General features: G+C 37.6%; 1 protein-coding gene and 1 long non-coding RNA gene across 2 annotated transcripts; one reads left to right on the top strand and one right to left on the bottom strand.

Annotated features, from left to right (window-relative positions):
• Window positions 1-30,119: 30,119 nt before the first annotated feature.
• Window positions 30,120-32,709, top strand: LOC309497051 (uncharacterized protein). The gene is made up of 5 exons (XM_082167312.1): window positions 30,120-30,181; window positions 30,259-30,441; window positions 30,683-30,744; window positions 32,205-32,252; window positions 32,435-32,709. The coding sequence occupies exons 2-5, from the start codon at window positions 30,279-30,281 to the stop codon at window positions 32,528-32,530; spliced, it is 369 nt and encodes a 122-aa protein (XP_082023438.1). The 5' UTR covers window positions 30,120-30,181; window positions 30,259-30,278; the 3' UTR covers window positions 32,531-32,709.
• A 30,177-nt stretch (window positions 32,710-62,886) lies between these two features.
• LOC309497317 lies at window positions 62,887-64,303 on the bottom strand. The gene is made up of 3 exons (XR_014205486.1): window positions 64,213-64,303; window positions 63,981-64,060; window positions 62,887-63,008 (listed from the first exon to the last, which is right to left on the bottom strand). It is a non-coding gene; the product is annotated as an uncharacterized lncRNA (long non-coding RNA).
• Between the last annotated feature and the right edge of the window lie 7,786 nt (window positions 64,304-72,089).

Raw genomic sequence — 72,089 nt, 5'->3', positions numbered from 1 at the left:
TCATCAAAAACCTTAATTTATTTTCGACTGAAGAAAGAAAGACATGGACATCTTGGATGACATGGGGGTGAGTAAATTATCAGCAAAAGTTTTTTTAAAAGTGAACTAATCCTTTAAGTCTTGAAATTAAAGTCTAGAAATAAAAAACGGCAGCTGGTATCGGCATTGGCCAATTTGCTTGTAAAAAAAAAAATCCAGAATCGGATGAATTTCACATGAAAAATCTATACGGTAGATCTTGCCTTTCATCAAAGCTGAGGTCAGGGATCTTGGGTTGGTGACCACTGACTTGGGTTGGTGACCACTGACTAGTGTGAATGATTAATCCCACCTGACATGTGTGCTAGCTACTGTATACAGGCCACCAGGGCACCATACAGACTTTATCAAAGAATTTGCTGATTTTCTATCAGAGTTAGTATTGACTGCAGATAAAGTACTAATTGTTGGTGATTTTAATATACATGTGAATAACGAAAAATATGCATTGGGACTGGCATTTAAAGACATTCTGAACTCATTTGGAGTTAGACAACACGTGTCAGGACCTACTCATTGTCGTAATCATACTCTAGATCTAATATTATCACATGGAATCAATGTTGATGCCGTTGAAATTCTGCAGCAGAGCGATGACATCTCAGATCATTACCTAGTCTCGTGTAAACTTCATTTAGCCAAGGCTGCAAAGTCGACTCTGTGTTACAAATAAAAACTTCACTTCTACCACTTTTGCTTTACAAATAATATTCCTGATCAGTTTCATCTCCTCAGCATCCCATATAGCTTAGATATTGCAACTCGATATAAGAACTCGATATTGCAACAGAAATGATGAGCTCTCTTTTCCAGCACTTTAGACTAGGGGTGTGCACGAATAGTTGAATATTCAATCTGTAATTATTATTTGAAAACTAAAGTACTTTTCCTATTTAGGCTACTACGTTGCTTTTCTGGCCGTAAATGCAGTGAATCCTTGATAAATCCCAACCACTAACTCACAGTTATAATTAAATGCGTGTTAACAACTTGATTGTATTTAATCACAATGTCGTCCTCGCGAAGTTTGTAATTACTTAGATGAAAATGATCTTGCTAAATTATATTGAAAAAAAGAATAGAGAAAAAATATTGGTCCATCACTGCATCACGACTGCTGGTAAGTGCATCTGAACAAATGAGACGTGAGACGAGATGATGCCTTATAGCAAAATGATTTTGAGCCATAGTTTAAGAACAGAAAATGTGCTATTAGACATTTTCTCACTCAATCATGTGGATATTATTGTTTTTCTCAACATGAACATGTGAAACAATATAAACACGATAGCCATATTCTGACTCAAGTGTATATGTACGTTCTATACGATAATTGGCGCAGTCTGCTTTAATAGCATTTTTTTTTCATTCGCGCTGCTTGAGCTTAAATGCTTTTGTTCTTTATATTTTTTGTTTACACATATTAATAATTAATTCGTTTTTCACTAAAAGAAAACCTTAAAATATAACCTAAGCTTGTTGTGTATATTGCCTAATCGTAAGCTTGTTCAGAAATGTTGACAAAAACGTGAAAAAAAAAATTCTTTCTCGTTAAACATCATTTAAATAAACGAATATTCGAATATTAAGATTTTTACGAGGTTAAATATTCGAATACAATATTTTTGAAAAATGTCCATCCCTACTTTAGACACAGTTGCTCCTTTGCGCTTAAAGAAGTTTAAAGAAAATAGTCCAACACCGTGGTACAACGAGCACACTCAGGCCCTTAAGATATCATTAGCAAGCATGGCATTAGTTTTTTTGACTATTATGCTGATGATACTCAGAACTTAAATACACAGTGCCGATTAACTAAACGATGAGAGGCTGTGATGACTGTGATTAGTGTCCATGGTGAATGATCAGTGGCGGGAAACACATACAAGGCAACACATGTGATGAATGAAAACAAACTAAAGGTCTATGAACTGAATATAACTGAACATAATGGTGACACTTGCATTTTAATGCATTGTATTATTTGAATGGGCTGAAATTCAACATGGTTGTATATTTAAGCTCTGAATATTTCAATTAAAAACATTTCACACACATTTTCATTATTAAAAACTCAATAACACATATTCACCTTTCAGAGTTCACTTTCAACATATTCATTCTGTTTAATAATACAACCATGGGGCATGGGGTAATTTCCATAAGATCATCTCTCAATCAAACCAGCTATTAGGCTAACTGAAATAAAACCATGCCAATCTCTAGGTATGGTGAAGGCTATGTGATGATGTGCGGCTATTTTAATTCCAAAGGCCAAGGGAACTTTATCAGGACGCATAGTATCCTGGATCCATGAAGTAACTGGCCTTTAAAAATAAAAATCTGCCTGCCTCTATGGGAATTTAACATAGGGGTGTCCTGACTTATGCACCCTGTATTTTAAGGAAGAACCTTATTTATTTACGATACATTATTCATTCACAAAGAAAATTGGTGTCCTTAAAGCAGGGTTCACCAATCTCGGTCCTGGAGGGCCGCTGTCCCTGCAGAGTTTAGCTCCAACCAGCTCCAACACACCTGTTTGAAATTTCTAGTATGCCTAGTGAGACCTTGATTAGCTGGTTCAGGTGTGTTTAATTGGGGTTGGAGCTAAACTCTGCAGGACAGCGGCCCTCCAGGACCAAGATTGGTGAACCCTGCCTTAAAGGTTGGAGTTTTCCTCATTTTTTAAATTTAAGGCATTAAGATCAATTTCCAAAAGATGATTTTTTATTCCTCTTTTTAGTCAACTTTAGCATGGGTGTGTTCACTTATGCTTAGCACATATAGGCCTGGTTTCACAGACAGGGTTTAGATTAAGTCAGGATTAGGCCTTAGTTAAACTAGGACCTTAAAGTAGTTTTTATAAACCTGCCTTAGAAAAAGATATGCTTTCAGTTAAAACAGTTTAAACATGCATTTTAACCCTCAAGCCTTGTCAGTGAATCCGGCAGAAGTGTGCCATTTGGGACAGAGCGTAATGAATGCGTTTGAATGAGATATGTGTGACTTCACTGATTGGATCTGGATACAGTTTTCAGAAACTAACATTTTAATCAATTCTATTCCGTTTCTCACACAAAATGATTGTATACTGCCAGAAAGCATTTCGAGGTCAAAGGGGCAATGACCACTGGGCCACCTCCCCTCCAACCTTTCTCAACATCTCTGAGAACACTTTTTTACTGACAACACAATTTTTCGTGAGACATAACAGGTCTATAAATATCACTACAGCCTCAGACTTCTTACCATATCAAGAACAGAGACTCCAGGTAAGATGTGATTTTAAAACAATATCAACAGGCAGTGTCAGTGTGAAGGTGTTGGAGTAAAGGTTCACTGAAAGGAAAAGTTAATGCAAGTTTTTCAGAGGATAGACACTAGAAATTGTGAAACCATAATGAGAGTAGAAGAGAGACTAGAAAGTGCAAAGTTTGAATTAACTATTACATTATATTTTAACTTTTATATTACTGTAAAGTAGGTCATAATATATAGTCTGTCTCATTAATGTTAATCAAACAATTGTGGTATCATGGGGAAAAAAAAGTTGAATATATCTTTTTCCTATATATATGGATTTTGACTTGTGACTTGTTTGACTTGGTTTGTGCCAAATATGGTGTTATCAGGGATTTTACAGTATGGTTGCTTTGTGAATTTGTTTTGGAACCTTCAGAAAATGTTAACTTATTATTTGTTCATATTTTATTACTGACTATTTACTTGTCTTTAATAATGTTTTAAATTGACATTAATTAGGCTTGTAGTTTTGCTGTAGTATCAAAAGTGTAATAGATCATTTTGTGATATTTCACTGGCCTCTGAACATTTGAACCGCTGACCCAATCCAAGACTGAGCCCTGCTGAAGCAGCTCTAAATATGTGCTGTGCTGTTAAATGATAGATCAAATATACACAGTGACAGAAACTCAGACAATGCATTTTAGCAGGCTTAATTAAGCATGAAAATAACTTAAGGAAATATATATTTGCTGAACAAATTAAGCCAACTAATATGATTTACATTCTTTTGGTTTCTCTACCCAATACATTTAAAAATTACAAATGCAGTGAAAATACAAGCAAAACGCTGATTTCACGCAGCCGTTATTTTGAAATCGAAAGCGAGGCTCCGGTGGGAAGAAAACCGGAAGTGTCGCCTTTAATCACAGGAGAGTCGTGAATGCGATGGCGTATTGTTGTGTTTAATGATGTTGTGTCAATTCTAAAACTGTACATACATTTCTTTCATACTTTAGACTATATACAGTGAAATTCATTTATAAATAAAATATTTTTTTTATATCTAATTCAGAAAGTTAAAAAAAGAAGCAGGAATGAACTATATACATATCCTGTATTGGATATTAACATCCAATAGTGTAAATCGCGGCAGCAGCTTCAGGTTGGTTGTCCAAGGCATTGTTTATCTTTACTTCCAGAGTTCTTCCCACCGGAGCCTCACTTTCGATTTCAAAATGGCGGCTGCATGAAATCAGCGTATTGGTATCAGTATCAGTACTTGGTATCGGTGAGTACCAAAAATTAAAGTATCTGTATCGGACTCGTTCTGGAAAAAGTGGTTATTGGTGCATCCCTATTTTATATATATATTAGGGATGGGGGAATTAACGCGTTAATCTTTGCGATTAATTTTAGATGTTTAACGCGTAAAAATAAAATAACGCAGCACTTTTTTTTTGCCTCGTTTCCATGACTTCCTGTTGCGGCTGCTATTGTGAGTGTGCTGAACCAAGTCACCCTGTCATGATGGAGATGGACAAGGATGGAGATTTAGGAGGAATGTTTACATTTAAAAAGTTGCCTGGTGGCCTGTTTGATAAAACAAAGATGGTTTGTACGATTTGCTAAGCTGAATTCAAATATTATAGAAGCAATTCGTCTTTAATCTACCATTTAAAAGCAAAGCACCCAGGTGCTAGCAACGTAACTAGCGAGGCTACAGGAGGGCCTCCCCAATCCACGTTACTAGAGTGCTACAGTAATCGTGGCAGGCCATTGACCAAACCTGTAACTGAAAAATTAACCGATGCTTTAGCTAAATGGATAGCTAGAAACTGTCGCCCAGTTAGCACTGTGGAAGGCGAGGGACTGAGAGAAATCATGCAAATTGCATCGGGAGACACGTCTTACGCGATGGAATAATCCATCGCGCTCTTTGAGATCACTAAATTCAAGGCTTTTGGTCATACCTAGGATATCCAGAACCACCAAAGGAGGGAGAGCATTTTCACATTTGGCTCCAAAACTCTGGAATAGTCTTCCTGATACTGTTCGTTGCTCAGACTCGCTCTCCCAGTTTAAAACTAGATTAAAGTCGCATCTCTTCAGCCAGGCATTCATATAATCCTACAGTTCAAACTACAATCCGGCCTCTATCCAATGCCAGAGGAGAACTGGCCCCCGACTGAGCCTGGGTTCTCCCAAGGTTTTTTTTTTTTCTCCATTAAGGCACCTGATGGAGTTTTAGGACACCATTAGGTCACTTGATGGAGTTTTTCGGTTCCTTGCCACTGTTGCCTTTGGCTTGCTCAGTTGGGGATATTTTGGGGATATTTAATTTAATTTTATCAATCAATAAATTCCTCTTGAAACAAACTTTGTTGTATTATTTTAATTTAATACTGTGAAGCTGCTTTGATGCAATCTGTATTGTGAAAAGCGCTATACAAATAAACTTGACTTGACTTGACTTGACAATCTACCCTCGAGAAGAACGATTATGTCGAGAATACACGGTTTGTATGACAGCGAGAGGGCGCGAAGGATGGACATTTTAGAGAAAGCAAAATATGTCGCTCTCACAGGAGATCACTGGACATCGGTGAGCAATGACAACTACTTGGGCGTCACAGCACACCTCATAGATGAAGAGTGGCGATTGCGTTCGTTTGCCCTTACTGTGAGTCAGACCACAGAGCGCCACTTTGCAGAGGCATGCGCTGAACATTTTTTGGAAGTCGCCAAAGAATGGAAAGTGGAGCAAAAGTTAACAACACTTGGGACGGACAGTGCTCGGAACATGACGGCGGCAGCGCGACTACTACCATTTGAGCACCTGCCCTGCACGACCCACAGTGTGCAAAGAACTATCACGGTTTCTCTTCGCGACTGTGGATTCGACAGTCTTCTGGCCAAATGTCGCAAGATTGTTGGGCACTTTAAGCACAGTCCATCAAATGCTCAGGAATTAGCAGAACAGTAAGTTGCACTTGGACAGAAGCAAGAAACACTTGTACAGGACGTAGCGACCAGATGGAATTCTACCCATAGAGATGGTCAAGCGGATCCAGAGAAACCAATCGTCACTGTCCACCACTTTGGCTCAGCAAAACAGCAAAATTGTCATGTTCACTGCACAAGAGCTCGCTAAACTGCAAAAGCTGGAGGAACTACTTGAACCTTGCAGGTTAGTTAATATTAAGCTAGTATCTCTCTACCTATGTTTGTGTGTGTGCTCTCTGTCTTCTGTGTGCGTTTATCCCCCACTGTATTTAGTTTGTGTTTGTGTTGTGCTCTCTCTCTCTCTCTGTGTGTGTGTGTGTTTCTCCTCTCTTCCTGTGTCTTATGTTTGTGTTCTCTCCATCTTTGTGTGTGTGTGTGTGTGTGTGTGTGTGTGTGTGTGTGTGTGTGTGTATGTGTGTGATAGGGGATGCTCTATTACTCCTCTGTGTGTGTGTCAAGTCAAGTCAAGTCATCTTCATTTATATAGCGCTTTTAACAATGTAGATTGTTTCACAGCAGCTTTACAGAGACAAACGTATCATTTAAGGTAAGATTGTTTTGGCTTTATAGCGGTTCTTTAATAAAGTTATTTTCCAGCCAAAGTTAGTTTTGATTGATTCGCTTCCGTCGCAACGATCATTTGTTATTAAATTAGGGGCCGCTAAGACGACACCATTCTCTCTACACAGACTTTAAACGCGAACCTGTGAGAAACGCTGATGGCGTTCAGATGCGCATTAAGAACGGGTTCTATAGTTATGTGCGTTTGAATATATGTGTGCAGGTTTGTAATTCCCTACAAACCAAACCTAAACAAATTACTGGTGTTTCCTTATAGTTTTGATTCAGAATTTTATTTTATTTTATCAATTCGGGGTAGATACGCAAATTGAGTTTCCCCGACGACGCTTTATCTGTAGAGTGGTAAAGGGATCCTCCATAGGGAGAGACTAGTGGACACTTCAGCACTGCGTTGTCATCAGGTCCAGGCGAAGGTCCTTCATCAGATCTGGATACGGCCTGGATCCGGCAGGCTGCGGGAAAACCTCGGGATAAACATAGACAACTAAAATTAGCGTAGATGCCATTCTTCTCATGATGTAACGAGTACATCAGGAGTTATGGGAAGTGTTCCCGGTTCCGGCTGACCTAATCTATGCAGCCTAACATTGAATTATAGAAGTCTATAATGTATTATGTGAATGCTAGGTCAAAGAGATGTGTCTTTAATCTAGCTTTGATCTGACAGAGTGTGTCTGCTTCCCGGACAATGGTAGGAAGACTGTTCCAAAGTTTTGGTGCTAAATAGGAAAAGGATCTACTGCCAGCAGTCGATTTTGATATTCTAGGTATTATTAACTGGCCGGAATTATGAGATCGGGGATTTGTCTGTGTGATAGGGGATGCTCTATTACTCTCTCTCTCTCTCTCTCTCTCTCTCTCTCTCTCTCTCTCTCTGTCTGACTGTGTGTTTCTCCTCTCTTCCTGTGTCTTATGTTTGTGTGTGTGTGTGTGTGTGTGTGTGTGTGTGTGTGTGTGTGTGTGTGTGTGTGTGTGATAGGGGATGCTCTATTACTCTCTCTGTGTGTGTGTGTGTGTGTGTGTGATAGGGGATGCTCTATTACTCTCTCTGTGTGTGTGTGTGTGTGTGTGTGTGTGTGTGTGTGTGTGTGTGTGTGTGTGTGTGTGTGTGTGTGTGTGTGTGTGTGTGTGATAGGGGATGCTCTATTACTCTCTCTGTGTGTGTGTGTGTGTGTGTGTGTGTGTGTGTGTGTGTGTGTGTGTGTGTGTGTGTGTGTGTGTGTGATAGGGGATGCTCTATTACTCTCTCTGTGTGTGTGTGTGTGTGTGTGTGTGTGTGTGTGTGTGTGTGTGTGTGTGTGTGTGTGTGTGATAGGGGATGCTCTATTACTCTCTCTGTGTGTGTGTGTGTGTGTGTGTGTGTGTGTGTGTGTGTGTGTGTGTGATAGGGGATGCTCTATTACTCTCTCTCTGTGTGTGTGTGTGTGTGTGTGTGTGTGTGTGTGTGTGTGTGTGTGTGTGTGTGTGTGTGTGTGTGTGTGTGTGTGTGTGTGTGATAGGGGATGCTCTATTACTCTCTCTCTGTGTGTGTGTGTGTGTGTGTGTGTGTGTGTGTGTGTGTGTGTGTGTGTGTGTGTGTGTGTGTGTGTGTGTGTGTGTGTTAGGGGATGCTCTATTACTCTCTCTGTGTGTGTGTGTGTGTGTGTGTGTGTGTGTGTGTGTGTGTGTGATAGGGGATGCTCTATTACTCTCTCTGTGTGTGTGTGTGTGTGTGTGTGTGTGTGTGTGTGTGTGTGTGTGTGTGTACTCGTCTATCTATCTAACTGGGGACCTTGGTGTCGTTACACACTCACTAACAGGGGACCGTCGAGCCAAGTGGGGACATTTTTCAAGTCCCCTGTTGGTCATGCTTTAAAACATGTTAAAATCAGCCAAAACACGCTCTGGTTAATTTTGTACATTTTTGACCAAGTGGGGACTTACATGTGTGTGTGTGTTTAAGTCCATACTCAGCAGCGCTCCTGTAGGCTGGAGCAGGAACTGCAGTGGCCCATTAACACACGTCGTTCACACTTCTCTATTGTCTGAATGGCTGCTGTCCTAGAGAGGCTCTGAGACTGTAGAGCTGCTGTTTAACTGCTTCAGTAACACTTTATAATAACTGCACGCTATTAATCATTAGTTAAGCATTAGTAAAGAGTTAATTCATTTATAAAGAATTAATATACACTAATAAGCAGTATATAAATGCAGTTATAAATGCTTTATTCCTGTTTTAAAAGCATATCTATAATGTGTTTAATAATTGTATTTTCATACTTTATTAATGATCAATTTATCATTTCTAAATGAAGTATAGCATCATTTACAAAGCAGTTATTTAGGAGTTGTCAGTGGTTCATGAGATCCCTTAGAAAGTGTGAGTAAATGATTAAACTAATTCAATGTACATTCATACATCATACACTTATTATTCAGACATATAGTAATAGTTACTTAGTGTGTTAATAAATGCTTTATTAACATGTATTTCTACTGTAGTTCAGGTAGTTATAAAGCATTTAGTAGAGGTCAGTTCACAATTTTTTGTGAGCTCATCTAAAGTGAGGACTAGTTATGCTAGTTATGTAGGAGATTTAAAGGCTGTTAATATTTCTATGTTCTCTATCATTGTGTTGTGTTGTGTTTGTTTCCTTTTTCTGTTTAGAAGATAACTGAGTCTTTAAATCTCCTTTATAAATGCTTTACTAGGCATAACTAGTCCTCACTTTTGCTCACAAAATAGTGAACTGACCACTACTAAATGCTTTATAACTCCCTGAATCTACTACATTTACTCACACTTTCTAAGTGATCTTATTAATCACTGACAACTCCTAAATAACTGCTTTGTAAATAATGCTATACTTCATTTAGAAATTATAAATTGATAATTAATAAAGTATGAAAATACAATTATTAAACACATTATAGATATCCTTATAAATCAATAATACAGCATTTAAAGCTGTATTTATAAACGGCTTATTAATGTCTGCTTTATGAATTATGATTTAACTGTTTACTAATGCTTAACTAATGATTAATTAAATGCAGTTATTATAAAGGGTTACCATATATATATTATATAATATTTTTCAGAATATAACTTCAAATATGCATTTTTTTTATAAAAAATAAAATAAAAAAAACATGCCAAGAGGGGATCTACAACTCAATGTTATAATTATAATGTAATTATTATTATATTATAAAGGTATTAATAATGCGACAGATAGTATTGGCTGCCTATTAATTAAAACATCATTTCTACAAAAAAAAAAAAAATCAAAAAAAAAAATCAATAGACATGTCCTTATTTTTCTGTTTCCTTTGTTTCTAGGATGTTGATGTACAGAGATATTCAGTGTTTGAAATATTGCTCAATTTAAATGCAACCAAACATATGTCGTTCGTTACCATCCAACAGTGGACCTTTCTTTAAGATCTAATTCAAAACTTTTGAGTTGACTTGCTGCATCTGGTCATTTTGAAGAAACAAAAATGAAATCATTTTTTTCATAATATAACTTTAAAAAAAATAAAAAAAATAAAAAATAAACATGCCAAGATTGAATCTCAACTCTGAACGATCTCTACCTATACAACAGTGGACTCACAATAGCCTGCAATGGAACTGTGTGTGTGTGTGTGAATAGTTAAGTATGTCTTTATTTTGTAACTATAAGTTATATATATTTACATATAGGCCTTCATAGATACTTTCTATGCTTGGTTATGCAGTCCCTAACAATTTACTTGCCATTGTTATGTGCCATTGCACTCACACATACATGTCTATATTACTAACAGACCAATGTCACTCTACACTGGCCAAGTGAGGACTCAATGAACGATGTCTATCTATACAAGAGAGGACTTGAACAGTGTGTGTGTGTGTGTGTGTGTGTGTGTGTGAACAGTGAAGTGAACTGGCAGTGAAGTCTGTCTTCATTATGTATATATAGTATATTATATATTATGCCTTTTATCAGTCATAATATTTGTTTATTTTATTTAACACTTATTTTCTCTCTTCATAGATACTTTCTATGTTTGGTTATGCAGTCCCTTTAGGGTTTATAGGATTAATCAAACAGAAATAGCTCTTTAAGGTAACGATTTCAGGTCACTATAGTGACCTATATTTAGTATAGCGTAAAGCATACTTTATACAGTGAATAATGATTTTATTCATCAAAATGAACTTCGCGTCCCCAGTTGGATGGTAAAGAACGATACGTGTTTGGCTGCTTTGTACATTTCTTGCCATCACAAACACACTGTAAAGATTTTGGAGGTCAATCTCAAAATGTTATGTCGAAAAACTAAAGTGCAATAAATAATACACGCTTTAGGGTCTGTTTACACGACATCATTTTCAACTGAAAACTGAAAACGTTTTGGCCGTTCATTTCAACGAAAATGCCATTTTGGGGGCCTGACAATGAAAGCTTTTGAAAACGAGTTTTTGTGAGCTCATCTAAAGTGAGGACTAGTTATGCCTTGTAAAGCTTTTATAAAGGAGATTTAAAGGCTGTTAATATTTCTATGTTCTCTATCGTGTTGTGTTTGTTTCCTTTTTCTGTTTAGAATATAAATGAGTCTTTAAATCTCCTTTATAAATTATTTACAAAGCATAACTAGTCCTCACTTTAGATGAGCTCGCAAAATAGTGAACTGACCACTACTAAATGCTTTATAACTGCCTGAATCTACTACATTTACTCACACTTTCTAAGTGATCTTATTAATCACTGTAAACACCTAAATAACTGATTTGTAAATAATGCTATACTTCATTTAGAAATGATAAATTGATTTAATAAAGTATGAAAAAGCAATTATTAAACACATTATAGATATGCTTCTAACTCAATAATACAGCGTTTAAAGGTGTATTTATAAACTGCTTACTAATGTCTGCTTTATGAATTATGATTTGCTTAACTAATGATTAATAGGATGCAGTTTTTATAAAGGGTTACCATATATATTATATTATATTTCTCAAAATATAACTTCAAATTTGCTTTTTTTTTTATTAAAAAAAAAGCATGCCAAGAGGGGATCTGCAACTAAATGTTATAATTATAATGTAATTATTATTATATTAAGATATTAATAATGCGACTGATAGTATTGGCTGCCTATTAATTAAAACATAATTTCTACTCTTAAAAAAAATCAATAGACATGTCCTTATTTTTCTGTTTCCTTTGTTTCTAGGATGTTGATGTACAGAGAAAGTCAGTGTTTGAAATATTGCTCAATTTAAATGCAACCAAACATATGTCGTTCGTTACCATCCAACAGTGGACCTTTCTTTAAGATCTAATTCAAAACTTTTGAGTTGACTTGCTGCATCTGGTCATTTTGAAGAAACAAAAATTAAATCATTTTTTTCATAATATAACTTTAAAAAAATCAAAATTAAAAAAATTAAAAAAATTAAACATGCCAAGATTGAATCTCAACTCTGAATGATCTCTACCTATACAACAGTGGACTCACAATAGCCTGCAATGGAACTGTGTGTGTGTGTGTGTGTGAACAGTTAAGTATGTCTTTATTTTGTAACTATAAGTTATATATATTATATATAGGCCTTCATAGATACTTTCTATGCTTGGTTATGCAGTCCCTAACAATTTACTTGCCATTGTTATGTGCCATTGCACTCACACATACATGTCTATATTACTAACAGACCAATGTCGCTCTACACTGGCCAAGTGAGGACTCAATGAACGATGTCTATCTATACAAGAGAGGACTTGAACAGTGTGTGTGTGTGTGTGTGTGTGTGTGTGTGTGTGTGAACAGTGAAGTGAACTGGCAGTGAAGTCTGTCTTCATTATGTATATATAGTATATTATATAGTATATTATATATTATGCCTTTTATCACTCGTTTTGAAAACGATGCCTTTACCATCTGCATGTAAACAACATAAACGTGAATTTGTGAAATTGTTACGTCATTCCAACCCGGTCACACTAAATGCGTCTCTATAGCACACATTGTGTTTATTGTGCAATTTATACGTGCATATGATAGGCATGGGTGGGTTTAGGGTAGGTTTAGTAGTGGTGTGTAATATGTAATATGTATTATATGTTTGGTTAGGATTAGTTTTGTAGGATGTGTGTGTATTACACTCAATAAAGTGCGTATTATATGCAAGTAAAAAAATATATTTTCGCGTAAAAATTGCACGATAAACACAATGCGTGCCATAGAGATGCATTTTCATGAGATCAGGCAGGTCATGCACAAGTATATAACATGGTCACATGCGTACTTATCATCACGTGTTCACATGTTCATGAGTATTTGAGTTTTTTTTTTTTTTTTTTGACAAAGTAAGAAAGGTTTGGGGTGTGCTTTTAGATGGGCCTTTAAAATTTGACAAACAAATATCTTCAGTAACTGGATCTAGTTTCTATCAACTCCGTCTTTTGTCTAAAATTAAACACTTCCTAACTGACAAAACACTAGAGATGGCTGTTCATGCTTTTATTACTTCCCATTTAGACTACAGCAACTCATTGTATTGCGGTATTTCCAAGTCACAAATCGCTCGCCTTCAACTGGTCCAAAATGCTGCAGCAAGATTTATTCACAAAAGTAGTAAATATAATCACATGATGATGATGATACATTTTATTTATATTGCGCTTTTCTGCTTTACATATAGCCTCACATTCAAGCTGGGGGCAAGCTGGGGCCAGTTGTACTGTTAGAGGGGCCAGTTTAGACCTTATTGTTGTCATATCATTTTCTGCACTGCACTATAGGCATTAACAGGCAAAATACCATGATTACCAATCATTCAACAATGTATTTGCATTGCCATTATATTTTTTAAATTTGCATTACATATTCAGAATCAGTCACATTAACTGCATTCTACGATTTTTGTCTTTTTTTTGCAAAAAGATCAGCAAATTCATCTAGATTTAAGGCATTTGCCCTCCTTGACTCAATACTTAGAACACCTAAATTGCGTAATCTGTCATCTGACATTGTGGACCTGAGATAGGTTTTCACCAGCTTTAGTGCATACAATATAATATACAATTAAATTATGCTTATTTTAAATGTATTGTGCAGGCTAGGTATAAAAAATATAGGAAAAACCATGATAATATGAAACGCTTCAAAACAGAGCGCACAAAGCGCGTATGCGCATCGCGGGTGCAGAATGATGTGCTCAAAGCAACATGGAGTCACAGTGTTCAGCGCTGCACAAGTGCGCATTTAAAAGTTCACGGCACAAAGCGAAGAAATTTCGAGCGCACAAATCCTAGTGTAGCCTATATCTGTCCAACAGTTTATTGATCATTTGTTTCTTCACATAGTGAAGTTTTAAATTCCAGTTATTGTGCGTTTGATGCCGATTCATAGTCCTTGTGGTGTGAACAGGCACACGGTAGCGAGTCGTTTTAAAACAGCAACAAACATAAAATACAAATACACAAAATAAAGTCATTTTATGCAAATCCACTGCCTTTTATCTACAGATCAAGCATTATAATGTGTATATATCATATTGGAGAGAGTTTTACCGTGCATATATATAACATAATATAAATTAACATTACAAAAGTTAATGATAGTACATTTCAAATACCTAAAAATTGACAATTAAGTGATTTTGTTCGAGTCAAAAATATTACTTAACATTAATGAACCAACGGTACACATTTTTTACTTTAGCAATCTTATGGGTTGTGGTCTCTCAGACATTGGCAGTAATAAAAATACAATAAAAACATAGTTTCCCTTTGGACTTAAATTACATATCTTTGTGGTATACGGTAGAAATATTGCACATTTCAGTCTAGCTTAGGTTTTTAAAATAAATAACACAGTCTTGGAAATAATATGTAAGCATGTGCAAATAAGCCTGTATAGTAAATCAAGTTCTGTTGGTCTTTGTGTTTAAGTGAGAAATTAATTCATTTAAATTGAAAGATCTCAATGTTTATAAGATCTTTCAATTATGTTTAACAGTTTTGAGCGTATAAAAGAGTGTATAAAAATGGGCTCTGAGTTTTGGCAGTGGTTGTGTCTAAGTGAAATATGTAGTTTGGAAGATGTAGTCACTGAATGCATTAATACAACATTGAATGACACAGACATTTGCAACACTTCTACAGTAATACCGTAGTAAAATATTTTCAGAATCTAAAAAATTAAATACTATCAAAACAATTAGATGTAGCTGAACACATACAGGTATTAATCTTTCAGTTTCATCACCATCTATAAAAAGGGGAAACTTGGGGGAAATGTGTACTGTACTGTAAACAATGACCATGTGACATAAAATGCTGTGAATTCTGAACAACAGAAAACAGCAGAAATATGTTAGAATTCTACCCGTTATTTGTGTGTTTTTTTATTTAACGTGTGTTTTGGGGGGTAAAACCTTTTCTAGTGTTCTGGAAGAATGAGTTGATCTGAGAATGAAGTTTCAGTGCATTTTGAATGTGAAATGAACTGCTGTCAAGCTGTAAGTTGGTTTGGAGAAGATATCATGGTCTTTTAACCTGATATCATTTAAGACATCATTTAAGACTGTGGTATAAATGATTGAATGATTTAACCATAACTCATTACTATCCTTGATATTCTAAAATAGGTATTTTTCATGTGTATGTAGACTAGGGTGTGTGATATTGAGTTGTTGCACTTCCCCCCCACACGCAATTTACATATCAATGCAGGAAGGCCTTAAAGGCCAGTGTTTTTCTTAGGTGAGAAAACTGGCCAACAACCCCCAGAGTAGTGTTACCAATATCTGTGCAACTTCTCAAATACACTAGAATAAACTAGAGAAAACGATGGGATTTACCCTGCCAAATTTATTTTGTAAAGTTTTCTTTTGTAAAAATGTATTTAAAAAATAAATAAAACAAGAATTACACTATCTACTGTTCACTGCAGTTAATGTTACATTATCCACGTTTACAATACTGTACAAAAATATGAAACTGAGATTAACACTTGTATAGGTGTTTAGTTAAATATATATTTTTTTGTTTTTGTTTTTTTTAGATTCAGAATTTAAATATTAGGTTTTGAACATCAGTTTTGATTAGAGAATGTAAACATCTGCAAATTGGCCTGTTAAGTGTTAAGTTAGAAATATTTTTTTTTTTTGCCAAAGCAATAATAAATGATCCACAGTTTGGCTCACATAAGCTCCGTTCACACAGAGATTCCGGAAAATTCACCTTGCACAATTCTGAAATCAGTATTATATAATATAATATAATATTTAAATATAAAATCTTGTTTACTTGTTTAGCACTATGTTTACAATGAAACTAAATTAATGATTATTCCAAACACAAATAAAATGTAAGTTTCCCAATTCTAAAGTCACTTTTTCAAAACTCTCTTCACACAGTGATCACACCATCCGTCTATGTGAGCTAAACTGTGGATCACTGCTTTGAAAGATGTCATTGAATGCATTTTGTTCCATTTACATTAATTATTCTTAAACACAAACACCAACAGAACTTTATGTTCTATACAGGCTAATTTGCACGTTTACATACTCTTTTTAAAACTGTTAATAATAATAGTACTGTTAAACTGTTAAAAATTTATTTCAGTAATATCACATTGAAATAGATATTCTGATTCTAAAATATAATAATATCAAAATAATTAGATGTAAGTGTTAGTCTTTCATTTTCATCACCATCTATACAAAAGGGGAAACTTAGGAATATTTTAGTACAGTAATGTTAAAAAGTTAGTTTGTTAGTATACTTTACTTTATTGTCCTTTTTCAGGAAATTTGTCTTGGACTCAAAGCTGCATTAGTACACAACATATACATACACACACAAACCAAAAAGAGTTTAAAACTACATATATGTATAACTACATCTTGCTATTTAACATATTAATAGATACTCTAACGGTTACTCTTACTCAGTGGGACTCTATACCGTCTCCATGATGGCAGAAGCTGATACATTGGAAATAAAACATGGCTTGAATCACTCACTATTGTCTGTGCATTTTTTTTAAAATCCACGATTCGTAAATTGATTGAAGTGATGAGTACTCTCTTACACCCATAACTTACATTGCAGTTTTCACAAGACATGCAAGCTGTGATTTTAATTGGACCGAAAGATTGCCATATGAAGTTTGCATCCTATAATTTAAAAGACTACCTAAAACGGCATAATGAAATAATTGCATAATTCTCTGATTTACACCGAACAGCCTAAGTCTTCTTAAAAAAATACAATCGTTGCCGGAATTTTGAACAAAGATAATCAATGTGGGCTTTCCAAGTAAATCAACGATCAATGACCACACCTAGATACTTATAGGTATCCACCTGCTCAATATTATCATAGATGATAACTGGGCTGTAATCAAAAAGGATTATGTAACATCAACTGCAGTGAATTATAAACAGTAGATAGTGTCATTCTTGTTTTATGAAAGCATTTTACAAAAGAAAACATTGTGTAATGCTCCTGTTGTTTGTGTTTTTTTGTTTTATGTGTGACAAAGTGTATCACTAAGTGTATGGGTGAAACCTTTTCTAATGTTCTGGAAGAATGAGTTGATCTGAGACATGAAGTTTCAGTGCATTTTGAATGTGAAATGAACTGCTGTCAAGCTGTAAGTTGGTTACTGGTTGTTGGCCAGTTTTCTCACCTAAGAAAAACACTGGCCTTTAAGGCCTTCCTGCATTGATATGTAAATTGCGTGTGGGGGGGAAGTGCAACAACTCAATATCACACACCCTAGTCTACATACACATGAAAAATACCTATTTTAGAATATCAAGGATAGTAATGAGTTATGGTTAAATCATTCAATCATTTATACCACAGTCTTAAATGATGTCTTAAATGATATCAGGTTAAAAGACCATGATATCTTCTCCAAACCAACTTACAGCTTGACAGCAGTTCATTTCACATTCAAAATGCACTGAAACTTCATTCTCAGATCAACTCATTCTTCCAGAACACTAGAAAAGGTTTTACCCCCCAAAAACACACGTTAAATAAAAAAACACACAAATAACGGGTAGAATTCTAACATATTTCTGCTGTTTTCTGTTGTTCAGAATTCACAGCATTTTATGTCACATGGTCATTGTTTACAGTACAGTACACATTTCCCCCAAGTTTCCCCTTTTTATAGATGGTGATGAAACTGAAAGATTAATACCTGTATGTGTTCAGCTACATCTAATTGTTTTGATAGTATTTAATTTTTTAGATTCTGAATATATTTTACTACGGTATTACTGTAGAAGTGTTGCAAATGTCTGTGTCATTCAATGTTGTATTAATGCATTCAGTGACTACATCTTCCAAACTACATATTTCACTTAGACACAACCACTGCCAAAACTCAGAGCCCATTTTTATACACTCTTTTATACGCTCAAAACTGTTAAACATAATTGAAAGATCTTATAAACATTGAGATCTTTCAATTTAAATGAATTAATTTCTCACTTAAACACAAAGACCAACAGAACTTGATTTACTATACAGGCTTATTTGCACATGCTTACATATTATTTCCAAGACTGTGTTATTTATTTTAAAAACCTAAGCTAGACTGAAATGTGCAATATTTCTACCGTATACCACAAAGATATGTAATTTAAGTCCAAAGGGAAACTATGTTTTTATTGTATTTTTATTACTGCCAATGTCTGAGAGACCACAACCCATAAGATTGCTAAAGTAAAAAATGTGTACCGTTGGTTCATTAATGTTAAGTAATATTTTTGACTCGAACAAAATCACTTAATTGTCAATTTTTAGGTATTTGAAATGTACTATCATTAACTTTTGTAATGTTAATTTATATTATGTTATATATATGCACGGTAAAACTCTCTCCAATATGATATATACACATTATAATGCTTGATCTGTAGATAAAAGGCAGTGGATTTGCATAAAATGACTTTATTTTGTGTATTTGTATTTTATGTTTGTTGCTGTTTTAAAACGACTCGCTACCGTGTGCCTGTTCACACCACAAGGACTATGAATCGGCATCAAACGCACAATAACTGGAATTTAAAACTTCACTATGTGAAGAAACAAATGATCAATAAACTGTTGGACAGATATAGGCTACACTAGGATTTGTGCGCTCGAAATTTCTTCGCTTTGTGCCGTGAACTTTTAAATGCGCACTTGTGCAGCGCTGAACACTGTGACTCCATGTTGCTTTGAGCACATCATTCTGCACCCGCGATGCGCATACGCGCTTTGTGCGCTCTGTTTTGAAGCGTTTCATATTATCATGGTTTTTCCTATATTTTTTATACCTAGCCTGCACAATACATTTAAAATAAGCATAATTTAATTGTATATTATATTGTATGCACTAAAGCTGGTGAAAACCTATCTCAGGTCCACAATGTCAGATGACAGATTACGCAATTTAGGTGTTCTAAGTATTGAGTCAAGGAGGGCAAATGCCTTAAATCTAGATGAATTTGCTGATCTTTTTGCAAAAAAAAGACAAAAATCGTAGAATGCAGTTAATGTGACTGATTCTGAATATGTAATGCAAATTTAAAAAATATAATGGCAATGCAAATACATTGTTGAATGATTGGTAATCATGGTATTTTGCCTGTTAATGCCTATAGTGCAGTGCAGAAAATGATATGACAACAATAAGGTCTAAACTGGCCCCTCTAACAGTACAACTGGCCCCAGCTTGCCCCCAGCTTGAATGTGAGGCTATATGTAAAGCAGAAAAGCGCAATATAAATAAAATGTATCATCATCATCATGTGATTATATTTACTACTTTTGTGAATAAATCTTGCTGCAGCATTTTGGACCAGTTGAAGGCGAGCGATTTGTGACTTGGAAATACCGCAATACAATGAGTTGCTGTAGTCTAAATGGGAAGTAATAAAAGCATGAACAGCCATCTCTAGTGTTTTGTCAGTTAGGAAGTGTTTAATTTTAGACAAAAGACGGAGTTGATAGAAACTAGATCCAGTTACTGAAGATATTTGTTTGTCAAATTTTAAAGGCCCATCTAAAAGCACACCCCAAACCTTTCTTACTTTGTCAAAAAAAAAAAAAAAAAACTCAAATACTCATGAACATGTGAACACGTGATGATAAGTACGCATGTGACCATGTTATATACTTGTGCATGACCTGCCTGATCTCATGAAAATGCATCTCTATGGCACGCATTGTGTTTATCGTGCAATTTTTACGCGAAAATATATTTTTTTACTTGCATATAATACGCACTTTATTGAGTGTAATACACACACATCCTACAAAACTAATCCTAACCAAACATATAATACATATTACATATTACACACCACTACTAAACCTACCCTAAACCCACCCATGCCTATCATATGCACGTATAAATTGCACAATAAACACAATGTGTGCTATAGAGACGCATTTAGTGTGACCGGGTTGGAATGACGTAACAATTTCACAAATTCACGTTTATGTTGTTTACATGCAGATGGTAAAGGCATCGTTTTCAAAACGAGTGATAAAAGGCATAATATATAATATACTATATAATATACTATATATACATAATGAAGACAGACTTCACTGCCAGTTCACTTCACTGTTCACACACACACACACACACACACACACACACTGTTCAAGTCCTCTCTTGTATAGATAGACATCGTTCATTGAGTCCTCACTTGGCCAGTGTAGAGCGACATTGGTCTGTTAGTAATATAGACATGTATGTGTGAGTGCAATGGCACATAACAATGGCAAGTAAATTGTTAGGGACTGCATAACCAAGCATAGAAAGTATCTATGAAGGCCTATATATAATATATATAACTTATAGTTACAAAATAAAGACATACTTAACTGTTCACACACACACACACACACAGTTCCATTGCAGGCTATTGTGAGTCCACTGTTGTATAGGTAGAGATCATTCAGAGTTGAGATTCAATCTTGGCATGTTTAATTTTTTTAATTTTTTTAATTTTGATTTTTTTAAAGTTATATTATGAAAAAAATGATTTAATTTTTGTTTCTTCAAAATGACCAGATGCAGCAAGTCAACTCAAAAGTTTTGAATTAGATCTTAAAGAAAGGTCCACTGTTGGATGGTAACGAACGACATATGTTTGGTTGCATTTAAATTGAGCAATATTTCAAACACTGACTTTCTCTGTACATCAACATCCTAGAAACAAAGGAAACAGAAAAATAAGGACATGTCTATTGATTTTTTTTAAGAGTAGAAATTATGTTTTAATTAATAGGCAGCCAATACTATCAGTCGCATTATTAATATCTTAATATAATAATAATTACATTATAATTATAACATTTAGTTGCAGATCCCCTCTTGGCATGCTTTTTTTTTAATAAAAAAAAAAGCAAATTTGAAGTTATATTTTGAGAAATATAATATAATATATATGGTAACCCTTTATAAAAACTGCATCCTATTAATCATTAGTTAAGCAAATCATAATTCATAAAGCAGACATTAGTAAGCAGTTTATAAATACACCTTTAAACGCTGTATTATTGAGTTAGAAGCATATCTATAATGTGTTTAATAATTGCTTTTTCATACTTTATTAAATCAATTTATCATTTCTAAATGAAGTATAGCATTATTTACAAATCAGTTATTTAGGTGTTTACAGTGATTAATAAGATCACTTAGAAAGTGTGAGTAAATGTAGTAGATTCAGGCAGTTATAAAGCATTTAGTAGTGGTCAGTTCACTATTTTGCGAGCTCATCTAAAGTGAGGACTAGTTATGCTTTGTAAATAATTTATAAAGGAGATTTAAAGACTCATTTATATTCTAAACAGAAAAAGGAAACAAACACAACACGATAGAGAACATAGAAATATTAACAGCCTTTAAATCTCCTTTATAAAAGCTTTACAAGGCATAACTAGTCCTCACTTTAGATGAGCTCACAAAAACTCGTTTTCAAAAGCTTTCATTGTCAGGCCCCCAAAATGGCATTTTCGTTGAAATGAACGGCCAAAACGTTTTCAGTTTTCAGTTGAAAATGATGTCGTGTAAACAGACCCTAAAGCGTGTATTATTTATTGCACTTTAGTTTTTCGACATAACATTTTGAGATTGACCTCCAAAATCTTTACAGTGTGTTTGTGATGGCAAGAAATGTACAAAGCAGCCAAACACGTATCGTTCTTTACCATCCAACTGGGGACGCGAAGTTCATTTTGATGAATAAAATCATTATTCACTGTATAAAGTATGCTTTACGCTATACTAAATATAGGTCACTATAGTGACCTGAAATCGTTACCTTAAAGAGCTATTTCTGTTTGATTAATCCTATAAACCCTAAAGGGACTGCATAACCAAACATAGAAAGTATCTATGAAGAGAGAAAATAAGTGTTAAATAAAATAAACAAATATTATGACTGATAAAAGGCATAATATATAATATACTATATATACATAATGAAGACAGACTTCACTGCCAGTTCACTTCACTGTTCACACACACACACACACACACACACACACACACACTGTTCAAGTCCTCTCTTGTATAGATAGACATCGTTCATTGAGTCCTCACTTGGCCAGTGTAGAGTGACATTGGTCTGTTAGTAATATAGACATGTATGTGTGAGTGCAATGGCACATAACAATGGCAAGTAAATTGTTAGGGACTGCATAACCAAGCATAGAAAGTATCTATGAAGGCCTATATGTAAATATATATAACTTATAGTTACAAAATAAAGACATACTTAACTATTCACACACACACACACAGTTCCATTGCAGGCTATTGTGAGTCCACTGTTGTATAGGTAGAGATCGTTCAGAGTTGAGATTCAATCTTGGCATGTTTATTTATTTATTTTTTTTTTTTTTTTAAAGTTATATTATGAAAAAAATGATTTCATTTTTGTTTCTTCAAAATGACCAGATGCAGCAAGTCAACTCAAAAGTTTTGAATTAGATCTTAAAGAAAGGTCCACTGTTGGATGGTAACGAACGACATATGTTTGGTTGCATTTAAATTGAGCAATATTTCAAACACTGAATATCTCTGTACATCAACATCCTAGAAACAAAGGAAACAGAAAAATAAGGACATGTCTATTGATTTTATTAGAGTAGAAATTATGTTTTAATTAATAGGCCACAACAGAGAATGAATTTCTTAAAGCAATAACTTTGCTGTAATGTCCACAACATAAAGCTTCTGATGTTTTATAGTGCTTTCATTGAAAGTGTTATGATATTCTGTATTATTTGTTGGTATGGAACTGCTACTGAGGTACAGAAGAAATTATTAAGAAAAGTAGTAACAAGTAAATTGTTAGGGACTGCATAACCAAGCATAGAAAGTATCTATGAAGAGAGAGCGTTAAATAAGAAAAATAATATTATGAATGATAAGAGGATATTCTCGCCTCTGCTTTTGAACTGTTGCCGTCGGGCCGTCTGTATTTTTTACCCCGTTGTAGATTTAAATGGTCTTTCCTAAAACAAATCGTATTTAAATTTTTTTGATAACTGATAGGTTATATATATATATATATATATATATATATATATATATATATATATATATATATAATATATATATATATATATATATATATAGAGAGAGAGAGAGAGAGAGAGAGAGAGAGAGTTACATAATGAAGGCAGACTTCACTGCCAGTTCACTTCACTGTTCACACACACACAGCTCCATTGTAGGCTATCAAGTCCCCACTAGTATAGATAGAGATCGTTCAGAGTTTCAGGTCCCCACTTGGCATGTTTTTTTTTAAATAAAAAAATGCATATTTGAAGTTATATTATGAAAAAAGAGCTTAAAAGAAAATTTTGTATGTCATTTTTGTTCCTTCAAAATGACCAGAAACACTAGTCCCCTCTTGGCCAGTGTAGAGCGATAGTCCCCTGTTAGTAATATAGACGTGTATGTGTGTGTGTGTGTGTGTGTGTGTTTTAGAGAACAATTAATTAAGAAAATCTATCATATATAATGTATTATTTTTCGAACGTGGATGATGTCAGTTTTCTGCAGAGCTGGTATATAGCTGAATTGACCAAAATTCATAATTGATAATCGTCACAATAGAATTGAATCAATACTGATCTGACTTCCGCTGTTTTTGCGTACTTCTTTCATTCTCTATTTTAAAAATGTTCTGGTATGGGAAGCTGTTGTTCTCCAGCCGTTCCAAGCATTCAGCACATTTGTCTCCATAATCATCTCCTTGATAAATCTAGAAGAACAGCCTCAACCATCTCATTAGTCAGAGAGCATTCAAGAGTACAGAGCTAAGGCATATCTGATATAATCTTGCTCAGTGTGATGAGGTTCAGTATATGTGGAAGGAAGGAGACAGGGTCGGCTTTACTGCGGCTCGTGGATTTATTTACAAACTTCTCAAAACGAACAGGCGCACTCTGTGCTTCAAATAAACTCAGTCTTTCAACATATAAAATCCTTGGAATCTCTCCAGAGTTTTCACACGATCACCACGAGTCCTCAGTCAATCTCTCTCCCTAGCTTCCTGTTTCCTGCTGGCTTTTATCCGGTCTCTCCTGTTGCAGACCTCGCTGAACAACGCCCCCCTTGCCACACTTAGTATTACATACAATAATAGAATTTTTAATTATTTGACCTTTAACCCTCTGAGGTCGACAAACGCGCCCGCGCGTTTTGCTGGATTTTTTTCAGTTCAGTTCAAAAGAAATTAATTTTGCTCTGTTGACTTTGATATTACAAGCAAGTTTCATACATCAATCGATTCTGTTAAATGTGTATTATTTTTGTGTATACTCACAATAAAAACAAAGTGTTGTGCTTTTTGCCAAATAAAGAAAAATAAACGTGATGCGAGTTCTGCCTTCTCTCTGTCAGTGAAGACCATTCTGAAACGCGTCCGAAAATGAACACTAACTCAACGAATACTGAGTCAAACAGGCATACAGTCACACAGGCATGAAGCTTGAATTCTCTTCTTTAAAATGAGGTAATTTATATAAAAAAAAAATATTCTCATCTTGTGAAATCTGTGTTAAAAGAGAGCGATTCCAGTCGAGCTCATTAGAGCTCATTCAAAGGTAATGTGACTCCGCCCACGGAGAGCGCGTGCTATTCAAACGCAAATTACTGAGGCAAACCTGTGAACGCCCCCATATCAGCTCGAGAAAACACAAGTTTAATCATATCATTGTAGCCTACGTGTTTACACCATCTGGCAGCGCTGTGAGGAATAATAATAACGGAAAATCTACCTCAGAGTGCGGGTATTGCAGGAGAGAGGATCCGAATATGTAGTAAGTTTTTTTTCCTTCTCAAGTTAATCGCGTTTCTGTGAATGAATGAACGGCAGCCGCAGAGATGCCCGCTGTTTATCACAGCTCGCAAAAAGACAGTTTAAATTTAAATTGCGTCTCTGTGTGAATGAATGATGATGTTTTAGCAAACTGTATTGCTATACTGAGATGAGTAAACTGAAAATTAACATTTATATGCCCTAATATTTCATAAAAACAACGTTACAGTCAGGCGTTTCTGTTTGTGAATGAATGTTTCGGTTTTAGCAAACTGTATTGCTATACTGAGTAAAAATCGACTGAAATGTTGAAATAAAATGTATTTGTATAAGCAACGTATTAAACTGCAAATTAACATTTATATTTCTTATAATAAAAACGAAAGACCTATGTTACAGACATATGAAAGACAACATTTCGTTGATTAGTTTTGGATAGATTATACATTTTTACTGTAAAATATCTGCCAACTCAAATAAGCCAATATTTGTTTGCCAATATTTGCTCATGTTAAATATAGTATGTTTTGTCAAAAATAAAGTAATCAAATAATCAATCAAATCCTTAACTTTGAAATATGTATGATAAAATGTCTACTTTAGTTTTTACAAAGAAAGATTACACTTGAATTGTTGTTGTAATTGTAACCTTTTTAATAAAAAAATACATTTACAAGGTAGATGTAAACAAACTATTAAAAGGTAATAAGGTAATAAGCCTTTTCTTTAAATAATTTTTATTGTGTTTTATTAGTGACAAATTTGGGGAGAGGATAAATATTCCAAAACCTGAAAATACAGTATGAGAATTAACTGCACAATTACTAGACATGTTTTCCTTGGATATTATAGGCCAAATTGCAAGCACACTATGTGGAAAAATAAAAAATAATTGAGATGCTTCCAACTGTTGCTCTTGCATTCTTGTGGCTCAGTGACTCACCTGAATGAATGGCTAATTAAGTATGCAGGCCCCATTGTCTCCTAAGGTGTGAACCACTAAATATGCATGATCGTTGACGCCCACTCCGCATATTGCCTTTCCAAACAGAAAGTGCTTTGCAAAATTCAAATCAATGTATTGTGTTATGTGAATGATAAGGGCAGGATGATTTTCACATCATTTTGAAGAAAAAACACAAGGCAATGACATCTATTAGACAAAAGTCTTATTGGCACATATTTAGTATGTGTTTTATGGCCTTATTTCAGAAACTTTAGTTTTTAGTTTTTTCAATAACCACGCATAAACATTATTCTCTCAAAAATGCAGACATGTACATTCTTGTTGCTCACATATTATGGTAGCCCTGTTTGTGCTAAATAGTGTGTAATTTTTTTTTGCCATTAATATGTTTATAAGCAACTGAAAAAAGCACAAATGTCAGGGCATGTCAGAACATCTCAAGGACCCCAAAAACCCCTCAGACCTCAGAGGGTTAATACATGTCAACTAACATAATTTAAAATATACTTAGATGTATCTTTATTCATCTTGTCTTCTTTCCTTTTTTTAGTTGGCTCTAGGAAAGAAAAAATATATTGTAAAACAATTTGGGAATTGTTTAAAAGCTTTATGCATAATTTTACCTTTATCTCTTTTTGTGGCACTTGATGGTTTTGGCTTGTGGAACTTAAGTGTGGAGGTCTCTGCTGTGGGTCCAGCTGTGGTGCTGGAGGGATCCAGCTGTGGTTCAGCTGTGGTGCAGCAGTGGTGATGGAGGGGTGCAGCTGTGGTCCAGCTGTGATGGAGGGATCCAGCTGTGGTGCTGGAGTGGTACTGGAGTTCAATTACGTATCTGGGGCAGTCCATTTCTTCTTTTCTCTCTGAAAATGAACTTTAGGACGACAACAAATTAAAAAAAAACTATAGCATGAACAAAAATGTATACAGCGATTATTGTATCAGTCTTTAGATTAAGAAATTATAACTTGATCCTTTTTAAAACTGATACATTGCCCAACCTAGTGCACACTTACAACCATTTATCGTAGAGAGTGTGTGTTTATTTGTAAGTATTATAAAGTTATTTAAATGTAATGCAAGAAATAGCAAGAAAAGACAAGAACACAAACATGTTAACAGTGCTTCATAGACAGTCTTCAACCTCTGGAGGAGATCATCATCCAAAACATGATCACCACCTAAAATGGCATCAGCCACAATTGTGTTGTCAGCGTTCTTCCCAAGAGGCAGTATGGGATGGAGGTCAATGGCAGCCAACTTGTCAAGCTGAAATATATAAAAATGCATTTTACACATTTTTACACAAAATTCAATAATAAATAAGTTTGCTTGAAGTGGATACTTCAATCTAAAGACAAACGACATTGGGCATTATCCATGAAAATAGGGGAAAAACTTTTTTTTTAATATAACCTTTTACATTCAATGAAATTATTTGATTACTTATTTTAACAGAAATTCCCCCTCCTTGTGTTTCATGAGCAAGGTCCATTGTCTCTATTACAAAGACAATGTTACTTATAACATTTAATATGTTACTGACATGTAACATCTTACATATTTAACATAATAAAAATAAAATGTGGTCCCTAGGGAAGATGCTCTCACATGCCCCTGTGGATAAGGCATCTTTGGGGAGGAAGCCTCTAATAATGTGTTTCCATCGTGGTACTTTGAGGCTGAGGCCTGCAATTCGAACCAGGGTTCCTACTTAGGACCTGGCTTAGGAGAAGGCTTACCTGTAGCTCCCTTCGAGCCCCTTGATACGGTTTCAGAAAAGACGCTGCGGCGCTCAGCCATATTTCCTTCATCCCTGTGATCGACTTGCTTCGGCCAATGAAAGCTCACGCCAGTCGACTTCTTTCATCCTTTCCTGGTTGTGATGTCACCCGCCTGTGACCAGTTGACATCCGTGCTTCAGACGCAACCATGCGGAGTCCACCTTGTTCCAAACTTGTTCATTGTTCCAAAGCACCATCGACACAGCATCTCATTCCCTTCTCAGGGAACTAGGTGTAACGTCGGTGGTTGTTGAAGGCGAAGATCAAACGAGGATACAAAAATATAGCTTTATTTCCAAAAGGCAAAAATCCAACAAACAGAGAGCGTGTGCTCAAACAATAACCGACAACTGAAAGAGTGAAAACCAGGAACTTAAATACACAGACCGATGAACACAAGACAGGGGATGCAGATGATGATGATAATAACTGGAACACAGGTGAAGGAGATGATGATAATGATGAACAGCAGGTGCATGTGATGATGGAGGATTCTGGGAACTGTAGTGAAGACAGGAAGATAACAGACGGTGAATGTGACATTACTCCCCCCTCCCGCTAGGCGCGACCCGCACCGCAGAAGGCAGAACACGGGAGGGGGGGGTGGGCATCCTGGAGTCTGTGACCGGAGGGTGGACAGGGAGATGACAGACAGGAGACTCCAGGATGGTATCGCCGCCACGGCGGTGCAGGACGAGGAGGTGGCCATGGCGAAGAAGACCCTTTGGGCGGCCACGGCGGTGAAGATCCTTCGGGCGGCCATGGCGGAGAAGAGGGCTTTGAGCTGGGCGGGACCAGCGGCGAAGAAGGCTCTGAGCTGGACGGGACCAGCGGCGAAGAGGGTTTTGAGCTGGGCGGAACCAGCGGCGAAGAGGGCTCTGAGCTGGGCGGAACCAGCGGCGAAGAGGGCTCTGAGCTGGGCGGAACCAGCGGCGAAGAGGGCTCTGAGCTGGACAGGACCAGCGGTGAGGGCTCTGTGCTGGACGGGACCAGCGGTGAAGGCTCTGTGCTGGACGGGACCAGCGGTGAAGGCTCTGGGCTGGATGGGACCAGCGGTGAAGAGGGATTTGAGCTGGGCAGGACCAGCTGTGAAGAGGGCTTTGAGCTGGACGGAACCAGCAGTGAAGAGGGCTTCGTGCTGTCGCTGTGAGCAGTCTCGGCTGGGCAGTCGCTGTGAGCAGTATTGACTGGGCAGACGCTTGCAGGCTCTGGTTCGACTGGGCAGACGCTTGCAGTCACAGGCGCAGCGGGCATGACGCTCACAGTCTCAGGGGCGGCGGGCATGGCGCATACTGCCTTGCACTCGGCAGATCTAGCGTGAAGTGCGGGCTCGGCTGGACTGGCATGAAGTTCTGTGTTAAGCATAAGAGGAGGACTCGGACACTGGATCGGGCTTGGGCACTCCCACAGCGAAGGAGAAATCTCAAACCCAACAATCTCAGGAACCGGATCGATTGACTCAGGATCGACTGACTCTGAATCGGCTGACGTTATGACGAGGGAGGACCCACCAACCCACAGAGCTCTGTTAAAACAAAAATCAATAAAGGGTAGATTTAAATCCCTCAACAGAAGCATCTGCGCGAGGGGGTCCTCCAAGCCGCTCCAGAACCTCTGCTTAAGATCTTCCTCCTCCAGATAGGTATCTTGAAGAAGGTGCAAAGACACCTCAACAAACTTCTCCAGCGTTACGCCATTCTGATTAAATATGAAAGCGTCTTCCTCCATAATTTTGTGGTCGGTTATTCTGTAACATCGGTGGTTGTTGAAGAAGGCGAAGATCAAACGAGGATACAAAAATATAGCTTTATTTCCAAAAGGCAAACATCCAACAAACAGAGAGCGTGTGCTCAAACAATAACCGACAACTGAAAGAGTGAAAACCAGGGGTCCGTTCTTCGTACGTTGCTTAAAACATCCGAGATCAAACGAGACATTCAAGATGATATCATCGTGGTAATCATGATCTGGCTAATTAGGTTCTTCGAACACACCTCAACGCCAGGGAACACCTCAAAGTGTGCAAAAGCCAGGAGAGAGGGCTGGCAAAAAGTAGCAGACAAATTAAATGCGTAAGTGTTCCATGTTATGGTTATATCACTTATTACAGTATATATTCTTGTATTTTAATAATTTCATAATTGCTTGATGTCAGAGCCAGCTCAGGACCCACTAGAACATGGGAACAAGTGAAAGTGAAGTACAAGAATATTCTTCAAACTGGTAATCTTTTCTACTTCTACTGTTTAGTCTCTTTTACCAAAAACATTTTAAATGATGTGTTTGTCCGTTTATAACAGCAACCAAGAAAAAGGCTGAGATGAAAAAAACAGGTGGTGGTCCTGCACCCCCACATTATACCCCGGCAGAAGAGCTGGCCCTTGGGTTAAATGAGAACCGACCCATTGTGGAGGGCATCCCTGGGGGTAGCTCTTCCTTAGACCTAAAGCCAGGGACCAGTAACAGCAACACCTTAATTACAGGTAAATTAGTTTTAAATCATCTTGCTACACTGTAAATAATTTGTTGCTGCATTAAATTAAGTATGTCTATAATCCAAATGGCTGGTACAGTCATTTCAACAGATAAATATTGAGTCAATTGCTTTGACTTGTGAAGGTGAAAACTGCATAACTTAATGTAAAAATATGTTGCAATATGTTATTGATCATATTTTTTCCTAGTGTAGTTCATTGTAATGCCATTGAGTTCTCTTTTGTGTAGTTTTACATAATACACCAACACTTTTACCTGTTCCCAAGAAAGTGGTGGCTGAAGCATGTGCAGTAAGTGGATTTTTTTTAACTTTACATCAAAAGGGAAGAAAGTGCAACACTTTGTAATACCCATTTTTCTTTTGCACATGTGGCATTAAGAGTATTTTTCTTAAAGATCTTCTAGTGTAATGACTACGCCACCTGGGAGTTCTTAACCCAGGAATACCAACCTAATAAATAGGCTGCACAGATTTGTTTCCCTCTTATAAGACAAGAGACGTGGATGAATAAATAATTGTTTAATTTTTCTAGTCACAATAATAATAATTAATTCAAAACAAAGACAATACAAGGACAAATGTTCAAAATAATACTTCCACGATAAGTTACACGAACTTCACAACATAAATACAAAATAAATACATTAAACAAAAACACAACTCAAATAATCAGACGACAGGACTGAGTGAGGCCAGCAGGGGGGGCACTCAATGAGCACTACAACACTCCATAAGTAACACCAAAAATGCAAAAGAAAAACCAAAGCAATAACCACATCAGTATCACCTTCACACCGGTGCACATCCGCACAGCACAAAAATAATCAAGTCAAGCCCCACCCCTTTGCTCTTGAACACTCAACTCCTAACGAAATCAAAAACAGAATATACAGAGAATAATTACATACAGTTCACAGTAGAAACAGATACAAAATAACTAACTAAATGAACCTTTGAAAGAAAACAATAACCAAACACACAACACTCTCCTTGTAAACATTCACACAATCGCACGTTGCCTACACACACGCACACACACAAACACACAAACAAACACGCTAAAACTGCAGGACGGCGATATTCCTCCTGTCAACCTGCATACGCCATTAAAGCACTAACAGTTTCTTGTTCGGCCGCAGCCAGAGTGGAATGAAATTGACGCGAATCCTTTCGTTTTAATATAGTTGAGACAGCAGCAAAACAGCAGCGCTCCGTAATCAACGAGCGAACGTCGGGTAACCCCAACAACGGAATCCTCCCCGCTACTCGGCAGAATACGCTGCACTTCTGAAACGACAACTTTAATTAAAAGACATATCAGAGCATGACGCACATATACAAATAACCTGCATACTTGGGGTACGAGGAATCCCAGTCACGGCAGTCCAAAGTGCCCATAAATCAATGCGCATGCTGTAACATGAAACACAAGACATTTCAATTTACCCACTGCCCTATAAGGGAAGGAAAGACGCTACAAACAACCACGTTCCTACCTGTGAAGAGGCTGCAAACACATCAACCATGGGAGACAGTACTCGTTCTCCTATATGCCATGGGACCACACAAACAATTTTCCCGCATGCCTCTTCACAGCATGCGGAACCGGAAAAGCAAGGAAGCTTTGTGACGGGACTCAATACAGGGCAGGTATATATATGCTCCGCCTTTAGCTGTGATAGGCTTAATAAATAAACCTGAAGCAACCAATAGTAGCCTGAAGTCAAACACCTATACTGCCACACACAGGACAGTGAAGAAACCCTCTCAGATGACTGTCCTTTGGAGGAAGTACTTGTAAGTGCATAAATAACTTTATTTAATTTATAGCGGTGTACATATTATTTCTGACTGCAATATGAGTTGCAGGAGGAAAGGCCTACTGCACAAAGTGATACAGAGGTGGGCAGTCTACTTTTCCTTTATTTCTGTTGCATGAGGCTTGTGTTGACTTTGATTTTTTTTTTTAAATGGCACAGGGTGATATCCGTACCCTATATAAACAGAATCTTCAACAGAAAATTGAGCATTTTGATCTTAAAAAAACAAAAATGAAGGGGAGAAATAGAACTTGACACCTTAAAGAAGAAAAAACTGGCACTAGAGATTGAGTTGCTTCAAAAAGAACTTCAGAGTAAGTGCTAAAACACTATTTTTCACACAGTACTATTGCTGACCTTGCATAACAATATCTCTTATTGCAGGCAAAAGATGACCATCACTGGCTTTTCTTGAGAAACAATTGAAATAAAACTCAAGGCATGTTGTCTTGTCTATTATTAATTTAATGAAGGTTTATGTGTGTGTAAAAAAAATTAAAATAATAATAATTCAAAAATGGTGTCCCACAATTCGGTCCCGTGCAGCTCTGCCACTGGGTTGGTCCAAGTGCACTGGCTGGAGGTCATCATCAGGCTGCACCTCCACCACAGGGGTCCTCTCCTTTCTGATGGTGGCAATATTGTGGAGGATGGCACATGCAACAATAATGTCACAGGCCCTGTCAGGTGCAACCCTCAGACACTGAAATCTTCCCTTTAGTTGCCCAAAGGTCATTTCAATGCATGCCCTTGTCCTGGCTAGAGCTGTATTAAAACGGGTTTGTGGTCCAGGGTTTAGGTCAGGGAATGGTGTCATGAAGTACTGCCTGCAGGCATAGCCCCTGTCTCCTAGCAGGATCCCAGCGTAAGCACCTGAAAAATGCAGTTTTGTTAGGCTCAGAATAAAATTATGTAATACAGTGAGTTTGAAATTATTTTTTTTCCTTACCACGTTCAAATAATGTGCATAAATGTGACTCTCTGAAAATCCTGGAGTCATGCACAGAACCAGGCCATTTGGCTTCCACATTTGTTATGTGGAACATGGAGTCACACACCATCTAAAATATTTGTAATCCGTAAACTGCATAATTTTTGATTACTTTTTATATATATATATATATATATATTTTTTTTTTTTCTAATCTGGAATATTAAGAATCGTAATAGTAATTTACCTGCACATTTACACTGTGAAATCCCTTTCGGTTCACAGAATCCCCTTCATTGGGGCCTTGATGGGGACGTGTGTGCAGTCTATGGCACCAATCACGTTAGGGAAGCCTGAGGAACAAATACTGTAAGTCCTAGGCTACTTTTTGGCATAATCATGGTTGCATGATCTTCATTAACAATTATAATGTACCTGCAATGGCAAAAAAAATTCTGCTTCACAGCCTGTGGTCTTAAGTGGCTTGAAAATATCACAAAGCCCCCTAAAAACTGTTTGAGTGCCAGATAAACTTTGCGAATGGCACGACATACAGCACTTTTCCCCAAGTTTTCCGCATCTCCAATAGTGTAAAGGAAAAAGCCACTCGCAAAGAATCTCAAAGCTATACAAACTGTTTGTGCAGTTGTTAAAGCCCGACTTCGACGAGTCGAACATTTAACGTGTGGCTCCAACAAGTTGACAATGTAGAAGACACCCTCCCGAGAAAAACGATATCTCTCAATCAGTAGATTATCGCGCTGCGCTAAAGGATCCTGTCGATCTCGCAAAACGCGATTAATTCGAAAAGCTCTTCGAATTATTCTGGCACCTTCAGCAACAGGTTCCTGACGTAAAAACGGACAAGACATGGCTGCGAAAGACTTACCGTATCACCTCCACTTATAAAGCCGGGATGTAATCCTGTTAACATGAATTAAGCCTCTGCTCGCGAGCAGGTTTAAGATTGCGCACCTGTTGCTATGACAGCAAGTCCAGGATGAGCGTCGAAGAACCAAACAATCCAAGATCATGCCAAATCGCCAACAATCAAATCCAGCTAAGTGAGTTAGCGACGTACGAAGAACGGGCCCCAGGAACTTAAATACACAGACAGATGAACACAAGACAGGTGATGCAGATGATGATGATAATAACTGGAAGACAGGTGAAGGAGATGATGATAATGATGAACAGCAGGTGCATGTGATGATGGAGGATTCTGGGAACTGTAGTGAAGACAGGAAGATGACAGACGGTGAATGTAACACTAGGGTTACAGTCATAACCTGAGACGGTTTTTTGTGTGGAAGCAGCCCAATCGAATTCCATTAATTCAAATCTTTCCCTTTTTTTCTGCAGTTTTGCCTTGTATGGCTGACAAGTCTTGCATGCAGGACAAGTTTTGAAGGCCACATTGATAATGGCCTTACAACTTGGGCACATCTTTTTTCATTCCTGAAAGAAAAAAAGAGCAAGATTAGCATTATAATGTGCAGTGTCTATAATAAATAAATAAATGTTATCTAAAAAGACATTATTCTATAAAAAAATTAAAAATCACAGTGAATAAAGTCTCATAGTAAATGAGTTACAGTATATAAAGTCTCATAATACATAGGATACAGTGAATAAAGTTGAATAAATGAATACTGTTCACATACTGTTAGGTGAACATGCAATTTATTCTCTTATAAGGCCTCATATATATAGGCTGATATGATATTATCCACAATTGTAACCATGTAAGTGGAACATATATGCAATTTATTCTGTATTAACCAATGATTATCATGTATAAGATTATGTATGTTATTAACCAAGTTTATGATTTAGTAAGAAAGAGTGTTGTATAAGAGAGACACCACAACTTGTGTTATAAAAGTCTTTATTAAGAATCTGTTTTATTGAGAAAGACACCACAACTTGTGTTATAAAAGTCTTTATTAAGAATCTGTTTTATTGAGAAAGACACCACAACTTGTGTTATAAAAGTCTTTATTAAGAATCTGTTTTATTGAGAAAGACACCACAACTTGTGTTATAAAAGTCTTTATTAAGAATCTGTTTTATTAAGAAAGACACTACAACTTGTTTTGTAATAACCTTTTATTGTAGTAATGCATGCGAAGAACAACAATGATATACTCGTAGTTGAATACTTAATCAATGGAAAGAAATAATAATAAGTAGTGAAAAGCATATATCTGAGTAAAGTAGAAATGGAAAGTATAACCTGTTTCTTTGTAGACCAAGCGTAGGAGACGACAAAGGATCCGAGCGAAGAAGAGAAGAACAAAGGAGCGGAAGACTTTTTATAAGAAGCTCTTGAAGGAACTGAAAGGGTTAACAATAGATTTAGATTTTGGATTGGATAAAATGACTATGGACGATTGAATATGTGATAAGTGGGTGTGATATGAAGTATAAAAACACAGTGTAATATGTCAACAGGAGACGCTGTACACACCCCGTCAGCCTCTCCTCCGTTCAATGGTCCAAGCCTGCCACCTGGAGCCGAAGCTTGAAAACTGCTTTTTATATGTTTTGGTTTCTGTTTAATTTCTTTTAGTACTTAGTATGTATACCATTTGATTTTGTAACAATAAAAATACTTATAATCAATATAAACGAACAAGCCTGCCTTGAGTCTCTACCATAGAAAGAATTGAGCTGAACTAAACCACGGAGCAGTCTTTCGACTGAACTGTAAGTATGGATGCTTATCTACTTATTGTTTAGCCCGAATTTGACTTACTTTACCTAACCTGAGAATAAATAAAATAAGGTAGAAGGTGTTTGAGAAGTCACACCGTAAAACATGGCGCCCAACGTGGGGCACATTAATTATCGATCTCTGGCCAAGATCGGTAATTGATTGCTCAAAAACCAAGACCGTCGTAAATAAGTTACATGGAGGAAAGTAAATCCTAATAATGGTTAAAAAAAAATCCTAAGCTAGAGCTCGATCAAGGTAAAATAATTCTAAGAAGAATTATTAAAACAATCCACTAGAAGGAAATAGTAGGATTGTGTGAATAGTAGTGTAAGGATCTCAGTTGATGAGGTGTATATTGGATAAAAGAGTATCCAATATTTAAAAATAATTCATAGAAGAATTATTGAGAGCTCATAGAAGAGCTAAGTGCATGCACGCGCTACTATATATCTCTACGAAAACGTGAGAAGATAATTCAACTAAGAATTATTGTAGCAAACTTAGAGAAGTTTGAGTAAGTACTAGAGACAGACTAAATCTGAGGAAGATTTAGGGTGAGCTGTATAAACTATCCTGCAAGATTGCGCAATTGTTGGATGGCCAGGACAGCACAGACTCACATCAGAGTTTACACTTGGGGAGATCCAAGAGTGCTTGAGTGGGAAAATAGTGTTTTAGTAACAAGTAGATCGGCGATAGAAATCGAGTCTGATCTATTTGTACTTTGGCTTCCATCCAGAAATCAGTTAAATAAAGGAGAATTTAATGAGACAGAGGTAGCTACTTCAGTGATATGGTGGGCACAGACATTAGGAAGAAATAGGAATAGTTCTATATATATACAGTGCAAAAACGAAGAAATAGAAAAAATATTGTCAAAGAGTCCAGAAGAGACTACAATAGTAATATACGATACCAATTATAAAGAATTAATTAGAGTATCAGGAGAACAAGTTGATAAAGGAAAAATAAAAAGATATATTGAAAAGATAGGGTTTGAAATTAAGGAGAGAAATACTTTGACGATGCAGGGAGCTGCGAGTAGAAGTATGGAGGAATTAAGATCAACAAATGAGCAAATTAAACAAAGAATAAAAGTCGATGAGATTGAAGTGGAAATTTATGATGGATTAATATATAATACCAGAGGAGGAATAATAGTCCTAAATGGTAATGAAGAAAATGGGGATACGCAAGAAATAGAAGGAATGCTAACGGAACAAGCGTTAAAAGAAATTAACAATGTGAAAGAGACACTAAAAACGAAATCCACAGGGTCAGTAAGAATAACTACAGGAGCACCTCACTGGAAGTTTATAGCGCATGCAATCTTAACTGACTGTAGAAAGAAATTATGTACAATAAAGAGAATGGAGAAAGAAATGGAAACAATCACGAATTCCGTGATTAATATAGCAATAAATAGCGAAGTGAGTGAAATACATATGACACTACTAGGGACAGGGTTGTTTGGTCATTCTGCTACGGCCATGATAAAAGGAATAATAAAAGGTATAATAGGTAATTCAAAAGAGAAAAAGTTAAAGATAAATTTGTTAATGAGTAATAGAAATCGAGAAGAGTTCCTACAGGAGTATGAAAAAATAATAGATATAAACAATAAACAAGCAGAATTAATCAATAAAACCCCTATAAGGGAAATAGGGCAACAAGAGGAAGCAGAAATGGATCCAGAAGATTCTGAGACGAGTCTGAAAGAAGAGAGAGAGGTTGATGACTTACATTCGTCGATAATTAGCACGGAACATGAAGTAAGTGAAGAGGAACAAGTGATAAGAAAAGAGACAAGATTACGACACAAAAGAGGTGTAAAACTGCAGTTACAGAGAGTCACTAAGCAAATACAAAATGACTGGCCTGAAGTTGAGGTTGGAGGGACTAAATATAAAAATCCCAGTAGTGCGAAAAGAGATGAAGAACTAATAAATAGATGGGATAAGAAAATAATACCTGAAAGAGATTTAACTTATGGACAAGTAAAGACAACTAGCAGATCTCCTTCTGCAATACAAATAGCTGAGCAGGAAGGTTGGTCCAGATCAGGAAAATATACATTATTTCAAGAGGGTTACGAATACCATAGAAAAATAGTGGTAGAAATGGAAAATGTAATAAAAATATTAAAAATTGAAAAAAAGGAGTTACAAAGAAACCTAGAGACAATGAGAGGCTTTAGAGCCATAGATAATTTGGGCCGAGAAGCTGAACAGGAATGGGAATGTGAGAGTCTGACACATCTAGTGCACGGTGATATAAGACAACCTTTGACACCGGTAAGCAGAGAAAATCCAGTTGAACAACTACAGTTTAATACTCCTCAGAGAAGAAATGGAGAAGATATACAGTCAAAACTATTGGAATTGAAACTAACAAATATGGTTAGAAAACAAATAAGTTCAAGAAAGACAGGAGAGGATTATAGCGCATATACAGATCGAATAATAAAAGCATCTGAACAAGCAAACCTAAGCTCTGAAGCAATAACCCGGTTAGTGCATACGTGTACTGGCCATGCAATCTCGGCGGAAGCAATCGAGAAAGTCCGTAATTTAACAGGAGTAGAAGATAAATATGATCAATGGAGAAACATGCTAATTAATGCAAATAAAGATCAAGTACCATTATTAAGTATTTGGTTATCCATAGAAGAAGAAATACCGATGACAAAGTAAAGCTATTGCGAGATGTGGGAAAGAGGATACCAGGAGGATATAGATTAGTTACAATTTTAAATACTGTAACAAAGAAACAAATAGAAGAAAGATTGGCAGAATATGACTTAGCAGCTCAGAGTATGAAAAGGAAGGATTTTCAGCAAAAAGAAGTGCAGAAAACACAGAGAAATAATGAGAGGAAACAACAAGGTGTTCTAACCAGCTATATAAAGCCTTATAATACCCGATCGCAGGCCAGACAGGTTGAGAATGATAAGTTTAGTAGACCAAAAACAGGAAATCAAAAACCGACGCCCTGGCAGAGAAATATTAGTACCGTGAGTAAGTTTAAAAGTGAGAGGAAAAGTAATGAATCGAAGATAGGATATGTTCCAGAGGATGAATGGGGAAAAATGACACCAGAACAGAGGAAACAATTAATACAAAAACGTGAAGCCGGTAATTCAGGAGTAAAAAAATTTGGGCGAAATAAATTAATTTCAAGAGAAGAAATACCCTCAGCTGAGGAGCATAAAGAGAAGACCATTGAGAGGACTGAAAAGACAGAACCATTTAAGAAATGAGATGAGCTTGGCCTGTTGCAGAGGAATATCTGCAATGAAAAAGTAAAGGAGAAAAATGAAGAATTATTTATAAATATAGAAGGAATAGAGTTTATGTTAGATACCGGAGCAGAGATCTCCTCTACAACAGAGCCAATAGAATATGAAAATAAAGTGTTAGTTCAGACGTATAATGGGAGAACAGAAGAAGAAAAGATGGGGAAGAAATTTGGCGTTAATATGATAAAAGGAGAAGAAAATTTACTAGCAGGTAGAGATTTGAAAAAGATTTTAAGGTTAAGAGAAGTAAATTTAGAACAGGAGTTGGAACGAATACGCAATAAAATGATTGGATCAGAAGAATCAAAAGAGGAATTGATACAGGCTTTAAGAAAAACACCATATGGACGATTCAAAAATGATTGTGGAAAGGTTAGTGACAAATATGCACATGAGATAATTGGAGGTATTCATAAGCCACAACGACAATATCCAATTAATAAATTAGGTGAAAAGGAATTGGATCAAACGATACAGGAATTGTTAGAACAAGGAGTTATCAGAGAAATAGATGTGGCGATAACAAATAGTCCTGTTCAACTCGTTAAGAAGTCAGATCAAAGCTTTAGAATGGTTGCGAATTATAGGGCACTTAATAGATTAACGAAACCAGATCGCAGGTATGTAATTAATGCCAGAGACACAGTCGAGAGTTTAAAAGAAGGTAAATTCATATCCAAATTGGATCTTGCTAATGGCTTTTGGTCAATACCATTAAAAGAGGAGAGTCAAGAAAGAACTGCTTTTACCGTGAAAAATCGACATTATGCGTATCAAAGATTACCGCAAGGGTTCTTAAATTCATCGGTGATATTTCAAAGTACCATGCTAGACATTTTTTCAGATTTACCAATAGCTATTTACATTGATGATTTATTATTGATTAGTGAAAGTGAAAGAGAACATGTAGAAACACTGAAAAAGGTATTAGAAAGAATTGCGGAGGCAGGATTAAAACTAAACATAAAAAAATGTGAGATTATGACGGATTTAGTTGAATTTTTAGGATTTTGGGTGTCGGCTGGCAATAGAGGTATAACACAGACAATGAAGGAAAGAATAACGGAAATAAAAACGCCTGAGAACGTTAGAAACGTACAACAGATGATGGGCTTAATGAATTATGTTAGAGATTTGATTCCAAAGTTTAGCCAAAAAGCTAAACCCATTTATGCTACAATAAAAAATAATAAATTAACATGGACTGAAGAAGCAGAAAAAGCTTTATATGAACTAAAGGAAGCAATTTTAGGTTCGGGACAATTGGAAGGAAGAAACGATGAGAAAAATCTGGAAGTAGATTTAGACATAGATGAAATTGGATATCAATTAGTAATAAGGAATGAAAAAGCAAATATACCGATAAGAATAATGTCTGGAACTTGGGAAAATCCCGAAAAGAAGTTTCTTCCAGTAGAGAAGAAATTAGCTGCAATCAGTAAAAGATATGCAGAATTGAAAGGACTGGCAAGAGAACAACAAATAATAATAAATACAGATGAAGTAGTAATGGCACATTTAACAAAGAATAAGGTAAAGGATGCTAAAGCACAAAATTCTCGATGGCAACGATGGGAAAACATACTGTTAGATCCTAACATTAAGATGATTCACAAGGAAAAAAGAAAATGTCAAAAACCTAATTTGAAGTTGTTTAAAGGTGCGGTAGTGTATACAGATGGATCGAAAACTCTTGCAGACGACAAGGCTCACTGGGCATATATAATTAAAAGGAAAAAATGTGAAGAGATAACAGACAGAGGATCTGTTGCAGGCACAGCTCAGAGTGCAGAAGTAATGGCTGTTTTGCAGGCGCTTAAAAAGCTGAAAGAACTTAATGCTACGCAATTAATCATTATAACAGATAGTAAATACGTAGAAACTAGTTTAAATGAGAATTTAAGTATTTGGAGACAAAATGGATATAACAAATATAATAATAAGCCAATTGGACATGAAGAATTGTGGAAGGAAATTGATAGCTTAATACAAAATCTAGATTTGATAGTAATTCATCAAAAAGGACATTCAAAAGAAAATTCAGACATGGCTAAAGGAAATAATGCGGTAGATAAATTAGCAAAATTAAGAAGAATTATAATCATTAAAGATGAAGGCATAAATGCAATTCAAAAATTGCATGATTATATGAAGCACCCTGGCATGAATTTAATGGGAAAAGTATTATCTGAGAATAATATTAATATTCCCAATTGGAGAAAAGAATATAGGAAAGTTAAGCTAGCCTGTGAAAGTTGTATGAGAAAAGGATATCATAGAACCATTAGAAGTGACTTTGGTGAAATAACCCCTGATAGAATAAATGAAGAATGGTCATTAGATATAGCTGGCCCTTTAAATCCACGCTCTAAATTGGGAAATAAGTACATGTTAGTGGTGGTAGAAGGATTTTCAAATAAAATATGGGCTAAAGCTTTAAAAGATACTAATGCCAAGAATATAATTCGAGCATTGGAGGAGTTGATGTCAGCATGGGGCAGACCAGAGTCTGTTAGAGTGGATAACGGAACATATTTCGTTGGAGGACAATTAGAAGAATGGTTAAATGACAAACATATTACGATGAATAAATCTTTAAGGTATTCGCCTCAAAGTAACGCGTTTGCGGAGCGCAGTATTGGGAGTTTGAAAAGCTTTTTCAGGGCAAACCACAATGACACAAATTGGGATAAATATTTGGAAGAAGCGTTGTACTTTGTTAACTTAAATACAGGTGACAGAGAAGCTAAAACAGAGACAGATCAGCCGGATGATAAATGTCAAGTGGGAGACTTAGTGTGGATAAAATTAAAGAATAAACAATCTAATGAACCTTTTAAAGATTTGATTACGAAGAAAGATAAAGTTATAAGAATAATTGACAAACATACAGTTGAGCTTCAGGAAAATGGGTTGTGGAGTCAGAGAAACTTGATTCTAGTTAAATGAAAGCTAAAAACTGAAACATTCCTCAAGGAGGGAGAGAAGATAGAAGAGGTTCCTGCGGCAAGACACAGTGATGGATCATAAATTATCAGAGCAGTATAAGCGTATAAACTATCCCTAAATGAGGCCCGTAAAAGAGATGGCATACCATAAGTAGAACATGACAGACTATGTTATACTAGCATTGAGACTGGCAATGGCAGAAAGAAAAAAAAATATAGAAAAGATTAATTAAGAAAAAGTAACATTTTAATATGTTGTTAAAGGGGCATGGCTTGGATATTGGACTGAGTAAGTATAAAACATCTTGCATAGAAGGGGAATATGTGTTACAGGATTTTTTAAGAAGGGGAAATAAGATAATTTGAACTTTTAAAAATCCTGTAAACACACAAAGCATTCATAAAAAGCTGGATAGAAGGGAAGAGTGGTGGAATTTAGGAGTTAACTGAAGATTAACGACCGAAAAGAGGCATAACAAGAGAGTGACTTTGTTATCTTACAGGACATGGATTCTGAGTGCCAGGATAGGCCGAGGTCAAGGAGCCGCAGAATGACAAGAAAGTGGAAACAGGCCTGTTTAAACAAACCGTTCTTTATAGGAGCTATTATGTGTATGGGGTTGTTTATTGTGTTGTTTTGGAGCAGGATTAAGTCAAATGAAATGAAAAAGTTGGCAAAACAAGAAACGGATAAGGTTAAAGATATTGAGGTGGAATATGTAGATCCGAATTACGAAATAGATGCAACTTTTATGATAAATGAGGAACTTGATCTGGAGAAGAAAGAGGAAAAACCAAACGAAGCAAAGCCTGTGGAAACAGTGTTAGTAAATAAGAAGAAAACAAGAAGCCCGAGAGAAAGAAATTTTGCTATTGAGTGCAAGGAAGTATATACTAAGCAAAAATACACCTTGTACGAAACGTTAGAGAAATTGAGTAACCCAATTCCTGATTTGAAATGGTATAGTGAGACAAAACGAAAATCTGAAGTGGCTTTAGGATGAAATAGGTATGCAGAAAACGAAGAGATGTTTTATCAAATAAGTATTAAAACGGATAAATTCTGGGAAGAATGCATTGATGAGAATTTAAAAGAGTGTAGTAAGAACAGATACAATTGGAAGTTACATAACATATGGAGAGATAAAGTGTTGGAAAAATTAAGTGACCAGCTTAATAATCAGGCTTGTGAAACTGATGAAATGAATTGGATTGGTTGCATTTGTATGGATAAATTGGAGTGTGATCCAAATTATTATAAAAAGGGAATAGAAAAAGGAAAGGATGATGAAAATCATTGGTTAGTGTTTACAAATAGAACTGGAATTAAGAGTCAAGGTATAGGGATAATGACTATGTTGGAGCGATCGAAAATGTGGATAAATTTAATAACGGAAAATGGTACAGTAATGGATCAAATGATAATTCAATTTAGACTATTTGACTTATTAGAAGACATAGCTATAAATGAAAATGAAAAAATAATTCCGATTAGTGTTAAGAGCACGGCAAGAAACTTGGAAACGAATCAATCCAGAGTAACTGTCCAATATAGCAATAAAAGATTAGGGAGATATTATCCGATACCAATAGTTCGAATGCGCTATAAGAATGATTATGATATAATTACTTGGGCGATTCCAAAAGAGATAAGAGAATATCATGGAAAGGAATACATGCCAAAGCCAGCTTACAAAATGACATGGGATCTTTATGGTAAACCAATAAAAGACGAAGAAATGTTTAATTTGAAAAGTTTATGGACTGTAAGATATATCGGGGGAATACAGCCTTGGATGTATGCAGGTTGGGCATGTGCAGATGGAAAAATAGATGGTAATTGGAGGAGAAACGAAATTAATCAAGGGATATGCAGATTATTGTCTGAACCGTTAGTAACTGAAAAAACCATTCATGCTGATACACTGGCAGATTTCAGCTTACAAGAAAATAGCAGATGTATGCCTCCGTTTCCATTTTATTTTATGTTAGCAAGAAAACAATTTTTTGATGGAAAAATGCAAAAGAAAGAGCCCCAGAGAATTAAGAGTATTGAGGGAGAAATAATAAAGAAATTTTCTCTGTTAAGTGAGGAAGCCCAGAAGAAAGTATTACGGTTAGGAGGAATAGGAGAAAATACATTTGAAACGATAAAATGGATTGTAAATCATTTCAAGCTGATAATGACTATGGTAACAATTCTATTTGTACTGATTCTTATAGAATGTTCTGGGTTAGGAAAGTTTCTCAGAATGATAATTTCTGCAATATCAAAAGTGTGTAAGAATAGCAAATGTCGTAAGGGAGTGACCAGATCAAATAACATTGATTTACATACAGTAAGACCATCATCTGCACGTGTAGGTGTGGTTACACCCTATATAGAGAGTTATGTGTAATGTACATACACTCGATATCAAAACTTTGAGATAAGAGGACACCATGGCTTTTAGCAGACACTGCACCGCCGGACTGGTAGAGAGTACTTTGGATATGCTGGATGACTTTGGAACCATGGTAGATATGAATTAATTCTGTGATAGAAATATAGAATGATACTCAGATAAGAAAGAAAGAAAAAAAAAGAAGAAATATGAATGATGTACATTATACTGCAATTTGTTTATAGGAACTTAGGAAGACTCCATCGGGGCAAGTGCTATCAAAACAGAAGGAGTATTGGATTGCAGTTAGAGATGATGGGTGCATGAGATGTTTGTGAGAGATTGTGGGGGAAACAAATTGGATTAGTAATGGGAAACCTGTGTAACAATTGTTTTGACAGAACAAAGAAAGTGATATGGATTAATGAATTTGGTTTAATTGAATATTGTGTGGATGTCTTTGATCTGCTTGAGTATATTGATGTTGATGTAGTGGAAAAATATAGAGACAGGTTCAGGGTGCTCCATCCAGAGGTAAAGGAAATATATAGTGACTTAACTGCACACAAAGTGTGGAGAAGGGGGGACCAGTTGTTTGTACATAAATTACACGCCAGATATGTGGAAGAACATATAAGGGTGATAAAGTTTGACGGAGTGTTTTATCTTGTAGAAAAAAAACTGTAATGGATTTCCAGATGAAGGAGAAGCAGACTTGCTCGACGCAATGGTCTCATCAGAACTCCTGGATGAAATCAGCGGCTCAGGGCAAGGTGATCCCCAAAGCCCAAATTCCTGTTATCAATTCTTGTAAAACATGTTTGGTAAGGGGAAAGAGCCGCACATTCATCTGTGAGACTCCTGGGGGAGAATTGATTGGAGCATGTGTACATGAAGTAATTGATGGTAAACTAATGCGGAAAAAATTTGGGAGTTATTTGATAATAATGAAACAAAGTACAAAAATCTGGCCTTCCGGGAGTGTGATAGATGGAAAAATTATTGAAAGTAAGATCATGAAACCGAGAAAGAATGTGAGACCCTGGGTGGAGCACTACATGAATGTGTTTCAAATGAATGTTGTTACTGAGACGGGAAAAGTGTATTCCAAATTGTCAAAATATGATAAGAAGAAAAAATGCTATGTGCAGTATTTGGTTTTGGAAGTAAGAGAATAAATTGACATAAGGGGCGTGTTAGGTGAACATGCAATTTATTCTCTTATAAGGCCTCATATATATAGGCTGATATGATATTATCCACAATTGTAACCATGTAAGTGGAACATATATGCAATTTATTCTGTATTAACCAATGATTATCATGTATAAGATTATGTATGTTATTAACCAAGTTTATGATTTAGTAAGAAAGAGTGTTGTATAAGAGAGACACCACAACTTGTGTTATAAAAGTCTTTATTAAGAATCTGTTTTATTGAGAAAGACACCACAACTTGTGTTATAAAAGTCTTTATTAAGAATCTGTTTTATTGAGAAAGACACTACAACTTGTGTTATAAAAGTCTTTATTAAGAATCTGTTTTATTGAGAAAGACACCACAACTTCTGTTATAAAAGTCTTTATTAAGAATCTGTTTTATTAAGAAAGACACTACAACTTGTTTTGTAATAACCTTTTATTGTAGTAATGCATGCGAAGAACAACAATGATATACTCGTAGTTGAATACTTAATCAATGGAAAGAAATAATAATAAGTAGTGAAAAGCATATATCTGAGTAAAGTAGAAATGGAAAGTATAACCTGTTTCTTTGTAGACCAAGCGTAGGAGACGACAAAGGATCCGAGCGAAGAAAAGAAGAACAAAGGAGAGGAAGACTTTTTATAAGAAGCTCTTGAAGGAACTGAAAGGGTTAACAATAGATTTAGATTTTGGATTGGATAAAATGACTATGGACGATTGAATATGTGATAAGTGGGTGTGATATGAAGTATAAAAACACAGTGTAATATGTCAACAGGAGACGCTGTACACACCCCGTCAGCCTCTCCTCCGTTCAATGGTCCAAGCCTGCCACCTGGAGCCGAAGCTTGAAAACTGCTTTTTATATGTTAGGGTTTCTGTTTAATTTCTTTTAGTACTTAGTATGTATACCATTTGATTTTGTAACAATAAAAATACTTATAATCAATATAAACGAACAAGCCTGCCTTGAGTCTCTACCATAGAAAGAATTGAGCTGAACTAAACCACGGAGCAGTCTTTCGACTGAACTGTAAGTATGGATGCTTATCTACTTATTGTTTAGCCCGAATTTGACTTACTTTACCTAACCTGAGAATAAATAAAATAAGGTAGAAGGTGTTTGAGAAGTCACACCGTAAAACAATACACACTGCAAGAGGCACACCAAATAGGCCCTACACTCACACTAACACAGCGTTTCACACTACACACTAGTGAACACTGCAAAATAAGCACTGTCTACACCGGAGATATTGCACAATGCCCATAGGCCGAATACGGTCATATAATGATTACCAAACAAACATACACCAAACCAAAAAAGACATTTAGGTTCGCAGGCTATCCCCTAGCAGGCCTCCATCCTAGGCCCACGTTTTTGAAACCAGCCTAGATGAATTAGAGCTATATGCTCCGTACCAATGAAGTTTAATGGTGTGGATGACTTATAGTGTGCACACTCTCACCAGCATTGCTTGTTGCTGCAAACCCCTGTAGAATCACTACTCGCTATTATGCGAGCAAAGTTTCTGTAGACTCGTAACTGCGTGTACCATTCACTGTTATGCACAGATGCCAGGCCGAGGTTTCCCATTTGCACAGCTGATACTCCAAGAGGCTCACTCTTCAACTCACACCGCACTAATATTCTCCTGTCCATGTCTTACTACACATTTAAAGGGACGCATCACTTATGCCACCTGATCCAAATAATCAGTGCCAGTGGGCAGGCCTTCAAGCTACACTTCCCCGTCTCAACCACCCTACCCGCTACATATATATATATATATATATATATATATATATATATATATACTGTCCTATTTATAACTTCAATTAAATCAATAATATGAATTCCAGTTTTCTAATAATCTGAATATGTTGTAATATTTACTTGATCGACACTGATTATGATTTGATGAAATAGAAACTAGAAATGGTAGGGGGTGCTAACCCAAAGCTGTCTGCTAGCATGTAGGCCTAGATAGATGGACAAAAATGTTATGTTATCTTTCATGTATTTGATGTCACAAAGACATTTTCTTATATTATATACTTCAACATGTACCTTTTCATCAATTTCAAAGGGTTAAAAATAAATTAATAAAATGTAGCGTTAAAATTACACACATGCAGATTGAAGAGTCAGTGTGAACGTTATTACACAACAGTACTAACGACAAGACGGTTTCCCGCCCCATTCAGCCTGAGCTGTGACGTCAAACAAATATTTTACATATTGCGCTTTAGAATCATAATTCTGGTCACAAAATTTGCACTAATTGCAGAGAAGCAAGCTTACTGAAAACAAAAGAACAGATCAATTGAGATTATTGGGTCAAATAGAATATTTTATTTACCAGGGTCAATTGAAGTGGGTGTCCACTATTAAACTGACTGTATATTTCAAGTACATAACAACCACCTGATCTGTATCTACATATCATTCACCTGGTCGCCGTAATTTGTTCATCTTGCCGATCAAAACGAGCGTTGTTGTTATTCAAGATGTCTCTTAGTTCTGTTGTATAATATCAAGAAAATGCAATTACCTGCCTCCTTGTTTATTGTAGATGCCTTTATTGTTACACATATTTAGCCAATGTATTGGATGTAATGCATTGCATTCAATGTTGTTATTTATTTTGTTTGTAAAAGATGGCTTATATTGTTTTGGCATAGATGTACAGTAATTGGTTATGTATGTATATGTGACTGTGCCACCCCATGTTGAGAGGAGCAGAAAAGTGTGATTATGTGTGTGCACTAGACCAGTGGTTCCCAACCTTTTTTTGTCTGAGACCCCCTTTTTCCCAAGAAAATATTTTAGGGCCCCCCTTCACATATAATGATATTATCGCTCTTGTAAGCTTGCAGCAAGGATGACAAAATATGTTGTTTTCAAACAAACGGTATGTTTACTATAAACAGATATGTTTATGCACAAATAATAGCCTATAATATTGAAAATACAATAACAAAAACATTAGTAGGCCCTTTGTAATTTAAAAATGTAAGCCTAGGAGTAGCCTATAAATTTGCCCTATTTTAAATGCAATAACAAAAATATCAGTATTCACACTTGTGTGTAGGTAAAAAAAAGAATGAATGTAGGCTATTACTAAATTACTTCTGTCTGGGGCCTCAATACTTGCATGTTATTTGTGAGGCTTTATCAATGTGAGGCTTTATTTTTGAGGCTTTTGGCGCTATAGCGAGCGATAATAAACTTGCGTTTATTAACAGAATAATGCGTCTTTCGGAAGAACATTGTAGCCGGAACTACTTCTCTCTCTGTGTGTGTCTATGACGAGTCACGCAGGTACTGGGCTACTCCGCAGCGGCAGCGATCCGAACCAGGGTAAAATAGTCCCAATGTAATCACTTATTATAGGTGTACCATAGTGATTCAGGATAAGACAAAAACACGGTTTGGAAAATGGATTCATGATGAACTCGCTCATTATATAAATTTTGAACAGAAAAAAGTGAAGGACTTTTATTTAATGCAAATTGCTCAAAACTTTTCAAAATATGACGCGACCCCCCACAGAGCTCGCTGAGGCCCCCTTGTGGGCCGCGACCCCCCTGTTGGGAACTGATGCACTAGAGGACTCCTACAACTTTAAATTAACTCAGCCATTGTAGTTGAGTTTACTGGAGTTCAAGGAAATAAAGAGGTGGACCGCTTGCATCTGCCTGGAGAAGGATCTGGGAAACTTTGGAGGAGTACCAACCTAATGCCTGTTGTAAACAACAGGAGTATAAAAGACTGATGAACTGACTGCCTTTTGGGATACTGATACGCCTAGAAGCCCAGAGCTGAGGACAAGAAACCCCAAGCAGAAGATAAGAAGCCCAGAGCTTACTACACCTTTGATTCAAAACGTGATTATTGTATTTTAAACTTAAAATATAAAGGCAAATAGAATTTCATTGTTTGTTTATTATAAAAAGAAAAGAAACCAATTAAAAGACATTTAATTGATTACAAAATTTGCCTTCTGAGATTTATGATGCTGGAAGACTTTTACTTTTAATGAGAACATACCAGAGGAGTCTTCTGACCAAATTGTAAGTACCTTTTAAATGCTTACGGTTTAGGTCAGATTTGACTTTCTTTACCTTACCTGAGAATAATAAATAAATAGGTAAAAGGTGTTAAGAGTAAAGTACACACCGTAAAACAGTTCAATGACATTCGCTGGATCCATTACGGGTCAGGTCGTTATGTCAGGTCACGAAACACAGGATCCAATTGCGAATTAACCCTCTGGGGTCTGGGCTGTTTTTGGGGCCCTTGAGATGTTCTGACATGCCCTGACATTTGTGCTTTTTTCAGTTGCATATAAACATATTAATGGCAAAGGTGTAAATTCACTCTATATAGCACAAACAGGGCTACCATAATATGTGAGCCACGTGTATGTACATGTTTTCATTTTTGAGAGAATAATGTTTATGCGTGGTTATTGAAAAAACAAAAAACTAAAATTTCTGAAATAAGGCCACAAAACACATAGTAAATATGTGTCAATAAGACTTTTGACTAATGGATGTCCTCGCCTAGAGTTTTTTCTTCAAAATTATGTGAAAATAGTCTTGCTTTATCGTTCACATAAAACCATACATTGATTTAAATTGATGTAAAACAGGTTTTGCTTGGAAAGCCAATATGCGAGGGGGGCGTGAACGAGGAGTGGTTTACACCTGAGAATACAATGTCCCACCCACTCTGCATAATGATGAGCCATTCACTCAGGTGTGACACTGACTGAGCCACAATGCAAGGACAAAAGATATATTTAGAAGAAGACTTATATTGACCATTTAAGATTTTGCTTACATCTATCTTGTAAATATGTTTTGCTATTTTATTAAAAAGGTTACAATTACAACAATAATTACAATTTCAACAATATTTCAAGTGTACTCTTTCTTTGTAAAAAAAAAATGATTATAGGCCTACATTTTATCTATGTATTCATTAGTTTGAATATAGTCAACATTGGAACAGCTAACATCTTAGTTGATGACTTTATTTTTGACAAAAATAGATATAGAAATTGCTAAACAAAAGCTTATTTGACGTGGCAGTATATTCTACAGTAAAAACTGTACCCAAATCTAGTCAACAAGATGTTGTCTTTCATATTTCGCCTGACTGTAACGTTGTTTTCATAAAATATTAGGGCATATTGTTAATTTTCAGTTTAATAGGCTATTGACTCGCGATCTTCGCAGTAGGCTAGTGAACGCACCGGAGAAATGCACATTTATTAGGATTTGTTAATGAAAAAATTATTAAAATTAAGATACAATTGATACAAAACGAAATTCGTTTTAAAGAAAGGATTTGTAGTTTCTGTTTTGAGGTCTCTGTGAAAGTTTGAAAGTCTTTTAGTGCGCTTTCAGAGCGCTCGTGTCCATAATGGAGAACTGTCACGTAATATAGTTTTTTCCTCATAAATGCGAACACGAAAAATAAAAGACAAAAGACTTTTAAGTAAAACTTACTCCGAAATTGTGTCCTCGGCGGAATTCGCTCTTCAAAATGCTGCCGTTCGTAGTCTGAGTTACAATCTTCCTCTGAGGAAACAACCCGGTATCATGCATTCTTCCTCGCTGTCCAGAATCATCTGAAGGGGAGTCTTTACTGGAGAAGCGTGCCATACTCAAAACGCGATGAACTATCAGTAAGTCTGATGAAGAAACTGTGTTTTTATGGCATTGATCGGGGGGCGTATGTGATGCATACTAGATCACCTAAACTATTTACCATTTGAATAGCGCCGGGGGCGGGGCGGCCTCAACTCATTATAGAGATAATGAGGCAGAAGGAAAAACGGTACCTCTCCTTGCTTTCAAACGGATTACATGAGTTGACAACATTTGTTTTTTATTTAAATTACTTCATTTAAAAGAAGAGAGTTCAAGCTTCATAAAGACATATCTCACGTGTCTGTGTGAGAAGTATTCGGTGAGTTACAGTTCATTTTCGGACGCGTTTCAAAATGGACTTCACTGACAGAGAGAAGGCAGAACTCGCTTCGTGTTTATTTTTCTTTATTTGGCGAAAAGCACAACACTTTGTTTTTATTATGAGTATACACAAAAATAATACACATTTAACAGAATCGATTGATGTACGAAACTCCTATGAAAAATCAAAGTCAACAGAGTATTTATGAGTTTCTTTTACACTGATAAAAAAAAAGCGAGCTGGTATCGCCGGCGATACCGTAGACCTCAGGGGGTTAATAGGCCTATAAGCCACCTGCCTTGAGGTTGAATGTTTGGTGCACATATAATTTCTGTCAGTTTTCTATCAGTCTATCAAACCAGTCTTTTCAGACAAATCTGACCTCTCACAAAAAGCTCACTGGATAGTTTTGTTTTTCATAAAAGTGGTCTCTCTGAGCCCTAGAGTTGGCAGGGCATAACATTTGCCATGTGTGAACTACAAATTTTCAGACTACCCTGTATGGCACAAACAACTATGTCCTAGTCAAAACTTAAATCATCTATCTTTCCTATCCTCCTATTCCTGAGGCTCAGTTTGAACTTGATTATCCTCACCATGCCTAATTGACTCAAAGTTGCTAGCATGTGATATGCTAACTGGATATTTCAGTTATTTAGCTGTTCAACAGCTGTCCATATGTAGTCTATGTTGCTATATTGCTGACTGTGTATATTTAAGGGGATAACACCAAATTTCACATCACTAGCTACTTCTGTTTGTTTTTCCCAGGAGGAGTTCAAATATTGATGTTGCAAAATTTGAAAGGTGCACTGAAAGATCTGAGAGGTGCTCTAATGTATGGTTGCTTACTACACTCCTGCTTAATATACTCCTTGTGTTATAAATGTTGTCCATACCTATATGTGACACAGATGTAGAGCATAGGCCTACATAACTACAAAGCACACATAGCTAGCGTAATGATATTTATCAGTGTGGCAAATCTATAATTTTGGTAAAAATTTATCTTTCAATGTGATTAAAAACATGAGCATCAGGGTGCCTCAAACTAAAACTTTTTATTTAGGTATTCAGGTAGGGTGTTGAGTGGCAGAGACAGTCACAAGGACATGATATTCAGGCACAATACCGGCAGGTTTATTGAGAGGGACTCAACATTTGAAAACAAAAAAAAAGAAAAGCTAAACATGTAGGCCTTTAGTCAGTAATGCATAAATGAACAGTAACAGAAATACAGGCTCACATGTAGAAAGCAACATGCCATCCCATTTATTTACCTAGTATTGAAAAACATGTATTGCCAAGCAACAATATTGGCAGGATAGGACAGAAGAGTATAGGTTCTTTATTGTCTCACAAGGAATCATCTTTTCGACACATTTATGGCGCTTTTCCACTACACAGTACCAGCTCGCCTCGGCTCGCCTCGCCTCGACTCGACTCGGCTCGGCTCGGCTCGCTTTTCGCTCCGTTTTCCATTGCAGATAGTACCTCCACAATAGTACCTGGTCGTCATAGCGACGCCGCAGGAAACTGCCGTGACTTAATCTTTTACGCGAGACACACCCGCTACCCACACACACAGGACAATGGAGGAAATCGAGTGTATGCTGTTTTTGGATGTTTTTGTTTTTGCTGTTTTTTATTCAGGATACTCCGTCTGGCGCGTGCAATGATGAAGCAGTGAATAGTGACGATTCTCTCTGACCAATCAGCAGTCTGCTGTGTTTCCACGTCACATTTTAGTATCGCCTCAGCTCGGTTTAGAACCTCGCTGGAGGTGGTACGAAAAAAAGTACCTGGAAGCAGGTACAGGTACAACTTTTACACAGTGGAAAACCAAACAGAGCCGAGTCGAGTCGAGCCAAGGCGAGCTGGTACTGTGTAGTGGAAAAGCGCCAATAGTCTTGTGTACACAGGAGTCGATCATAAAAGACTTCACACAACACTGTTAACATACAATAGACATAACAAACATGAAGATTCATTCAACATGGAGACAGCTTACAAAAACAAAATACAAATCCTGTACAATACAATCCTGTAGCTCAGTGGTAAGAGCATTGCGTTAACAACGCAATGTTGTGGGTTCGATCCCAGGGGATTGCACATACCTATGTATAAATGTATAGGATTATCCAATGTAAGTCAAGTCAAGTTTATTTGTATAGCACTTTTCACAATACAGATTGTATCAAAGCAGCTTCACAGTATTAAATTAAAATAATACAACAAAGTTTGTTTCAAGAGGAATTTATTGATTGATAAAATTAAATTAAATATCCCCAAAATATCCCCAAGTCAGTGTAAGTCACTTTGGATAAAAGCGTCTGCCAAATAAATGTAAATGTAAAAGTTTGCGTGGATCCAAAGTGGAGGCTGGGGAGGAGTCATCCCAGTAGAACTAGGCTAAGAGGTGAGGACAAGTGTAGGGTTTTGTATCCAGGTGTTGTCTTTGGCAGGTGTACTGACAAAAGAGCTGAGTTGGACGCAAAAGTTGTCTGTGTAGCAAGTGTGCTTTAAGAATAATTTGTGATTCCACTTGTCATGACCATTTTTGGGTCTTCCTTTCCGTCCGCCATGCTGATCTGGGGGTGACGCACTTTATTTCTGCCCAGTCTGCATGAGAAATCATAGCGGTAGGTCACGCAAGTTTATGTGCTGATTAAACAAGGCCGTATTTCTTGTAACTGATTGTTTTATATGTAATACTTGTATAATCGTGACTTTAACCCCCGCTGTAGTGGACACACATGTTTTATTTATTATTTTTATTTCTATATTAATTTTATCCTTTATTAATTACAGTGTGTCGTGCATTGCTGCCGCACGCTGCTCTAAAGTGCTGAACAAGTCCTCATATACTGTTCTGTTACTGCAGGTACATGAATTATTGTTGTATGTTCTGAAAATGTGTTTTGTAAAAGTTTATGCCCAGTCTGCATGAGAAATCATAGCGTGTGTCGTGCATTGCTGCCGCACGCTGCTCTAAAGTGCTGAACAAGTCCTCATATACTGTTCTGTTACTGCAGATCAAATAAAGAGAATTGAGAGACGAACTACAGCGTTCACGAGTATTACTTGAAGCCTAACACAACGCAGATAACACACCGCTACAACTGGTGCCGTGATCGTTGCTTCACTTTTCGTGGGACCAGGCTGGTACAGACGCGAGTGAAGGAGTTGCCGGGGTGATGGGCGAACGAGCGCCGCTGCAACGTGACTGAGCGCTGCACGTGACTGAGTGGATGAGAGGTTCGCCTTTGGTATATGAGATGTGAACTGAACGATCTGATTCCAGAAAACTTTTGAAGTGTTAAAGGGGACTGAAATATTTTAATGATTGAAGTTAATTATAGCCTATTGTAATTTTTTTTATTGGTAATTACAAAAAAAAAAAAAAAGGAAAACAATCAGAAGTGGTATTTTAATTTGATTGTCAGAGACTAATATGGAGGGTTTTAATGGACAGATGAATGTGGGCAGAGGGAGAGGTGTACTGAGGTTCATGCAAGCCCATCAGACAGGTGGGACTGATAAAATAAGTCCACTTTCGTCAACCCCTATTAACACAAGACATGCTAATATGCCGACGCCCACTGTGTCTCAGTCTTGTGCCATTTCAGATGATTCTGTACAGTTCTCTGATGTAACCACTGTACCAGTGACTCTGATAAATGACATAGTAAAACAAATAGGTAGCAGCATTGGGCAGAACATCCTTTCCTGTCTTGAATCTGGGGGTTTTGGCCAAAACAGGCAAAGTGATTCAACTATTAATGTAAGTGACTTGTCAAAAGTCAGCTTAGTTGTTAAGCAAGATGTAAATGAGCCCCCGTTTTTCAGAGGTGATGGGGAAGGGAAAATTTGTGTTGACGAGTGGGTGGAGACCGTAAAAATATGTTTGAGAAAACGTGCAGTTCCCTTGAAAGACCAAGCCGAAGAGGTACTGACAAAGCTAAAGGGCAAGGCACGTGATGTAGTTAAAGTAGGGCTGAGAAGTAACCCACTGATTGACCTCAGTAATGGTCCAAAGCCAATTTTTGACCTGCTAAAACAACACTGCAGTGATACTGTATATTCATGCATGCCGTTGGCAGATTTTTACGCCACTCTGCCTTTAAAAAATGAGAATCCATTCGATTACTGGATTAGGCTGCATAATGCGATCGACATTGCTGGGGAAGGACTGAAAAGACAAAAAAAAACTCTTGATGACCCCTTGCGTGAGGTCACTGTAATGTTTATCCGGAACTGCCCTGATCCAGAGCTGGCTCTGATATTTAAGTGTAAGCCACTGGATGAATGGAATGCAGCTGATGTGCAGATTAGACTGGATGAGTATCAGAGGGAGAAGAAGCTAAAAGAACGCAAGTCTAATGTGCATGGGAGTAACATTGCGTGTCATGCCCAGTCAACCAATGCTTTGTATGCTCAAGGTATGGAGAAAAGTGCAGCAGTAGCTCCAACTCAGAATACCGAGCGCAGTAGTCAGGATCAGTCTTTGAGTCACATGATCAGACTGTTGGAACGAGTTTTGGACCAGGGTTCTTACCAGCAGCCGACTAGAGTGAACAGACCTCAACATAAAGTACGAAGTAGTGTAAACAAACAAAATGTTGCATGCGAAGTATGTGGGGATACAAGTCACGATACGTTTTCACACTGTCGAATTAACCGCTTGTGCTTTAACTGCCATGCCCCTGGCCACAGAGCATCATCTTGTTCCGCCGGGACCGGCCCTAAACCAAACGTTCAAGAAAGCGGTCCTGACTCAGCTCAGTTGGGAAACTAGACGGCCCACATGCGGAGGGGACTAGTGGTGGGCCGTGCATAATGTCCCCTGATAATGAGGATATCGATTTGGCATCTATATATTCTGAGTTTTGCCGTACTGTTGACGACAAGACAAAAGTGATTTTTCAAAATGTTCAGAGACTTAACACAAATGATGATCTGTTCTTTACTGATGTTTTAATACAGGATGTTATTTTGCTTCGAGCCATGCTTGACAGTGGGTCTATGGCCTGTACAGTTAGTACTCAAGCTCTGTCCAAACTCATAGAAGCAAAAGGACTTACCCCAGATGACATATCTCCAACAATACTCACACTGATTGGCTGTGGTGGTCAGAAAACGAGCCCACTGGGAGTGTGTGATGTACAGATGAAAGTGTTCGACTGCTCCTTTTCTGTACCTGCTCTAATTGTTGAGGGGCAGAATGCTGACTTAATTTTAGGGAGTAATGTCATAAAACATATCATTCATGACATGAAAATATCTAGTGATTTCTGGGGGAGGGTATTGGAATCACAGAGCAAGGACTCTGATACAAAAGCTTTGATTCAACTTTTGAGCAATGTTGAGTCATGGAAAGGGGCAGAGCCACCTAATAAAGTAGGAACTGTAAAGCTGAAACATGCTGTCACTCTTGAGCCCATGAAAGAACATATAGTGTGGGGAAAATTAATTAGTGACAAAACCCTATCAGCAGGCAGTACAATTGTTGTGGAGCCCAGCACAGCGCGCACTGCACCGAGAAATGTGCAGGTGGGCAGGACAGTTGTGTCCTTATGGGGGGATGGTAGTACGCCAGTCAAAGTTATTAACCCATCGGACAAACCTGTCTGTCTAAAACGCAACTGCAAGTTGGCTGATGTGTACACCTGTATGGCTCTTGAGGACTTTGATGTTGACTATCTTTGCATGCCTGATCAGCCGATGAAAAATTTGGAGTGTAATGGATTGGAGACTAAAAGCCAAATAAAATGCAGTACTGAGAAATGTGAGACAGGGAGTCAACACTTTCGCTGGCTGAATGCGCGCACCGTCAAAGATGCACATCCTCTTCCGCATCAAGCAGATGCACTTGCGGCTCTCGGTGGTAATGCATTCTTTTCCACAATGGACTTAACATCAGGCTATTATAACGTAGAAGTGCATGAGAGCGACAGAAAATTCACAGCATTTACTACTCCATTTGGTCTTTACGAATATAACAGGCTTCCGCTGGGTCTATATAATAGTCCTGCGACATTCATGAGGATGATGATGAGCATATTTGGTGATCAGAACTTCATGAGCATGTTGTGCTATCTTGACGACATCCTCGTTTTTGCTCCTGATGAACAGCTTGCTTTGGAACGACTAGAGATGGTATTCCACAGACTTCAAACTCACAATCTGAAGCTGTCTCAGAAGAAGTGTCATTTCATGAAACCTTCAGTTAAATTTCTTGGCCACATTGTGAGTAGTGAAGGAGTGACTACTGATCCTGAAAAGGTCAAAGCTATTGTAGACATCACAGAACAGGATCTTATGGAAGATGGCACCGACATTCCATCACAAACAAAACTAAGGTCATTCTTGGGGATGGTAGTTTTCTACCAGCAGTATATCGAAGGCTGTTCTCGCATTGGTAGACCCCTCTTTGCATTAACATCGGGCATGAGGAAACCAAGGCACACCAAAGGACAGAAACGTGTGATGGCAGGCAGAAAACTTGCCTCTTCTGACTGGACCCAGGAATGTCGAGATGCATTTAACTCACTGAAGCAGGCTTTACTCGAAAGAGTCACTTTGGCGCACCCAGATTTTAGCAAACCTTTCTTGCTGTCTATTGATGCGTCCAGTAATGGGCTTGGTGCAGTTCTTTCTCAAGTGGTGGCGGGTGGGGAGGTTGCTCGTCCCATAGCCTTTGCTAGCAAGTCACTTAATTATGCCCAATCAAAGTATCCAGCACACAGGCTAGAGTTTTTTGCTCTGAAATGGGCAGTCTGTGACAAATTTAGTCACTGGCTCAGGGGTCAACAGTTCTCCATATGGACAGACAACAACCCGCTGACCTACATTCTTATGAAACCCAAGTTGGATGCTTGTGAGCAAAGATGGGTCGCGAAGCTCGCACCATATAATTTTGACATCAAATACATCCCTGGGCCAAAGAATGTAGTCGCTGATGCCCTCAGCCGTGAACCATTTGTGCGACCCAGTGTGTTCCACCGACTTACCAGAGTTCCCTATGATGCTCTCTTGGAGGAGTCTCGTGCAGTGAATACAGACAATGTGCAAGATGTGTTTCGCTGGTCATGTCATCCCTTTGAGAGGCAAGCACAAGACAAGCCCTGTTCAGATGTTGAGATGAACAATGCTGCTTTGTCAAGTCAGGCTGGTATTTCTCAAGAAGACATTTCGGCCATTCTGCAAAGCAGTAGACAACAAGAAAATCATGTTCAGCCATATGCTTACCTGCTTCCACAGCTACTTGAGTCAATCATTCCATCTCGGCTGTCAGATGATCCATTGCTGTCAAAACAGGAGCTGATAGACTTACAACATGCTGATCCTCTCCTGAACAGAGTGCTCTTCTTTGTGGAGCGCAAACGTAGGCCGTCTAGGAGGGAAAGGAACAAGGAAGCACCTAGTGTTCTTCGGTTTTTGAGAAACTGGAACAAACTGTCAGTAAGAACAGGCTTATTATATCGTGTCTCCAAAGATGTCGTCACACGAAAGAAGACTTTTCAGTTCATTGTGCCTGCTGCTCTCCGTGATGTAGTCCTCAAGGGAGTACATGATGAAGCTGGACACCAGGGACAACACAGAACTCTCTACCTAACCAGATGTCGGTTCTACTGGCAAGGGTTGGAAAAAGATGTAAAGGAGTATGTGAGATGCTGCAAAAGATGTGTTGTCAGCAAGTCACCAGAGCCTGAGGCCAGAGCTCCACTGGAAAGTGTCAAAACATCAAGACCACTTGAGCTGGTTTGTGTGGATTTTTGGTCAGCTGAAGACTCGTCCAATAAGTCTCTGGATGTATTAGTCTTGACTGACCATTTCACTAAGCTGGCTCAGGCTTACCTTTGTCCTAATCAATCAGCGAAAGTAGTTGCGAAGCAGCTATGGGACAATTTCTTCTGCATCTACGGCTTTCCTGAACGAATTCATTCAGATCAGGGAGCAAGTTTTGAAAGTAGCCTGATTTCTGAGATGCTTCAGCTTGCTGGTGTTCGTAAATCACATACGACTCCATACCACCCAATGGGAAATGGGAGTGTCGAGAGGTTCAATCGAACATTGGGGAACATGATCCGTGCCTTACCACCTAAAGCAAAGCACAGATGGCCTCAAATGTTGAAGTCTCTCACTTTCTGCTATAATGCAACAATACACGAGACAACCAATTTCCCGCCATTCCAGCTGATGTTTGGTAGAACTCCTAGGTTGCCAATCGATATGATGTTTGACTCTGTGCTGCTTGATGACCAGGTGGTTGATTACAACCAGTATGTGCAGTCTTTCCGAGATGATCTTGCACAAGCAATGAAAGTGGCCCAATGTTCAGCTTCAAAACAACAACAGAGGCAAGCAAATCTCTACAACAAGAAACAGAAAGGTGCTCCAGTGAACATCGGTGATAGAGTGCTGCTGGCCAATAAGGGTGAGCGTGGCAAGAGGAAAACCGCTGATAGATGGGAGAGTCACATCTACATAGTGACAGAAATTAACAATGAGGTCCACACGTTCCGTATCAGAAATCGTGAGACGGGAACTGAGAAAGTTGTTCATAGAAATCTCATCATGCCAGTGAACTTCCTACCTCTTCAGAATGAAATGTCAGAAGATGATTCTTCCATGATTGTTGCCTCGAGCAGATCAAGTCTGTCTGTGAGCGAAAATGCAGAGTTGAGATTACCTGTCAATGAATCAGAAGAAAGAACTGTGGCGTGGGTATCGGAACTCCCAGTTTCCGAAGTTGCTCGTTCTGAGTCTGATTCTGTCCAGTTGATTGCAGATGAACGGTCTACTGTCCTGTCGGCACCTAATTCTACAAGCCTCAGTGGTCGAATGACATGCAGATCTTTGACAGGTGAACCTGATGTTGATAGGTGCAGTAATCAGGCAGAGGCTGATGTCGATACTGCCGTATCCACTGACCATTTACTGGAGTGTTCCAGCGTACCTGCAACTCAGGGCGGGTCATTAACTGTCAAAACCAGATGTGGGAGAGTGGTTAAACCAGTCATTAGACTGATCCAGAATATGCACCAGAAGGTTATGTCTGGGTTATAGATTTATTTATTTTTTTTTCTCTCCTGTTTATAGAGGTATCATATATGTGAATAATTAAATACTGTGATTAAAATTCACGTATCTGTGTTTGTAGTACCTTGAAAGAAGGGAATTTGCGAATAATCTAAAGTAGATAGAAATGTATAAAGTGCTGTACTAAAATGACCACTAGAAGTATGTAATATGTAACAGGCATATTATTCCTTTGGGTGTTACGAGGCTTTGCAACCCTCTTACATTACTAATTCTGATAAGAATAGTCTTATGACTGGAGTTTAGTGTGTCACTTGATTTACAGTATTTTCTCTTGGTACTATGAAATGATTTTGTTTCTCTTAGGGTCCTCTATTATGTGCTTATAGGTACCTGTTTTGTTTTGAGTGACTTGGTAGCATATTGTGTTATTTTGTTTTGTCATGTACAAGTGGAAGTCAGCAGGGGGGAATGTAGCAAGTGTGCTTTAAGAATAATTTGTGATTCCATTTGTCATGACCATTTTTGGGTCTTCCTTTCCGTCCGCCATGCTGATCTGGGCGTGACGCACTTTATTTCTGCCCAGTCTGCATGAGAAATCATAGCGGTAGGTCACGCAAGTTTATGTGCTGATTAAACAAGGCCGTATTTCTTGTAACTGATTGTTTTATATGTAATACTTGTATAATCGTGACTTTAACCCCCGCTGTAGTGGACACACGTTTTATTTATTATTTTTATTTCTATATTAATTTTATCCTTTATTAATTACAGTGTGTCGTGCATTGCTGCCGCATGCTGCTCTAAAGTGCTGAACAAGTCCTCATATACTGTTCTGTTACTGCAGGTACATGAATTATTGTTGTATGTTCTGAAAATGTGTTTTGTAAAAGTTTATGCCCAGTCTGCATGAGAAATCATAGCGTGTGTCGTGCATTGCTGCCGCACGCTGCTCTAAAGTGCTGAACAAGTCCTCATATACTGTTCTGTTACTGCAGATCAAATAAAGAGAATTGAGAGACGAACTACAGCGTTCACGAGTATTACTTGAAGCCTAACACAACGCAGATAACACACCGCTACATCTGCTCAAAAGTAATTGTAGTCCATAACTAGAAAAACTAGAGCAAAACACTGGAAAGGGCCCTCCACCAAGCTGGACATTGTTGTCCCAGGCATTCATAGATGCTTGAAGAGTCGCGAATCCAACACCGCCACTGCTCCTCCACATCTCTCCATCACCTTCATTAGCTCTGGATTGTTTGATATCTCCGCAGGAGCCTGTAAAACATAAGAAGGGTACAATGGGACTGCAAAAACAGTACAGCATAAAATCATAAAAAATATAACTACAACCAGCACAGTCATGAATGTGTCTGTGTGTCTGTGTCTGTGTGTGTGTGTGTGTGTGTGTGTGTGTGTAGTTGTGTATGTAGGTGTGTGTGTGCTCGTAGGTAGGTGTGTGTGTGTGTGTGTATGTGTAGGTAGGTGTGTGTGTGTGTGTGTGTGTGTGTGTGTGTGTAGGTAGGTGTGCGTGTGTAGGTAGGTGTGTGCGTGTGTGTGTGTGTGTGTGTGTGTGTAACCGTATGCTTCTGTCTGCGTTGTGTTGTGTATTCAGTGCAAAAACGACAGGAGAGCGCCAGATTGGGTCTGCATAAGAGAATATATTTTGATAAACAGGCCGTCACGCCAGCTTCAGCTCAATCACAGTGACACTCAGTTCGGGAGAAAGGCAGAAAAGGAAAGGGGAGCACAAGGAAAGAAAAAGCAAAGAAAACAAAAGCACAGAGATGGAGAAAACGCAGTAACTCCATACACTTAAACATGAAACCCGATAATATAATCTTAAACACAAAAATAGGGTTTGTCGATGCATACCTGCATAAGAGAATATATTTTGATAAACAGGCCGTCACGCCAGCTTCAGCTCAATCACAGTGACACTGCCAAAAAGAAATAACATTCCCAAATATTGTATACATATCTTACATCTGTGAATAAAAAAAATAAAAAAAACTTAAACATCGTGTGTGTGACTTGTTTTCAACCAATGCTAACAACTAATCGGTAGCATGGAATACAGCATACCTCAGTTCGGGAGAAAGGCAGAAAAGACCGCTCAGAGATCAGTACAGCAGATATAGCTGCCTGGACCGAACCACTTTGTTGTAAAGAGGAGGGGAGGAAACGGTCGAACCATCACCTCTTTACAGACCCTTTTTAATGAATTTAATGAATATAAACACTTGTTTAAATAATAGTAGAACAGTCTTAAATGTATAATAACAGAAAAATCTTGTGAAATAAATAAAACCATTTTAACCTCGTTACATGTGCGCGTAGGTAGGTGTGTGTGTGTAGGTAGGTGTGTGTGTGTGTGTGTGTGTGTGTAGGCAGGTGTAGGTGTGTGGGTAGGTGTGTAGGTAGGTGTGTGTGTGTGTGTGTGTGTGTGTGTAGGCAGGTGTAGGTGTGTGGGTAGGTGTGTAGGTAGGTGTGTGTGTGTGTGTGTGTGTAGGTAGGTGTGCGTGTGTGTGTGTAGGTAGGTGTGTGTGCGTGTGTGTAGGTAGGTGTCTGTGCGTGTAGGTAGGTAGGTGTGTGTGTGTGTGTGTGTGTGTGTGTGTAGGTGTGTGTGTGTGTGTGTGTGTGTGTGTGTGTAGATAGGTGTGTGTGCGTAGGTAGGTGTGTGTTGGTGTGTGTGTGTGTGTGTGTGTGTGTGTGTGTGTGTGTGTGTGTGTGTGTGTTAGTAGGTAGGTGTGTGTGCGTAGGTAGGTGTGTGTGTGTGTGTAGGTAGGTGTGTGTGTGTGTGTGTGTGTTAGTAGGTAGGTGTGTGTGTGTGTGTGTGTGTGTGTGTGTGTGTGTGTGTGTGTTAGTAGGTAGGTGTGTGTGTGTTAGTAGGTAGGTGTGTGTGTGTGTAGGTAGGTGTGTGTGTGTGTAGGTGTGTGTGTGTGTGTGTGTGTGTGTGTGTGTGTGTGTGTGTGTAGGTGTCTTTTTGTGTGTAAAAAAACACTTTTTTTGTCACCTATTGTGTGTAGGTAGGTGTGTGTGTAGATAGGTGTGTGTGTGTGTAGGTGTGTGTAGATAGGTGTGTGTGTGTGTGTGTGTGTGTGTGTGTGTGTGTGTGTGTGTGTATGTGTGTAGATAGGTGTGTGTGTGTACTGTTCTATGAGTACTATTAACTAATTAACTACCTGTATTACAGCTTCACCCACACATGTTGTATGTGAGATCCATATACCCTTCAGTTCACTGTAAAGCATCCAATACCAACCTAATTGTCCAGTCAAAGCAGCAAGAAACCAAATCAGAGAAAGGTTGCAAAAATTATAGAAAAACATTCTGAGGGTAAATTAAAACTCAGATTTCAGATTGTTTAACTATGTACATGTTTCTTGATGCAGATACAGTGCCGGATGTATTTACCAAGGACTAATGACAAGATGATGTAGCAGGACTGCACGGTAACGTGGAGGTAGAAACAAGGGCAGAAGCACAACACATCAGACCAACGTAGGACCTTTTTCTGAAATGAAAGAATATTAACATTAACTAAACATTATTATATTAACATAATAAATGCTTAGTTAAAATGTATTCATAACATATAAGATGGATACAAAGGTCACGTTAAGATATTCTGAGTACATGGGTAACAAAGCAGTTGCAAGTTAAATATAGAGGTTATCTTATCAGTGCACTACTTGTGGGTATGTTGCTCCTAGTACAGACTTATATCTCTCTCGCATGCGCGGAGTTGAGTAGACGGTGAGGACGCTGAGCTCTGACAATTAGTCTAAATATCGTGCAGTGTGGTGCTTAACTTACGGCAAGAGAGACTAAAATATAAGTTTGCCACCAATAAAGACTCTTTGCTGTGTTATGTCTCCTAAGAAGTCTAAAGTACAGCCGAAACAAGGTGAAGAAGCGTCTCAGCAAGTGGGAGCAAGTAACATGGCGGGTGAGGAGTGTAACGTGCTGGAGCTTCCAGCCCTCATACGTAATATAATGCGAGAGGAGTTGAACGTGGTGGTGGATAAACTAAATAACCTCGCGAAAGACATATCTTTCTGCACACAAAGGCTTGGTGAAGTTGATGTGACAATGTCGAACTTTGATTCACGTGTGACAAAGCTGGAGACTGTGTGTGATGGACTTATTAAGGCCAACGAGGAGTTGAAAGGTAAAGCCGAGCGACTTGAAATGTACAGTCGCAAATACAATGTGCGTGTATTTGGCCTGACGAATGACATCGAAAAAGGGAATCCGACCAGCTACATGTCTGCTTTGTTTGAGGATTTATTCCAAGATAAACTACGGGGGGAGCCACAGGTGGAGATGGCCCGCAGGATTGGACCGGTTGGGAAAGGTGCAGCTCGAGTGATGATTGTACGTCTTCATAAACTCACAACGAGAGAAGAGATCATAAAAATCGCCAAGAAAGAGGGAGTGCTACAAGTACGAGGGATGAAGTTAAGGATTTTTCCAGATCTCACTACAGAAATGGCAAAAAAACGTGCAGGATTTCATGAAATAAGGAGTAAATTGAAGGACGCAGGGGTGAGACATGGCATAATTCATCCAGCGACGCTGATAATAACATTTAAAGGAGAGACTAAGAAGTTCACAGAACGCAGTGCAGCAGAAGTGTATGTAAAGACCATAATCGATACTGGATTGAATGTTAGGGATTAGATCGGATAAACTATAAGGTCATATGATAACAGCTAAAATGGACTATAAGTTAAACACTGAATTTAAGAGTGATTTTTCTGTTAAGCTAATTATGATGTGGGCAAGATAAATAGAAAATGAATTTCAAATTTTGGATAAACTTGATATTAAAAATTTTTGTTCTTGAATTTAAGACCACATTGCTAACATTTAGTTTAGGAAAATGAATAATTTGTCATGAGCAAGCGCTGCTCTACTGATGTATTTTGTTTATTTCATTACAATGCAGAAGATATTTGTGTGTGTGTGTATGTATGTGATGTGTGAGTGGTTGGATGTTATATTTGCATTAATGAGAGCTCAATGTAATACTACAGGCATGAGTTAGATGGTTGAAAAATATTTTTTGGTACAAAAAGGGATGTTTGAAATAGCTCATTTGAATATCTGTAGTTTAAGGAATAAAATAAATGATATCTCAGAAATATTACAGAATTATAATTTCGCCATATTAGCCATTTCAGAAACACATTTAGACTCAACTATTAATAGTACTGTATTAAATATAGATGGCTATAATTTATATAGGCAGGACAGAAATTTGTATGGAGGAGGAGTAGCTTGTTATGTTAAAAATAATATTCCAGTCAAAGTTAGAGGAGATCTTAATATACCAGGAGTTGAAGTAATATGGGTACAGCTACAATTACCTTATGTAAAGCCTATTCTTATCGGATGCTGTTATAGACCACCAAATGCTACTGTAATGTATTTGGATCAAATATGTGAATTGTTGGATAAAGCATGTGAAATGGGAGATGAAATCTATTTCTTAGGAGATTTTAATATAGATTGGAAGTCTATGAATTGTACATCAAAGGGTAAATTACTTTCTTTAGCTAATACTTGTAATCTATCTCAAATAGTTAAGGATTATACACGAGTAAATTTGAAAGCCGATGGCACATATTCAGCAACTCTTATTGATTTAATTTTTACAAATGTAAAAGATTTATGTTCGGAGGCAGTCTCTATTCCAGTTGGTTGTAGTGACCATAATTTAATAGCTGTGAAAAGAATTACAAAAGTATCTAAATCCGGTCAAAATTTTATTCATAAAAGGACATATAAAAAGTTTAAAGAGAATGATTTCGTAGAAGAAATGAGGAGTGTAGATTGGTTGGAGGTTACACAGCAGCAGAATCCTGCTAGAGCTGTGGCCATTTTTGATAACTTGATAACCAGAGTAATAGACAAACATGCTCCTTTAAGGAAACAAACTGTAAGAAATGTTTCAACTCCATGGCTGGATCAAGAGCTCAAAGAATATATGAGGCACAGGAATCAAGCTAAAGCAGAAGCTATTAAACAGAATGACGTGGTTCAGTGGAATAAGTATCGTAAATTTAGAAATCAGGTGACTAAAATGAACAAACATAAAAAACAAATATATTATCAAAATAAATTAAGAGATGCTGGAATGGACAGTGCAAAGGTATGGAAAACACTTAATGAATTACTGGGAAGAAAAACAAAATGTAATACAACATCATTAGCCAGCAGCCATATCACCCTGTAGCCCAAGACTGGTTGCCCACTGAAGCTAAGCAGGGCTGAGCCTGGTTAGTACCTGGATGGGAGACCTCCTGGGAAAAAACAGGTTGCTGCTGGAAGAGGTGCTAGTGAGGCCAGCAGGGGGCGCTCACCCTGTGGTCTGTGTGGGTCCTAACACCCCAGTGAAGTGATGGGGACACTATACTGCCAAAAGAGCACCGTCCTTTGGATGAGACGTTAAACCGAGGTCCTGACTCTCTGTGGTCATTAAAAATCCCAGGATGTCCTTCGGAAAAGAGTAGTGGTGGTTGAGGAGATTCCCCCCTTCTATGTGAAGCGCTTTGAGGTCTCAGAAAAAGCGCTATATAAATGTAACAAATTATTATAAATTAGAGGCTGATGGGATTTGTCTTACTAGACCAAAAGAGATTGCTAATTATTTGAGCCATTTTTTAAGCATAAAATACAAAAAATTAGACAAGCCATGGATTTGGGACAAGATGAAAATATCTCATATGATCTAATATCAAATAGGATAATGAAAACAAAAGATTGCACATTTAAATTTAACACTGTAACAGAGGACAATGTGAAGAAAATATTACAAGCAAGTAAAGATAAACCCTGTGGAATAGATCAAGTAGATGTTAAATTGTTGAAGATGGTGGTAGATGTCATTGCTTTGCCCATTTCTCATATTATTAATCTGAGTTTAACAGCAGGCGTTTTTCCCTCACAATGGAAAAAAGCTAAAATTTTACCTTTAATAAAAAATAATAAAGAACAGTTTTCAGGTCAGAATAGCAGACCAATAAGTTTATTACCGGCAGTAAGCAAAGTGATGGAAAAAGTTGTGTATGATCAAATACAGGAGTATTTGGAAGTAAATGGGTTAAACACAATGTATCAGCATGCTTATAAAATGGGTCATTCCACAACAACAGCACTCACTCAGTTAACTGACTATTGGCTACAGGAAATTGATAATAAGAATTTAGTGGGAACAGTATTTTTAGATCTAAGCGCAGCCTTTGATGTTCTAGACCATAATATTTTATTTAAAAAGTTATTTTGTTATGGATTTGAACCAACTGCTGTTAGATGGATTGAAAGTTATCTTAGAAAACGTGAGTACACAGTTTACTTTAATGGTAGCTACTCTGAGGTGGAAGAAATGAGTTGTGGGGTGCCCCAAGGCAGTTGTTTAGGACCCCTTTTATTTTCTGTTTTCACAAATGATTTTCCACTTGTAATTAAACATGCAACCATGGCAATGTATGCAGATGACACAATATTCTGTCAATCAGCAAGAGATATAGATCAACTGAATATTATGTTAAATATGGAGTTAGACTTGGTTATACAATGGATTACTGACAATAAATTACTTATTAATGCAGGTAAAACAAAATGTATGATACTTGGGTCAAAATATTTTCTTAAGCCATCATTAACATTGCACTTAGATATAGGAGGAAATGTGATTCAGCAAGTAGAAGAAATTCATCTATTGGGTGTAATGGTGGATAGCTCACTGTCTTGGAATAGCCAAATAAATAAAATATTGCAAAGAATGGGTCGGAGTATGGGAATGATTAGATACTGTAAGAAATTTATTCCCAAATGGCTGACTAAACGATTAGCCCAATCTTTAGTATTAGCTCATTTAGACGACGCGTCAGTTGTTTGGTCAAATACCAATGAAAATAATTTATATAAATTGCAAGTCGCACAGAATAAAGTGGCACGTATCGTTTTGGGTTGTCCATATACAACTAATATAATCACAATGCACAATAATTTGCCATGGTTAACTGTAAAATATAGATTAAAATATTTTCTTTTATCATTTATTTATAATATCATTGAAACAAAAATTCCTGAAATAATTTACAGAAAATTGACATTTTTTGCTGATCAACATAATTACTGCACAAGACAAACCACTGGAATGCGATGTGCTTTGCCTCAAGCAAGAACTAACCAGTTTCAGAGAGCAGTTATTTATCGGGCCATGGTTGCATGGAATGGATTACCAGGATTTTTGTTGTTGGAAAATAATAGAAATTGTTTTAAAAAGAAATTAAAATTGTTTCTGTTCACACAAGAGTCATGATGTGGGAAGAGTATGGTAATATGGAAAGATGTTTTATAGTTTGTATTGGAGAGCTATTTATGGATTATATGTTCAAATGTATAGCATTTTTTATTTTTATTTTTATTTTTTATTATTTTTATTTAATTGCATTGGGCTACTGTAGATGATGTCCAGTTTGTGTGTGTGTGTGTGTGTGTGTGTGTGTGTGTGTGTGTGTGTGTGTGTGAATAATGTACAAAATGATGAATTATGTAAATTTGTGATGTAATGAAGAGGAGACCCCAGGAAGAATAGCAACTGATATTTCAGGCGCTAATGGGGATCTTAATAAATGAAATGAAATGAAAGAAATATACATAGTGTATCTACTGACAATGCCATTCAATCCTGTGACAACTTTAAAACCAAGTCACCATTCAAGCTGGGGTTGATTGATCATACCAATAAACATACTACATTGCATAACAGCAATGCATTTAACATAGACTAATGGAATGTCTTTGTTTGCGGGGCAATTGACATGACTGTCATGTCAAAGTAATGCCAAGGGTCATATAAAAGGAGATTCATATCTTCACGTCTTTCACAAATTGTACTTAACAAAAACTTTAACAGAACTTTAATAAAAAACTTTAACAGAACTTTAATAAAAAACTTTAACAGAACTTTAATAAAAAACTTTAACAGAACTTTAATAAAAAACTTTATCACAATTTTAATAAAGAACTATCATAACTTTTATAGAAAACTTTAACAGAGTGTGTGCGTGCGTGCGTTGAACTAAGTGCAATATTCTATGTTTTTAGTAGGCTCCCAGCGCTGTTTGATCCGTTAATAACGGAGAAATGTGAATGTTTCTCACTAGATCTCGCAGCGATGTTATTACTTCAGTGGTGAATTCAAATGCTTTCTTTACTGGATCTCTTAGCACTGTGTAGTAACAGTGTCGTTTGATCAAGATCGGCTCGCGCTGCACTAACAATGGTCCAAACTGATAAACGGTCCATTAAGCACAAAATAATGAGTTGCGCAGTTTCGTTCCGCTTTCATTACGTTTGCCATTTGTTGCTGTGCAATGTTGTGGTGGTCGCGCCAGCGCGAATTTTGGTCGGCAGGAAAAATGGTCCAACATATCCGAACCGAAAGCCTTGTACCGAACGGTTCAACACGAATACATGTATCGTTACACCACTAATAGACACTGTTCACAAACCAGAGATGGTTTAGTAGCCAAAAGACACCCATCTAAAGACACCATAACACAGTAATAACAATAGTACCTATGTTTTAAGTCACCCAGTAATTATGCCTGTAGTATTATGTAGGAAAAATAAACCCACCTCTGGAGGTTTGTCTCCTCTTCTTCACCAGGATTTTTAATTGCTGGATCTGCACGAAAATAACAGTGGGATGGCATGAGACCAATAGGACGGAATGCACTATTCTACCTAGTGTTTACTTGTTTGTTAATACTTTAAAAATGTTGTGGCAGAAGAATTGGACCAACATCCAGTATTGTTGGCTGGCTTTCAGTTTGGCACATTTGAGTAAGCAACATTTGCTCCTTGAAAAGGCACAGCAAATGATGTCTGCTCAATTTGAATAATTGTGACAGGCAAAAAAAAGAGAAAAAAAAAAAGTTTAAAACAACAATTCCTACCACTGGACGTGAAGACTCCTCTCCTCTGTCAACCACAGCAGCCTCTCCAGTTTTCTTTGAGGATTTGAACAGTTTTTTTAATTGCTGGATCTATGAGTAAGCATGACAATATGATATTTAGACATGCACCAATTACTGAACTTTTGACAATCAGACATTTTTCACGTGATTTGCTGTGACCGGTTGTGTGTGCTGTAAAGTAGTTCAAAACAATGATAATCGGCCAAATTTGGTATAGGCAGGTCAAACTCTATAAAAAATCGGAAATTGAAAACGCACCAGAAAATGGCAACAGGTGTGTGTCTAATGACATTAACTGCATCAATCAAAAACAGATAAAATTAACAGGGAAACCCCAACTTATAATCACTGATTCCTACCACTGAAACCAGAGGCTCTACAACCCCCTCCTCTCCACGCAGAGGAGCAGCAGGCCCCTCCTCTCCACTCAGAGGAGCAGCAGGCCCATCCTCTCCACTCGCCCCCTCCTCTCCACGCAGAGCAGCAGCAGCCCCCTCCTCTCCGCTCAGAGGAGCAGCAGACCCCTCCTCTCCACTCAGAGGAGCAGCAGGCCCATCCTCTCCACTCGCCCCCTCCTCTCCACGCAGAGGAGCAGCAGCCCCCTCCTCTCCACTCAGAGGAGCAGCAGACCCCTCCTCTCCACGCAGAGGAGCAGCAGCCCCCTCCTCTCCACTCAGAGGAGCAGCAGACCCCTCCTCTTCACTCGCCCCCTCCTCTCCACGCAGAGGAGCAGCAGGCCCATCCTCTCCACTCGCCCCCTCCTCTCCACTCAGAGGAGATGCAGGCCCCTCCTCTCCACTCAGAGGAGCAGCAGGCCCCTCCTCTCCACTCGCCCCCTCCTCTCCACGCAGAGGAGCAGCAGCCCCCTCCTCTCCACTCAGAGGAGCAGCAGACCCCTCCTCTCCACTCGCCCCCTCCTCTCCACGCAGAGGAGCAGCAGCCCCCTCCTCTCCACTCAGAGGAGCAGCAGACCCCTCCTCTCCACTCGCCCCCTCCTCTCCACGCAGAGGAGCAGCAGCCCCCTCCTCTCCACTCAGAGGAGCAGCAGACCCCTCCTCTCCACGCAGAGGAGCAGCAGCCCCCTCCTCTCCACTCAGAGGAGCAGCAGACCCCTCCTCTCCACTCGCCCCCTCCTCTCCACGCAGAGGAGCAGCAGCCCCCTCCTCTCCACGCAGAGGAGCAGCAGGCCCATCCTCTCCACTCGCCCCCTCCTCTCCACGCAGAGGAGCAGCAGCCCCCTCCTCTCCACTCAGAGGAGCAGCAGACCCCTCCTCTCCACTCGCCCCCTCCTCTCCA

The sequence above is a fragment of the Leuciscus leuciscus genome, assembly GCF_965113295.1.
Source record: "Leuciscus leuciscus genome assembly, chromosome: 4".
Lineage (NCBI taxonomy): Eukaryota > Metazoa > Chordata > Actinopteri > Cypriniformes > Leuciscidae > Leuciscus > Leuciscus leuciscus.
Note: the sequence above shows the minus strand (reverse complement) of the source record. Positions and strands in the feature narration are given on the sequence as shown.

What these genes read in the sequence shown, in the direction of transcription:
- LOC309497051 (XM_082167312.1), top strand. Translation starts at nt 30,279, where the DNA reads ATGAAAAAAACAGGTGGTGGTCCTGCACCCCCACATTATACCCCGGCA. An exon ending in TGGTGGCTGAAGCATGTGCA is followed by an intron (nt 30,745 to 32,204) that starts GTAAGTGGATTT and finishes TGCCACACACAG; the next exon opens with GACAGTGAAGAAACCCTCTC. An exon ending in GTCCTTTGGAGGAAGTACTT is followed by an intron (nt 32,253 to 32,434) that starts GTAAGTGCATAA and finishes TAAATGGCACAG; the next exon opens with GGTGATATCCGTACCCTATA.